The following is a 72,089-nucleotide window of genomic DNA, read 5'->3' as shown; positions in this document are numbered from 1 at the left end:
TGAATATTTGAAAATAAAGCTCATCATGTAATGTAAACTTGTTTGTCTGGTATTATCATTTTGTTTACAAAACATGAGGTAAATCACATAATAAACTATTTAAACAAGTCTTCTAAAGCATTGAAGTGGAGGTATAATTACCACAAAACATTTATCAAGAGTCATATAAACAGAACTTTTTTCGAGTGTAAAACAAAACCACCCTTATATTATGATTTTTTTTTATGTAAAACAATATTCCCCCAGACAATTCAGCTTTGTCATTACTGGTCCATTAGGAGACAAAAGTGGATTGTCATGAATCTGATGTACAGTAGTTGTCGTTTGTTTATGTAATTTATACGTGTTTCTCGTTTCCCTTTTTTTATATAGATTAGACCGTTGGTTTTCCCGTTTGAATGGTTTTACACTAGTATTTTTAGGTCCTTTATATCTTGTTGTTTAGTGTGAGCCAAGGCTCCGTGTTGAAGGCCGTACATTGACCTATAATGGTTTACTTTTATAAATTGTTTTTTGGATGGAGAGTTGTCTTATGGGAACTCACTTCCTATATCTATGTATTAGCACAAGTATGGCAATATACACACATTTGGGATACAAAGGGATAAACGAGAAATAAAGGATCTGCAACAATAAGTTGGTTTACAGTAAACAGAAGGATATAATGCCTATCTGCCAATAAGACCACAACCAATAGAAAAAAAACCATAAGATGCTTATGGACAAAACGAACAGTCTTCAACAATGTCCAATTGTCTTAACTATGAAGCTATCAGTCCTCGAAGATTTTTGCTGGTTTTAAAATAACTTATAATAAACTAAAATAGTTTTAACTGCATACGCCTTCTTTATCCAGATTTGCTCTTGTTGAATCATTTAACAAAGATATAAAAGTTTACAGACTTTTTATAGTTTGTATAATATTAATATTTGATGTTAAGAATGCACTCCAAGGTAACAGTGATTGGGAAAATCCCTCCTTATCTGATAGATACAGTAGTTTACCAGTTATTAAAAGTACCAGATGTTTGGTATCAATACCTCATGGGTACAATATAGGTAATGGTATTACTTTTCACAGTGCAAGATTTGTTTACTTTTAAGAATTGAATGCCTTTTTATTGTAACTTTATTGGGGTGTAAAGCGTTGACCGAAGTACATCTTATATAAAAGTGTGCGCACGGTCAACGCTTTTACAACCCTATGAAGTTAAAAAAAAGAAGCATTCAATACTTATAATTACATTTTTTAGCTAGGATCATGAACACACGAATTTTTTCATTTTGTTTTATTTAATTCATCTGTGCACTTTATTGTAGGATCTCGTTTTATCATGAATGATAAGTCTTATTGTGTAATGCAATTGCTTAAGGAAATAACACGCGATGTGCAGTTATCCAATCAAAATAAAATATTATAATGAAAGATACATCTTATGTAATTATTATGCAAAATAAGCACGAACAATGATATCCCTGCTTTCCTGGTACTACATGAATATGCAAATCAACAATTTTTAACAGAGGAGGTAATTCTTGACAAAAAGTCATTATTACCGCAAAGCAGAGCAAGGCAAGCAAAGTTGTTGATGATTTTATATCAATAATCCATATATCATTTTCTTGGAATGATTTTCTTGAGAATTTTTTTTTTTAATTTGGTATGCCCTCTTTGCCCCTTTGATCTGTGTATTGTATTAGTTTTCTGAATGAAATATTTGCTACCTTACATTGAGTCAATAAGAAAGGCTTCAAAAGTCACAGTTTTGTATTTGTATATTAAATTAGTTATAATTGATCTAGTGGTCACTTTTGACGTTGGCAATTTTGCTTTTTAATATTATGCCCTGCTCAAAGTAAAAATATCTCATTAATGAAGAGTTGATCAATATGAACATGTGTTAAAAGTTTGCTGTCGGCAAAATTAATGAAACCACCTGAATGGAAAACTATAAATTATAAAAACATAAACGTTCGTGGAAAAAATGTGGAAAAAAATAGTTTCCAATTTCACATGAAAAGCGTAACATCATAACCACACTTTAACAACACAACATGTCATGGTTAATATTTTATTTATAGTTACACAACATTAAAATAGACATGAAATGCTCTTAACATTGTGATACAAATATGCAATTGAAATTCATTGGATCAGAAAAACATATAACACATGCATATTACAATGAGATGTTTCGGTTCTCATCATTAGATTTCAAATATCAGGCTTTGAGCGTTCCTGATGAAAGTAAGCCCACAGAAGATCAGAAAAGCACTCCGGACGCATGGAACAGATAAAGTGTTATTTTCATTTTAAAAATCTATTATGAGATTATAATTTATAAACCATAAGAGTGTATTGCCACATTTACATGTGCTCCTTCATGATATGGACTTCGAAAGGAATTTCATATTTAAAAAAGAAACCTCATCTGTTATTTTGGTTGGGTTTCTGCTCTCTATTGAATTTTTTCTTCATGAACTCAGGTACCCATATGTTGTGTGTCAACTGAATTTAATGTTCTTGTTCCTGATGATGTTGTATTGTTAATTATCTTACCTCCTTATCAGTTCTAGGAATATGATTGGTTAAAAGCGTCCGCGTGGAGATCGTGTATATTCCATATTAGGTTAGTAAGGAGGCGGGGCTTATTTCATACACGGTTAGTAGTGGCGTTACGTCCCTTTATAAACACAAAACGGTATTGAGAAACAATCTTAAAGGTTTCGACAGACCAAGAAATTAATGATGAAGACTGAAATAAATTCATAAAAAAACACATTCATAACAAGTTGTTATTGTTAGCATCCGTTTTTGTAGGACCAATGGAAGTAGTTTCTTAATGCTAACGGTATTGAAGATTTGCTCATTATGACAGGTCACAAGTCTAAGTTTTACACAATAAGATAGTCGGTAAAATAAATTCGTAACATATGGTTAAATATGTGCTGTAAGACCACAGCTTGCTCTTTTCACTCTATCCTGACCTTGATAATGAAGAGTTTTTTTCCTATAACTAGTAATCTTCAACTTTGCCTTTTATCATACTGTATTTGCTATTGACAAGGTGTTACCTATCAAAAACAAATAGATGGAGGTGGACATTAATCATTACGCATGTACAAAAGAATCTGTCTGTTTGCAAGAGGATGATAAATGAGAATTATTCTATAAAAAGCCAGCATTGTGTGCGAAGCGAGGGTTCTGTCATTTCTGTATACATTAACGTTTGTCAATTGTCCTGTTTTCTTTATTGTTTGGTCGCGTAATTCTCTATTTTAAATTTTAGCACCCCTATCAAGTCTCTATTCGAATTCGTTACACACCCTTTTCAATATATTTGTTCACAGGACCAATTAATCTCTTTTCTGTAAACCCTATCTAAAACCTCTTTGATTGGATGGTAAAAAACATTCTGACAAACAGCCAAATCTAGACAATGAACAAAAGTTGTTGAATAACGCACATCACTATTACAAATTTTATAATGAATTGTGACTTTGATATGATAGTACACCATAAATTCGCTGCATGTTTGATTCATTTTATTACATAATATCTTCAATCAGTAAAGATTACATAATGCCTGAAAAAAATGACAGCAGCAACCATTAAATGTCATCGTTATAGAATTGTTGTATCAATGGAACATGTAGCAGCCAATAGTATCATAATTTTAGACTGTATAATCTTTTTATTATTATTAAAACTTTATATTGCAATACAAGTAACAAACCAGTAGACCAGTAACTAAGATTTATCAGAAAGTATTTTTTTGGAAGTCTTTCAACTACATGTATATATCAAATACAAAATTCTTTGTTTTCTAATTAATCTATTGACAAATGACGAAGGTTATCGGCATCTTTCTGTACTAATATTTTACTTCTGCATAACATCCCTCTAGTCAATACCATAAAGAGAAAGACGCACTCGATCAGTCTAGTGAAATGAAATAGAGAGTGTACTATTAAATGATCAGAATGAACATATTTTAAAAGATATAAAGAAATCTTCAAGGCACCATGGACTGTACACTGAATCTCAACCGAATTAGTTTTTGACTTATACCTTTGAACTCGGCTTATGTTTTTACCTGTACCATTGAACTACATTTTGACCTTTACCATTGAACTCAACCAGGCTAGGGATTTAAAAGAACCTTTGGAAACTGTTTTTACCTGTACCGTTGAACTAAACCTGGCAAAGGATTGCTCCAAGACCCCTTCAGTCAGGTTATGTTCTGATTTATTCGCATATATTTTGAAGGGATTCTAATTGTCCCTGTTTTGACCAGAACTCTTAACTCAGCATCCTGCTGACAAGGTTTAGAACTGTACCTGGGACTCAGTTCAACTAGGTATATTAGTTTGCCTGTCGTTGAGAACTTTTGTCTATTTTCATGAGTTTTTGTCTTGAATATGCATGAAATGTTTGCACTGGTTGTTCAGTAGGCGAAGATCAATCAAATTTTCAACCATGAACAATGAGAGAAAACAAATTAAGATGGATATCTATATGATGAACAAGCAGAGTTTCTCCTTATTGACATCTTTCGTTGTATTTCTGATGTTTGTTAGTTTTTTTTTGTTTTTTTTTTTATCTTTGATTGACACATTTATGATTTTTTTTCCTAATTTTGCCATAGTTATGTTTCTTTTCTATTTTTGCTTCACATAATTAAGTTTTTTTCTGTCTTTTGCTCGACATTATTTTGATTCTCATTATATTTAATTAGAATTTACTCATCCATCAAGCAATTTACGAAACAAATAAGTCAGCATAACAACAAAGTAAGTATTTATTACAATGGCATTGGTTTATAAAAACTTCAATTAACATCGTCATGTTTTTTTTCTGCAACAAGTATGAAAAGATTATGAAATGATTGAACAGAATAATAACTTGCAAGGTCATGTAAGTGAATATAACAAATAACGTTACCTCATCTTGTTTTATACAAGCTAAAAGGTTTTTCTCTAACGCTTGCTTAAAGTCAAACTACATCTTAAACAGCATATATTAATCCTAAATAGAAATTGAAAAAATAAAATAATAATCTTGCATGACTATATGGGATATATATACTTCTCTGTCTGAATGATACGAATTTCAAAGTTCAAGACTTCTTCAAAGCTTGGTGGAACTTCAATCTATTATAGAAGGAATGAGCAGCTGAGAAAATCCAGAAAGATGCATGCCATCATGTTCCAAAAAGATAACTCCACTTTTAAAGAATGATTAAGAAATAACAATACCTTGCATGATCTAGTATTAAAAAAATCTGTATGACAAAAATGTTTAAAATATCCGCCTTCTTTCCGAACTTACTCAAAGATGCATAACATTTTGATCAGCAAATACATCAGACTGTTTATATAACGAAGTATCCTCAATAACCATTCCTACCCTCTTTTAAACTTAATTGTATTAATTATATATACGTCAAGCTCATCTTCCCTTTCACAAACGTGCTATAGTAAATTATATTAAAATACAGCAAGAGCTATTGTATATGAAAGTGTGATGAGAAAGTAATGAAACATTTCTATAAAATCTACAGATGATGCTCTTAAAAGCAGTAAGATTCTAATAGATGAAGCCACTAAGTCACAAGTGAGTTCAGTAGCTTTGAGATTTTTAAAGTTATTTGTTGTTTTAAGAAGTGACTCAACCGAAATTTGCTTTCTTGATGCACACAAATACTGTTCTCACTATTAAGGTAAACCTGCAGTAGTCGGTACTATGAAAACAAGATGATTACAATATACATAACAACAAAAGCCTGAAAAAATTGTAAGCATTTCTTCTATTTCATGTTATTGACATGCAACACTGTAGATACATTATTACATTAATACTTCTAAAAATCTCATTTCTCATAACTACATACATGCATGAATATTTTATTATGTAGGAAAACATGGAATGCATACAAATATCATTAATAAATTATCAAAAATGTGACTGAAGTATTGAATATTATTTTAAATAGAGGTGAATAGTGTACCAGTAGTATGCATTTTTGGTATAAATGAGCTAGACATACAACATATATAGGATGATATATTTTAAAAACCGAAATTGTTACTTTAATATGTCTCTATCACATAAGATTCATGAAAATAGTACAAATCGTCATTATTAATAATGATGTGAATGTTTCGAATTGAGCGTCACTGATGAGTCTTATGTAGACGAAACGCACGTCTGGGGTACTAAATTATAATCCTGGTACCTTTGATAACTATTTACCCATGAATATCAATTTTTAACTTTAAAATAATGATTATAACAACCTGTCAAAATATCTTGGGTTTCATACAGTATGGAAACTAAATGATACGTTTTAAGAAAAATACTTCAAGTTATGTATTACTGATGTCATGATCTATAAATGTCCCAACATAAGCATCTTAGATATAGAAACATGATCTGCTGATTAGTACATTTCAATTGAGTTCTGGTTTAATTGCAAAATAGAGGCTTTTGAAAGAACAAAGAATCTAATCCTAATTATATCAGCTGTACTGGGCTACAAGATTGTTGAATTATGATAAAGTCACACGCCTATATTTCATTGATCTTTTAGTGCAAATAGAAATTGTCACACTTGAGCTATCAATGTAAACTAATGTTATGTGTATGCCAAAGATCTATTAAACCATCAACATCAGCCATTTATGACACCTGTGGTTAATGATTTTAAACAGAAATACTCTTAAATATTGAAGCATACACAAATATCGTACAATTTGCAAAATACCATTATGACCTGTGATCTCCGGTATATAAAAAGAGTACAAATTGACAGTCACAGTCATTAGAACTATGGTCATTGAAGCCACTTTAAAAATATTAACCAGCAATTTGAACTGCAGATTAGGAAACCAATTAAAAATGTAGAATAAATCATCCATTGACCACTTAAAAGTATAGTAATAAATCATTAATTTAAATCAATCTTTCAGTCATCCTGAAATTCATTCAAACATACCTTTCACAAAAAAACCTTTACCCAATATCATTTAAACCCTCTTAGTTACATTTCTAGAATGAAATAACAAATTCAGTCCACAACAATCCCTTAATAAGAGCACCTTTGATAGGTTCTTTCATGGTTATGGTCCTTCTAAACTCTCCGAGTTTGAAGCAGTATTTAAGTCTAGATGTAAACAACTGTCAAAATTCAGTATGACTCATTTTTGGTCCTTTTTCCTTCTCTTTCTTTTCTTTGTGGATTTTGATTTGCCTTTCTACTTTGCTGATTCCATAACTTCTTTCATTGCCTGAAAATATATTTTACATGTATATGGATATACGTTTATATTTTTTTTTCAGATGTAAGTATTATTATTTTATTAGTTTAAAAACATGATTTAAATCAGTTAATGCTCCTTTATCAGTCATGTGGGTCAATATCCCTTTATCAGTCATGTGGGTCAATATCCTTAATGCACCTCAAAATGAGAAACTCAAAAGTTGTATGTAAACAAAACGTCTCTGTGTAGTGATATTGGACATGTTTCTATCTTTAACAAGTGTTTGAGCTTACCATTAGTGTTGATTTGGGAAGTAGAGGAACATATAATAAATGTGTAAATAAAGGCAACAGTAGTATACCGCTGTTCAAAACTCATAAATCCATGGACAAAAAACAAAATCGGGGTAACAAACTAAAACCGAGGGAAACGCATTAAATATAAGAGGAGAACAACGACACAACACTAAAATGTAACACACACAGAAACGGACCAAGCTCCAGACAAAATCCCACAAGAATAACAAATATAACATCAAAACCAAATACATGAATTTGGGATAGAAAAGTACCGTGACACGTCTTATCGCAATGTGAAATTACACTCAAACATAAGAGAAAACAAACGACGCAACGTTAAAATGTAACACACACAGAAACGAACAATAATATAACAATGGCCATATTCCTGACTTGGTTCAGGACATTTTTTAAGGAAAAAATTATGGAGCTTAAATGTGTTCAAAGTATTAAATTTTCGAAGAACTAATTGTGTTAAAAAACGATTTGTTTACCATGGGGAGCCGCATCACAATAGGATTTTCTGGGTATGCTAATTTACAGAAAAAGTAATCTTACTTAGTCCCCCGAAATTTAACCACATATGTGAAAATTTCTCAGCTTCGAAACAAGCTATCATACATATCTAAAGTCACAATATGGACTGAGCTACAGGAAAGTTGATACCATTACTGTTTATGGAAAATCAAGGATATTGACCCATATGCATGAATTTTAAAAATCAAAGTTTCAAAAATCAGGGAGTAGATTTTCAAGAACATAAAACATTTTACACAGTTGATTAGTCAAATGGTGATTTATATATCAAGAAGCTATGATCTTTAGTTGCTGAAAGAATGTGACACAAATTTTATAAACAGACAGACTGTTATACTGAGGTCTAACAGTTATATTCCTAATAATTATGACATTTATGATTGTTTTAAACTTTAAATAAAATAAAAATTTCAACCTAAGTGATATTGTTGTATACTAAACCTGCAAATATATGTCTTGCACTCCACTTCAACTTTGTTTTTGTTTTATATATTTTCTGGCATAATTAACTTGTACTGCATGATCAAAAAATAATTTAGATTCTCACAAAGGTTTATGCACTTTTAATGTACAGTTCTCCTAGTTTAATTGAATATTCTAAAACAAAGCCAATCATTTAAAGCAAACTTGTTTGTCTGATATTCTCATTTTGTTCTTAAATCATGACGTAAATCATATAATAAACAATTTACACTAGTCTTTTTCTCCATTCAAGCAAGGGTATAGTTATTGAAAAACCTTTACCAAGAGTCACATTGGCTGACCTTTTTAACAAGTGTAAAACAAAACCATCCTAACATTTAGATGCTTGTAAGTAAAACAATAATCCCCAAGGAAATGCAGCATTGATAACACTGGCCCATTAGGAGACAAAGTTTGATTTTATCAGCACCATTATTGCAATATACTGTGTCTTCATTTTCTTTTTCCATATATTAAAATTTGTCCTAAAAAAAATTGAAATTTTGATTCCAAAAGTAAATGGGAACATTTGCAATAAAGTTTACAAATAAAGGCCAAAGTCTTGGTAAAAAGCACAAGTTTGCAACGAGACACCAAATCATGTCCAAATGACATCTGAGAACACAATTTTATTTATTTTGCTGCTTTTATTCACTTGCTACTTCTTTCCATAAATGCATAAACTAACTATGATTGGTAAAAAAAGGACACATATATTATCCTAAATCTCAAATGAGATTGTATTTTACCGTTCAGGTACAAACTGGAATGCTGAAATGTTGAAATGTGTAGGTTGACTTCTTCATTTAACAAGAATATTTATCTATTCTGTCAAACCTTTTCCTTTAATTTTTGATTTTCCTCAGTAAATGGATTTATGTAATCATCTGCTTTTGGTATTAGAAAAGATTATTAAACAATGGCGACTGATTGTCTGACATTAAATAAAAAAGGAAGCCCTTAAAAATGTATCATTTAACCAACGTTTGGCAGAAGATGTTTTTTGCATGGTTCCAATCTATTTTTTACTGAATTGGTTTGTCATATTTCTTAAATCCGTTGAGGCCAACTCTTAAGCAAGAAATGTTCATCAACCATACTTCTGAAAAGATACCTGCAGTTAAAGAAAAGATATTGACACTTTGGTTTTGTTCATCACATATACAGTAAACCAACTTATTTTCGCGGATACTTAATTTTGCCTTTAGTCCATTCTAGCCCCATTCGCAGCGATTTTATTACCTTGATGTAATTAGACAATAAATGATCCAAGTTTTCAATTTTCGCTATGATCTATATTCGCGTTATTTTTCTTCTGGCATAAGTCGCAAAATAAATCGCTCGCAAAAATAAGTTGGTTTACCGTACATAGATGGAGATGATGCCTTTAAGCAAGAAAATGAGACAACAACCAAGATACAAAACTAACCAAAAGAAAACTTATGGGCAACAAACAGTCTTCAACAATATCCAGTTGTCTTCACTATCAAGCTATCAGTCATCAAAAGTATTTTACTGGATCTTTAATAACTTATAATGAACTAAAATAGTGTTTTGTCCTCATAAACGTTTTTTTCCAGATTTGCTCCCATTGAATCATGATGCTTAACAAAGAGATAAAAGTTTATAGACTTTTTATAGTTTGTATAATATCAATTTGCTTGCTTAACGTCCAGTGGCAAATATTTCATGCAGAACAAGTTCACAATAAATACTATAGGTAGGTCTTGAAATAATAGAGGCCATCTGGGATGATGGTCGGGGAAATTGGAACTGCCACTGGAAAATGAGGGTATATTGGATAGGGACAGAAATTTTGCCTTGCAACAGGCCACCTACGGACCCCTCAAAGAGTTGTTGCAAGGATTCTCAACGTGCAAAGAGCGTGGCACTCTCCTTACACGCGTCATCGGATTTAACGTCCCCAATCTGACCGGACGTGACTGCGAACTTGATACATCCCGCACAGCCAAACGGACGTCCCACTTCGGCAAGCGTTTTACTGCCGGTCGGAAGAAGACCAAGTGACCATATTTCTATTCCCCAGTCACCCTTGGGGGTATCAATTTGGAAGTTTAAATATTAAGTGTTCTCCACCGTAATGCTAATTGTAAAATCCATCCTTATCTGATAGATACATTAGTTTAAGGGGTAAATTCAGTAAATAAATATACGTCATCGGGGCTTTCTGTATAAAACTGAAGTCATGTGCTCTTCTGATTGGTACTATATAATGTTTGTAATTAATATTTTTTGATAAATGGATCAAAACTTAAGTTGAAAAAAAACAAAAAAAAAATAATGAAAATACTAATTTTTTTACTACAGTGTTGAAAAGTAATGGGGTCCGTGAAGGAATTAAGTGCGAATCTACAGTGTTTATAAACAAGGCCATCTGAATGCCCAAAAATGCTGCATGGCTCTATGTTTTTATTGTTGCAAAAGATAGGCTACATTTGTACTTTCATGATTGATGTATGAAATTTTCTAATTTCTGAAGGTTAATCAGGTATAAATTTACTTCAAGACATAGATAATCATTAAAGTCAATGAGATTTTTTTTACTAAATTAACCCTTTAACACTTAGTAAGAGCACCAGATGTTTGATATCAAAACCTCATGGGTACAATATAGGTAATGGTATCACTTTTCACAGTGCAAGATTTTCTACCTTTAAAAAAGAGGCACAACCGATGCTATTCTTGCTTTCTATGTTCTATATGTGATTCCAGGATGAGTGACAGGGGATGCAGTTCCTGATAACTGAATTGTTACCATAAAGCAGAGAAGAGCAGAGCAAAAGCAAACCAATTTGTTGATGAGTTTATATTATCATTCATATATATTGTGAACGATATGAGATTTTAATTTTTTACCCTCAGCTTTTACTTCTCTATGCTCCTTTGATCTGCCACTGCCATTGATTTTATTAGTTTTTAGACTGCAAGATTTTCTACCATATATTGAGGCATATAAGATTGGCTACAACATTTACAGTTTTGTATTTGTTAAACATGTAATCTGTGATAAATGAAATGAGAATTGTTTATGCATGGAGTATATATAGGATATCAAAAGTAACTTAGGAAAATAAACACATAAAAAATCAATCAAAGGTGTGAAAATCTAAAACATCTAAGGTTCCATTAGGCCAGTGAAATATCACGGATCTAATGCATTTTTGATATTGTCACTTTTACTTTTTAATATTATGCCCTCCTCATAAAATAAAATGCCTCATTAATGCTGAGCATTAATGAAGAATTGATTACTTTTAGAACATGTGTTAAAAGTTTGCTGTCAGCAAAATTAATGAAATCACCTGAATAGAGAATTCTAAATTATAAAAGCATAAACTTTGGTGTAAAGAATGTTGAAAAAAATAGTTTCCAATTTCACATGAAAAGCTTAACATCATAACCACACTTTAACAACACAACATGTCATGGTTAACATTTTATTTATAGTTAACAAACTTTAAAATAGACATGAAATGCACTTAACATTACGACACAATGATGCAATTCTAATTTATTGGATCATAGAACACATATTACATATGCAAAAAAAATACAATTCCGAGTTTGTAAAATGGTGGTACTATAGAGATTGTTGATAATCGATGGCTATTATTTCGGTAACAAGGCCACATATGATATTAGGAACACACAACACATTAATACCGCATTCATGTATTTCATCCTATCGGCTGAGTAATTCTTGAAAACAACGCGTGTACACAGAGAAATAAGGAGAACACGATTTGACTTGTTTTTTGCCCAACCATGTCGGGGTCGTGGTAACTGCCATGATCAGTTTATCACCAGTGGAGAAGGATCTAGATTACTTTTAGTCTTTGGCCCATTCCCGATTAATGTTGACTAGTCATACCGAATTACGAGAACATCTGCAATTTATACTTCATTCTTGTATTTATTGTTCTCTGCCAAAACTTGAACACAAGAAACGCGCCATTCAATTTCATGAAAGAAGATGTATACTTCATATTTGTAAGTTGCTTAGTCTGTATGCATCTGCATCAAGCCAAAATAAACACAAATGCACTTTTTTTTTTGGGAATAACTGCACTTACCATGTAAATTGTTCCGTGAGCATTTTCTACAAACCAGATGTTGTATTTATATTTTCGTTGTCTAAAATCATTTCGCCAAGGTGTTCTCGCTTAGTAGTCAGTACAACGATTTTGAAATTATTCAGAACAAAATTTTATTTCTTAAATTGTCCGTTTATAAAGATAGAAATTACAAAAAAAGATTTCCACTCCCTCAGGCAAAGTTGACCTTAGAGACAGGCTATGTTTTATAGGTTTTTTTTGTCATATAGTTGTTCACATCTTCGGTTCTAATCATTGGATTTCAAATATTCAGCTATGACCGTTCGTAACGAATGAAAACCCAGAAAAGCGCGTCGAACGCATGTAATAATAATGAGAGTATATCACTACTTTTACATATGTTCCTCCATAATAATGACTTCTAAAGTTAATCATTATAATAAAAATCATGTGTTACTTTTGGTCCAGAGTCTGTTTTTCAGTGACTCTTTCGAATGACTAGTTGAATAGTTATCAAAGGTACCTGGATTATAATTTAGTACGCCATAAAAATATTCTATTCTGCCTTTTAGAAAAAAAGTAAAACAACAAAAATACTGAACTCCGAGGAAAATTCAAAAACAGAAAGTCCCTTATCAAAATCAAATGATAAGTATATAAGCTATTGAAAAGGTGTTACATATCACTGACAAATAGATGGAGGCGGACACTAATCCTTATGCATGTACAAAAAATCTGTCTATTTGCAAGAGAATGATAAATGAGAATTCTTCTATAAAGAACCAGCATTGTGTGTGGAGCGAGGGTTCTTTCAGTTTTGTGTTCTTTAACCATGTTAACATTTGTCTATTGTCAGTTTTCTTTATTGTTTGGTCGTTGTTCTCTACTTTAATTCTTAGGACCCAACTGTCTCTATTCTATATACACTCTTTTCTGTATACGTTAACATGGTCAATTGTTCTCTCTTCTGTATACCCTATCAAACACCTCTTTGATTTGGTAGTGAAAAAAAATCTGACAAATAGCCAAATCTAGACAATGAACAAAAGTTGTTGAATAACGCATAACAATATTACAAATTTATAATGCATTGTGACTTTGATATGATAGTAAATTATTACGCTGCATGTTTAATTCATGTTATTACATAATAGATGCCATCAGTAAAGATTACATCGCGCCTGAAAAGAATGACAGCAGCAACATTTACATATCATCGAAATGGAATTATTGCATTCAAGAAACATGTAGTAGCCGATAGTCTCATAGATTAGAAGGTGTTTTATTATTGAATACTCGAGATTGAAAATTGCAACACAAGAAATAAACCAGTTGCTCAGTTACTTGACTGTATAAGAAAGTACCTGTTGGTTTTCAAATGGACCAAAATGACGAAGCTGGTCTACTTCTCTCTGTACCAGTGAAGGTTACTTCTGCATATATCATCACTCCAGTAAATACTACACATATGAAGGTGTACTCGATATTTAAAGTCTATTGCTACATACATGTAAAAAAGAATAATATTAAATGTCCTTTTCTATTCTATCATACGGTGACCGCCTTCAACAAATTGAAGTTTAAGTCACAGGAGGAAACTTACAACACATAGATTGATATATATACAAATTAAAACAAAATTGATACTTTGAAATTCTACTGATGTGAAATTTGCAATGTTATCAGGTAGTTTGTTCCAGTGGGTAATAGTTCTTGGAAAATAGGATTCTTTTCTGTACTTTTATTTAGATGGAGAGTTGTCTCATTAGCACTCACACTACATCTTCCTATATCAGTGTATGTAGTGGCTTACCAACAAAGATTCCTGTATCAAAATGAGTTTATATGTACAGAAAACTTCTAAGTCCCAATGACTGTATCCTGAATATCAATCAGCTAGGTTTGACACGTTCCTTTGAACTATGACGAATTTTCTACGGGTATAGTTAAACCCAGCCTGGCTAGGGATGGACAAGAACTCTTGAACTTTGTTTTGACCTGTACCATTGAACTCAGCCTTACTAAGGATAGCCCAGAACCTTGAACTAAGCAGGATTATGTTATGATTTGTACTCTTGTAATCTGACTAGACTTAGATTGTTGCTGGTTTGACCAAAACCCTTGAACTCTTTATCCCTCTGACAAGGCTTAGAACTCGGTCTGACTAGATTTACCTGTGTGCCTGTCTTTAAGAACTTCCGTCTGTTTTCATAAGCTTTAGTGTAGTGTCGTTTGTTCTCTTATATTTATGCGTTTCCGTCAGTTTTAGTTTGTTACCCCGATTTTGTTTTTTGTCCATGGATTTATGAGTTTGAACAGCGGTATACTACTGTTGCCTTTATTTACATTAATGCTAGCAAGACAAATCTTTGTTTGGCTTGGTTGCTTTGTTTGTATCAATGTTTGCTCAAGCATGGTAATTAAGATAGGCGGGGCTTCAGCTTGTATACATCATACTTAAATTTTATTGGACGTTATGTTGGAGGTTAAGGACGCTAAATTTTAAAACATCACATGACACATATTCTCATATGTTTCCTTACCTGTAAATATACAATATACAGACAGGATTCTACTTCGTCGAAATTATCTTCCTATTACGCCAGTTCATTTTCACAATCGTAGAAACAAAAGACAATTTTTTTTTCAGAGATCCAACATAAAGACTGTCGTCAAGCACTTTTAGTAAAACAGCTATTCGAACACACCTACTCTGATTTTGTGATCCATTGGATAGGTATTTCACTTGACCCCTATATTTCATCTTTTAGTACTGTGATTTTTTTATGTTATAAAGTCAATCTGTAGCTTTGCTATATAAAATGATAGAGTCTGAAGCGAGATGATGTATCAAATACTCTTGTTTGTACATTTTCAAGACAAAATATTCATCTCAAACACACCCTAACATAAAAAAAAGTACACTCGATTTTCTCTTTTCGATACAATTGTTTCCCATTTTTTAGAATATTTTCTTGAGTTGCATAATCGAAGGACAGACATGAAAATAACTGACTGAACTAATAGATTGATATGTTATAAAAACAATATTATGTCAATTAATAGTGAAGGCCAGTTTCTCAGCCTCATACAAGAAAAAAGTTTATATTTTTTTTTCATTGACAAATTATTGTATTTTTACAGGTGAGAAAACATGTGAGAATATTTGTCATGTGATGTTTTAAAATTAAGTGTCCTTAACCTCAGAGATAACGTCCAATAAAATATAAGTATGATGTATACAAGCTGAAGCCCCGCCTATCTTAATTACCATGCTTGAGCAAACACTGATACAATCAAAGCAAGCAAGCCAAACAAAGATTTGTCTTGCTAGCATTAATGTAAAAGCTGTAACTCCTTATTGACATCTCTCTTCATACTTCTGGTTTGTTTTATGTTTTTGTTTTTTTACTATATTTGCTTGTCATAATTATGTTTTAAAGTATATTTTAAGCAGAATGTACCCATCCATTAAGCTATATTAAGATACACATAAGTCAGTATAAGATCAAAGAAAATATTTTATTGCAATGGCACTGGTTTAAAAATCTTCAATCAATAACATTGTCATAATAGTTTTCTGCTGCAAAGAATGAAAAGAAAATGAAATGACTGAAAAAGACAATATCTTGAATGACCATGTTATTGATTCAGACAAATTACTCAACTTGTAAAATACAAATTTAAAATGTTTCTAAAATGCTTGCTGTAAGTTGCACTACATCTTTATCAGTATATACAAGTACACACCTGTGATATCGCGGGTCCGTGACTGAATTAAAGTATATTACTATGCCTAAGCCTTATTTTAGTAATTGGTATTGTCATCTGATTAGTCAGTGTAGTGTCAGTCCTTTGATTATGACCCGTGTATATAGCAAAATCCTAAATACACCGTTTGGGGGTGCGCCTGTCAAATGCGGAACGTACAGATAACGTAATAGCTGAATATACTATTTGTATCGGTATCGGATTAGACCCGGAACTTGTTAATTATTGGCAATATTAATTATGCTGAAAACAAAAGGGTCTGGAGTGGTGTAATTTTTAATCTACAGCATTGTCCTATATTAGTTATATATAGAGTTGAATTCTTTGGTTTGTCGTTTTTACCCGATGACGGCTGACAAATTGGACCTCGTAATTTTAGTATTATAGATTCAACTTGAAAAAAATGAAATGATTAATAAAAAACAATATTTTGCATGATTATATTGACATATCAGACTATTCAGTCTGTGTGATACAAATAAAAAAAAACTATGCATTAAACCGTGTTCTGCAAAAATATCCCACTTTTAAGGAATCGTTAAGAAAAAACAATTTCTTCCATAATCTTCTATTAATCAGTCTGTATGATAAATATGTAAACATCTAACCTTCTTCCAACACTAATATACAGATGCATTGCATCAGCAAATATATCAGACAGTTCTTGTGTATAAAGTACCTTAAAAAAGCCTTTGAAGTATCTTTGAAAATTATTCATACTCTCTTTCATACTTAATTGTGTTAATTATTGCACTAATTATACATCAAACTGATGTTCCCTGTCAGGATGAAACTATAATCATAACATTTAAATAAACTGGAGATTTGATTAACATGGTTTCTACTAAAATTAGATCCTCACAAAAGTGTTATAGCAAATACAGTAAGAGCAATTGTAAACAAAAGACTGGTGAAAAAGTAAAGAAAAATATCTATAAAATCTACCAATGAAGCATTTAAAAATAGTAACATTCAAATAGGTGGAGCCAAAATGTCACAAGTGAGTTTAGTAGCTTTGAGTTTTTTTAAGGTAATATTTGTTGTTTTAGAAAGTGACTCAGCAGAAATTTATTTACAAAATCTTTACAACTGTTAAGCTCACTATTTACCAAAAGCATAAGGTAGCTGAAATAATGTAAACAGAATGTTTACATAACAAGATTAGAAAATTGTAAATATTTCTTCTCTATTGACATGCAATACTGTTGATAAATTATTTTTTAGATGTCAATAATCCTCTACAACAACACATCAAACAAACTCATTGCTTATAACTACATACATGAGTATCTTATAATCTAGAAAATTATGGAATGCATTATATAAACAAAAAACATAGAAAAGTGATTGAACTTTTGAATAGACACTCTTGTTTAAAAAAAAGTGCACAATAATGTACCAGTAGTGTGTATTTTGTGTATAAATGAGCTAAACTACAACATTATATGGGGCAAAAACATACATAGGATAATATATTGTATTTTGCATGGGTTATTTCTACTTTTAAAATATTTCCCTATCACCTAAGATGCATGAAAAAAGTTAGAACAAATAAACAAAATGATGTGAATAGCACACTTATCCTTCAACTTGGAAATGCTGGGCAAGAGCAACAATTTTATGATTAAAAGCATGAAAATAACAACCTGTCAAAATATCAAGATTTACAATAGGGAAATTTTCTTCCTCAACTAAATAATAAGTTTCAAGAAAAGTACTTTAAGTCATGTATTTTTTATGTCATAATCTATAAATGTCTGAAAATAAGCATTTAAGATATATGAACAAGTTCTCTTACATTATGTTGATAAGTACATTTCAATTAAGTTCTGGTTTAAATGCAAAATTAAGATTTTTGAAAGAAAATATTACCCAAAAACCTAAATTATTTCAGCTGTACCTGGATTGTTGAATAATGATAAGCTGACACACACCTCAAATTTAATGATTTCTTTTAGTGCAAATACTAACAGTCACACTTTAGATATCAATGTATGCTAATGTCTTTTATGTCTAAGATCTATTAAACCATCAACCTCAGCTATTAACGACACCTGTAATTAATGAATTTAAAGCAGAAATACTTTTATATTGAAGCATACACAAATATCTTCCAATTTGCAAAATACTACTGTGGATTCATTAATATTTGTTGGATACCAATTTTTGTGGATTTCGTGGGTACAGTTGACCCATGAATTCAAATGTTTAACAAATAAAATATTTTTAATAGGCTTTGTATACAGAAATTGGAAAAACCACAAAATCAAATATCCACAAATATGAAAGTTTTAAGCATTCCACGAAAATTGATAATCACAAAAATAAATGAATCCCCAGTATCATGAAATGTGGTCTCCAGTACCACTTAAATAATAAGAGAAACAGTCATAGTCACAGTAATTAGAAATATGGTCTTAGATTCCACTTTTGAACAAGATGCGTCAGAAAGGCACCAATGGCCCATTCACAAGCTTGAAGCTAAGAGTGGAAATTTGTGAATGTTCATCATGGCAAAAATATTTATATCATCATCGTAGACACACATACTAAAAATCTTAATCAGCTAAATATGGCAGGGCAACAAAATCTAACCAGTCATTTGAACTGTGGTGTAGGATATTACTTAAAATCATAAAAAACATACATTGACCTCTTAAAAGTATAGCAATAAACCATTCATTAAAATCGATCTTCCAGTCATACTAAAACTCTTCAACCATATATTATTAAAAACTTTCCCCAATATTCTATAAACCCTCAAATCTACATTTCTAGAATGTAGTAATAAATACTGTCCACAACAATCCCTGAATAAGATCACCTATGGTAGGTGCTTTCATATCTATGGTCCTTCTCAACTGTCAGAGTTTGAAAGCACTATTTAAGTCTAGATGTAAACAACTGTCAAAGTTCAGTATGACTCATTCTTGGTCCTTTTTTCTTCTCTTTCTTTTTCTTTGTGGATTTAGATTTGCCTTTTGACTTTGCTGAATCTAAAACTTCTTTCATGGCCTGAAAATATTTTTTACATATGAAAATACATCTATATTTTTTCTTCAGAAATGAAAACGTCTTTGTATTAACTGGTTTAAAACATGATTTAAATCAATTATTAAGCATCTATAATGAAATTATAATAGTGTGTAAAATTTTAAAGATTTAGTTTTCAGCAACCAGGAAGAAGAATATCTTAGAACTTAAAATATTTTACAAAGTATGGAAAAACTAGATGATAATTTGTATATCAAGAAGCCATGACTTGTAGTTCCTGGGAAGAATGTGACACAAATCTTTTATGGACAGAGAGAAAAAAAGACAAAGGAAAAACTTTTACATTCCTAATAGGAATGACAGTTATAATTCTTTCAAACTTTTAATCAAATAGATTTTATGCAAATTCACTTAACTTGTTTTAAATGTTCCGGAGTAGTTAACTTGCACTGCATGAACAAAATTTATGCACTTTTAATGTACAGTTCTCACGGTTTAATTTAATATTCTAAAACAAAGCCTATCATATAAAGTAAACTTGTTGTCTGACATTCTCACTTTGTTTAAAACACACAGTGTTCCAGCTAGGCCGTTTTCAGAGGGCGCGGCGCCCGCCCTTTTCCGAGTGGCGCCCTGTGCCCTTTTTACAGTTTCCCCGGCGCCCTGCCTTTTTTGAAGATCGATTGCATATTAATTTGCGTATTGATATGATACGCTATAAATTACTAAATTTTACCTGGGGAAAAGATTATGACTTTGTTTACCACCCCAAGCTAATCAATGGTTACAACTGGTGTCATAATCTGTTGTTATAGGTAATCCGTTTATCGGATGGGTCATTAACGATCATCAACATTAATTCGTTCAAATAGAATCGGTCAGTCGGCAATTATCTTTGAAGAAATGTGCATACAACAACTTGGGCACAATTTGCGATGTTTACCATAGTTTCATGGAAGAAACGTAATGACAGAAAGTTGGAAAACCATTATAAAATCGTTGAAGACATTGTTTTACTTGTTTTCTGTAAAATAAACAGAAAATTCAGACGTATTTGTCATTGACTGCCTTCATTTTTGATACAAAAATAACAAAATCGGCCGCCATATTGTGATCATATTTACATCATATTTACGTACTGTTTATAATCCTCGAAAGAAGGAGCACACCCGAATAAAGAAAGATAACTCAATCTGATTTTTTCCCTAGCATTGAGTAACCCATTTACATATTCTAAAATGTGTCTCCATACTTCTTGCTTAAGAATATATATGTTTAGGTATTTATTTTGAGTTATGGGAAAAGTTAAAGAGGGTCTTAGTAGCAGTGTTGGTAGGGTGCCTTGGTCATCTTTTCTGTATTCTTTATTTTTGATACTATTTTTCACTGTTGCTTTATATCCTAAAATTGTGAATTTACTGAGCACAGCTGTTTTGTGCTGTATTGCCATCAAGCACAGCAGGGGTAGAAAGGTGAAACTGGTAAAATGTGGTAGACCATAGAAACAGTATGAAACAGATCTCTTTTCAAAACATACTGCATATAAAGTTCAACTGTGCCAAGCAATGATAAAAAAAACTTGTGTGACAAGCTGCTTGACAAGTTTTTCAGCCTTAAAAGTAGAAAGATAGAGTTCTATATGGGTTAAAGATGTTGTTCTTGTATAACCTGTGATTCAACGAATAAACACAAATGTTTGATTAACATCTTTTATTAAAATATGCCCTTTTCATATTATCATATCGCGCGTTAAATGCCCTTTTTCAGGATTGGCACCCTGCCCTTTTGAAAACCTAGCTGGAACATTGACACATGATGTAAATCATATAGTGAACAATGTTAAGTAGTCTTTTTCTGCATTCAAGCAAGGGTATAGTTATTGCAAAACCTTTATCAGTAGTCATATTGGTTGACCTGTTTTATTGAATTTAGAAGGAAACCATTCTTATTTTAAGATGGTTGTAAGTAAAACAATACTCCCCTGGAGGAAATTCAGCTTTGATAACACTGACCCATTAGGAGACAAAGATGGATTGTATCAGGAACCATTATGGCAATGTACATTTGTAATTTTCCATACATTAAAATTTATTCATTGATTCCGAAGTCAAATGGTTGTATGCAATATAGTTACAAATTAAGACCAAAATGACATATGAGAATTAGGTCTTTTAATGCTTTTATTCGCTTGACCTGCTACTTATCTCAATAAAGGCATGAACTACCTATGATTGGTAAAAAAGGACATATACTGTAAAGTGGATTATATTCAAGGTTTGTAAATTTTCACTTATTTTCACGGATTGAATAAAATCGCCAAAATAAATTCCATCAATTTAAAAGGGCACATACATAGGTAATGATAAACGTTTTGAATCCTCCAAAAAAATAACCATAAACTTTATTCAATGAAAATCGTGAAATTTCACACCTGCGAAAATAACCCGCTATACGGTTTATTATCCTAAAACTTTAATGTCAACATATTGTACTGTTCAGAAACAAACAGGAATGCTGAAATCTGCTGTCACGTCTTCATTTATACAATAATATCAAGTTATCCTGTTATACCTTTTCCTTTAACTTTTGATTTTCTTCAGTGAATGGATTTATATAATCGTCTTCTTTTGGTATAAGATTTATCTCTTGTGACATCTGAAAGTACAAATAATATCAAAGGATAAGTCTTAAAAATCTACAATGATTCTATTGTAAATCTTTTGTCCAAGGTCAATTTCAAAAGCACTTGAGGTCAAGATAGGTTTCTGAAAGATACCTGCAAGTTAGTCCAAACAATAATGAAGTCTTGAAAGGCTATTATATATTTTTCTTTGACACCTTACATCAACAAAAAGACGTCAAAGCAAAAATTTAAAATAGCCTTACAAGACGTCATAATTTTTTGGACTACCTGCAAGTATAGAATAGATGTTGATGGCTTGGTTTTGTTCTTAACAAATACTGTAAACCTATATATCTTCGTGATAATTTATTTTAATGACTGTCGTGAGGAGTAAAATAACACAAATATAAGTTTAAAACCTAGATCTTTCCTTATTTTACAACATCAAGTCAATTTGAAAAACATGAAATTAAATCACCACAAATCTGGATAAAAAGGGCTAAAGGAGAAATAAAGTATCTGCAAAAATAAGTTGGTTTATAGTAAACAGAAGGATATGATGCCTATATGCCAATAAGATCACAACCAAGAGAATAAAACAACCATAAGATGCTAATGGACAACAAACAGTCTTCAACAATATCCAGTTGTCTTAACTATCAAGCTATCAGTCCTCCAAGATTTTTTACTGGTTTTAAAATAACTTATAATAAACTATAATAGATTTTAACCGCATAAACCTTCTCGATCCAGATTTGCTCCTGTTGAATCATGATATTGACAAAGAGATAAAAGTTTATAGACTTTTTATAGTTTGTATAGTTCTTCACAGTAACGCTGATTGGGAAAATCCATCCTTATCAGATAGATACAGTAGTATAGCAGTTATTAAGAGTGCTAGATGTTTGGTATCCATCCCTCATAAGTACAATATAGGTAATGGTATTAGTTTTCTGAGAGTGCAATCTCATGGGTACAATATAGGTAATGGTATTAGTTTTCTGAGAGTGCAATCTCATGGGTACAATATAGGTCATGGTATTAGTTTTCTGAGAGTCCAATCTCGTGGGTACAATATAGATAGTGGTATTAGTTTTCTGAGAGTCCAATCTCATGGGTACAATACAGGTAATGGTATTAGTTTTCTGATAGTGCAATCTCATGGGTACAATATAGGTAATGGTATTAGTTTTCTGAGAGTCCAATCTCATGGGTACAATATAGGTTATGGTATTAGTTTCCTGAGAGTGCAATCTCATGGGTACAATATAGGTAATGGTATTTGTTTTCTGAGAGTGCAATCTAATGGGTACAATATAGGTAATGGTACTAGTTTTCTGAGAGTGCAATCTCATGGGTACAATATAGGTAATGGTATTAGTTTTCTGAGAGTCCAATCTCGTGGGTACAATATAGGTAATGGTACTAGTTTTCTGAGAGTGCAATCTCATGTGTACAATATAGGTAATGGTACTAGTTTTCTGAGAGTGCAATCTCATGGGTACAATATAGGTAACGGTATTAGTTTTCTGAGAGTGCAATCTCATGGGTACAATATAGGTAATGGTATTAGTTTTCTGAGAGTGCAATCTCATGGGTACAATATAGGTAACGGTATTAGTTTTCTGAGAGTGCAATCTCATGGGTACAATAAAGGTAATGGTATTAGTTTTCTGAGAGTGCAATCTCATGGGTACAATATGGTAATGGTACAATGTATTAGTTTTCTGAGAATGCAATCTCATGGGTACAATATAGGTAATGGTATTAGTTTTCTGAGAGTTAGATTTCTATCATGCATTGAGTTTACCTATATATAGTTGTTAATTTCTGTGTTATTTGGTCTCTTGTGAAGAGTTGTCTCATTGGCAATCATACCACATCTTTGTTTTATATATTAAATTTTATGGGATAAACCAATACAAAATTGACAGTTTTTCATTAGTATTACCTGTTATCTGTTATAAATATAGTGAGAAATCTTTATGCGTGGATCATATGATATCAAAAGTAACTTAACAATATAAACACATAAGGAAAAACAATCAAACACATCTAAGGTTCCAATTTTTGCCACTTGTCAATTTTACATTTTGCTTTTTAATATTATTCTATACTCATAGCAAAAAATACCTCATTAATGAAGAATTGATTACTATGTGAACATGTGTTCAAAGCTTCCTGTCAGCAAAATTAATGAAACCACCTGAATGGAGAATTCTAAATTATAAAAACATAAACTTTAGTGTAAAGAATGTTGAAAAAATGGTTTCCAATTTCACATGAAAAGCTTAACATCATAACCAGTAACCACACTTCATCGACACAACATGTCATGGTTAACATTTTATGTATAGTTAACAAACATTAAAATAGGCGTGAGATGCACTTAACATTATGATACAGCGATGCAATTGAAATCTGTTGGATCATCGAAAACATATAACACATGCAAAAAATTACAATTACGAGTTTGTAAAAATGGATGTAAATAGGTCATAATTTAGAGATTATTTACTACTTATCCAGATGGTAAATAAATAAACAGTTCATTTTTTGTATACTATAATCTTGGCTCTGTAAATGCATTGATGATTTCAGATGTTACCAACATCAAACGTTGGTTATTGATAATAATAAAAGTATTTTTCGCGATCAAGGTTAAAATTCTCATTCTTAAAGCTAAGATAGATTTATCTTTTATAATTAACTGGGTATATTACACATAGATCTGAGGAATTTCATTTCAGAATCTGTATGAGAAAGAAGAAATTTTCTGAAGGAATGATAATCAGTAGCTCCTATAACTAAGAGATGCTCAAATATGAGGGGTTCGCTGAGTTGCCACTTCTTTTTTTAAATCCATATTTTTAGTTCTTTCAGAATAAATTTAACAGAGGTATAGTCAAGCTTGAAACACAAATTTGACTCGGATAGGTATTTAGGTACTCCTTAATTTTGAGCTTTATGTGTAATAAGAAGATTTGGCTCATTATTTCCATAATTGGAATGAATTTAAAATGTGTTGTAGAATTTTTTTTCAAAAATCCTGGGTTTACCAATCACAAAGAATGTGAACAAGTTTCTTACTAAATTGAGCAGTTTTTCACTTCCACCATCAAACACTTTTGATTCTACAGAAAACCAAACACACCATCCCATTAAGGTATTCCATTCTGTGTTCTTGTCAAACAGACCATGGACTACATCAGGAAGTCTTAGAACTAGGTCACCAAACATTGCAGTGTTCTCAACAACCTTGGAAAATGCTGAAAATACAAAACCCAAAATTATGGAAACTAAATAACTAGAGGTTCCAAGACGATACATTGCAAGGACTTGCTACAATAGTCTTTATAAATGAGCACTATTTTATTTATGTTCCTGTTACATTTAAACTAGAGGTGATACTGACCCAGTGTTTGTCACCTAGATTTGTGTGCATCTTGAACAATATACACTATTGTGGACTAGAATAAAGATTGTTTTAAATAGAATAGCAATAAGACTTTCAAAAGGATGAGATTCTAAAAATACAGGTATTTGAATGGGCTTGCACTCCACAGTCTGCTCTACTACTTTTGTTTTTGTTTTATTATTTTCTGGCATAGTTAATTTACACTGCATGAACAAAAAAATAATTTAGATTCTAACAAAGTTCATGCACTTTTAATATACAGTTTTCATAATCTAATTGGGAATATTCAAAACTAAAACCCATCATAGCAAACTTGTTTGTCTGACATTATCACTTTGTCTACAAAACATGAGGTAAATTATATAATAAACAATTTCCTTGTAACATCAGTGTTAAATCTTTTCAATGGAATTTTCAATTATTTTATGAATGCTAAAAATGCAGTAAATTAGAAAAGTTTACAGGAAAGTTATTAACCCTTATAATATATTATTTCTACAACTATCAGATTATATGATTTAAAAAGATAAACTCATTTCCTACTTAAAATACCAGTACAATATAGCTGACTTGATTTTACAACTTTTCATCAACAAAATACTTTAGCGTATTTCATTTAAGGCAATAGTTACATGGAGTAATGCATAACAATAATTGGTGGGTTTTTTTTCATTTTCACTTCAAAGCATTAAACAACTTGGTAATCTTGTGGTGACCTAGCTCAGGTATATGTGGAAAGCAGTGAATTTACATTCTGCAAGATCAATCAAAGAATTAATGGTATCTACTGATTCTCTGCTAACCTGTAAGCATTTAAAAAAGACTTTTAAAAATCTTACCAGAAGCTTATAACTTATTAGTTGTTTTATTTGTATTTGGCTCATTGATGAAGGCCAGACATGGGGTCAATTACATTTGAAAGTAATTAATTACATTCAATTACAATTACAAAATCTTCAATTAAATTACACATTACATTTGACTTTTTTTACCAATGTAATTAATTACATTCCAATTACTTGGCAAATGTAATTAATTACTTCAATTACATTTGAAAGGAAATTTAAGATAAAACATTGAAAACATGCATTTATTCTATGATATGTACATAAGTATTATACATTGCTCTATAGTTATAACAATTAGACAGTGTTCAACTAGTATATACATTTTTGTATTGTGTCATATAACTTATTTAAGCATTTTCCCATTACATTTGACCATCATCAGCTTTTCAAATGTTCCATCAGCCATATTACTAGCATTGTCACTGACTATTGCAGCAATTTTAAAACCTATTTCAAATGAAGTAACAACTTCTTCATATTCACTCCTGATGGATTCTGCTGTGTGTCTACCTTTGAATCGTTTACAGCATATCATGACAGACTTCATAGCCCAGTCCAAAATAAAGTGGCCTGTGATTCCCAAAAATCCTCTCATTTGTCTACTAGACCAGAGATCAATGGTTAAACACACACTTTCAGCTCTTTTAAGAGTATTTACAAGGTTATTTTTTATTTCAACCGATTTTTCATGTAGAAGTTTCGAAGATAAATGCTTTCTGCTAGGCACTTGATACTTAGTGTCAGCTTTTTCCATCAAGTTTTTAAATTCTTCACTTTCGACAATAGAGAGTGGTAAAAGATCCCCAGCTATGAACATTATAAGAGCATTTGTCATTTCTAACTGTTTTGGATCAGACGGTGAATATTTTACACTTTTTTTTATGCATTGTGTCAATGTTGGTTGAATTTCTTTATTCTCAGAATGCAGAATGTACAAATCTCTGTGTTTTCTCTGAAAATTACAAAAGGCCTTATTTAATATCTTGAAAATATTAAATTGTTTTAATTTACCTATTGAAATTTTACATTTATTTAAATTTATTTGATTGTAAATGATACAAAAAAAGAGCACTATTTTTTATTTTTTGAAATGATTTTCATTTTTATCCCAGCTTATTCAAATTATTTATCTTAAATAAGTGATTTAGAAATCTGACTTCTTAAAACAAAAATAAACTTTAGTTTTAATCACAACTAATTAATTTAATAAACAAAATATTTTCCAAATTTAAATGTAAGCTATTAGAGGATATAAGATAAATGAAATCTGATTAGAAATGAAAAAGAAGCATTATGAATTTATTAATTTTTAAAATTCTTATATAGTATTACCTTCATATGTGTAACAAAGTTGGATGTAACTTTATAACTTCCACTAATGAGGGTGCCACAATGCATACATTTTCCTTTGAAAGTATTTCCATTTTGGAAGTCATCAGGAACAGTAAAATGTTCCAGTACACTCTTGGAGCTCATTTTTAAATCTGATAAAATGTTTTCTTTCAACATTCATATATATAGTGAACAAATTTTGCAAGTGAGATTTTGTCATATGCATTATCCCTTCAAGAATTTAAACATGTACCTATAGGCCCTAGGGGTATATTTATCTCTCTCTAATTAGCCTTATATCTGTTTAACATAACTGTTATAAAAACAGTCATTATATAGTTTGTAATAAAACAAATAGCCAGAGGTTATATTTATTGGTTATTTAAGTCCTTGAATAAAGTTAATTATGTTAAATCAATGTCTTAAAATATCTATCTAAATCTACTAATTAAGGTCAAGACAGTGACTTCCTAGTGGTTTCTTTTAAAATTATGGCATGTGTCTACATTTTTTTTATCATTCAATACAAAATGAAGAATCTACCATGGTTGTGTTAATACAGAAAGTATACTGTGAAGGCTTTTCTTTGTCAGCTTACAACATTTGTTAAGATTATTGCTTTTAATAATTTTTTGAGAAAACACAAGATTTAATCTTTTGATCCAAAATTTCAAATGTAATTGACTTGTAATTGAAAAGTAATTGTCAATTACAGGCAATTTTGGCTATGTAATTAATTACATTCAATTACATGTAATTGAAAAAATGCTCAATTACACATTACATTCAATTACATGATAAATTGTAATTAATTACAGTCAATTACAATTACATATTTCAATTACCCCATGTCTGATGAAGGCCATATTTGACCTATACTTTAAAAAAGAATATGTGGTATGATTGCCAATGAGACAACTATCCACAAAAGACCAAAATGACACAGACATTAACAACTATAGGTCAATGTACAGCCTTCAACAATGAGCAAAGCCCATACCGCATAGTCAGCTATAAAAGGCCCCGATAAGGCAATGTAAAACAATTCAAACGAGAAAACTAACGGCCTTATTTATTTTAAAAAAATGAAAGAAAAACAAATATGTAACACATAAACAAACGACAACCACTGAATTACAGGCTCCTGACTTGGGACAGGCACATACATAAATAATGTGGCGGGGTTAAACATGTTAGTTGTTCAACTATTCAACAATTGATATCCAGTGGATAGATCTCATTGGCATTCATACTACAGCTCCATATTTTATATATGCTCAATTATCATAACTGCTGCATACACTATTTAACAAATGCACAGCAGATCAATTGCATAGTGGCATCCATTGGTACATGTAGATCTTCAAGTCAGAAATTGTGTATGGGTGCAGGAGATATCTCACAACACCAGAAATCAGACAGAGAACATACAAGCAGGTCAAATTTTACATGTTTGATTTGAATTTGAAAGTTATATCTGCTGCTATTTATAATGCATCAATTATACAATCATATAATATGTACTCATTTACTTCTCATTTATTTTAATTTTCTTATAATATAGCTATACCTGCTTAAACTAAATACCTCTGACACAGCAGAGTTTGCTCCAGACATGATTATTTTTTCATTAAAGTCTCATTAACAAGTGTCCAATCTAATCAGGGCTAAATTAAACATGTTTCACACAGAACTAAAAATGAAACTTTAAAAAAATCTGACATTTTTTAGCTGGATAATAGATCTATTATTTGGTATAGATCAGATAAAAGAAGGTCAAAATTCAAAGTACAAATAATTGTAAACAAATTGTAAATAAGATAATTTATCAAACAAGTCTACCCAATTATTTTAATATTTTATCTTACATCAACAGAGCAAAGGAAGCTACTGTTTACAGAATGAAGATGTCAAGTAACACTTATAAAGTTTATATATATTGCACCTGTCATGCATGATAAACTTAAAACATCAAAGAGAGGCTTCATGTTTCTTGGAAAAATGTAAATAATTGATAGGCAGTACGAATCAATGTCTCTTTGATATATATTTTACAATTTTCTATAGACAGATGTTGCTGCTTATATATTATATATATAGAATGACATCTTGACAAGTTGATATTATCCATTCTTATATTTGTTTTGGCCAAGTGAAACATGCTGCTTATTCCTATGACCTTTATTCCTTTGTTTACATAACTATACAGATTTCTATACAGTAGGGATTTTTATAAATTTGATTGAGTGATTGTTGGTGTTTAAAGGTATTCTTAATACAATTGGCTATTTCATGTAGTTACATGATATAGTGGCAGTCATTTTATTGGTGGAGAAAGCCAGAGTGCCTGGAGAGAAGCTTCAACCGTCAACCTTCCACAGATAAACTGATAATCCCTACATCACTTGCAGGGTTAAAACTCACAACCTTAGTGTTGACAGGCTAGTGATACAGTCGATTAACTACTTCTAACTAGTAAGATGAATGTAAAGTACAACTAATTGGAATTAATAAGCTTGAATGATGAATACTGGATGTATAAGAGATAGGCCAATTTCTAGCTATAGCAGTAAATGTGCTCAGTTTTCATAGTTGCCTATAAAAGAACTATGATGAAAAATCAAACAATTTAAAAGTGAACGCCAACCATCATGGTCCTTAAAAACAATAAATGACTGACAGCATCAAACAGCATCCAATAATTTAAAAACTCATAACTTGGGACAGGCATATAAAGAATGTAGTTCTATTCACCACATTCTATAAATCACATGGCCATCCATCAGTTATCAATTATTCATATCAAATGTACCAGTCATTTAAAGAATCTCAAAGTTATCAAACAAGTCAAGATCTTTACCTGATAATTATATTTTTCTTTATATCTTAAATTTTTTAATAGAAGGGCAGCTGATCGAGATATTTATTTTTTCAAACCAGAATCAGATAAAGAATGATTCAGCATCATTAAATATTTCCTACTAGGAACTCAAGTCAAACATAATCTTAACTGTAAAACTTAAAATACACAAGGAAAACAATTTTTGGTTCACAAATTATATTAATAAACTTCCTGTGTATAATCAGGTTTTTTTGGCACAGACTTGTAGGACAGATCACACCTTTATAATATAACCCACACAAGAAGACATGTAATCCTACGAAATACAAAGCCAACATGTCTTGGCTCAAATCTTTAAATGCTATTTGCATGGGAAAGAAGCATTAAATATAAATTTTCAAAGTGTTTGGTTTTATTTACCCTACTAAAGATCAAACCCACCACTAAAAACTGGCAAAAGATGTATAATTTTGGTATTGTCCCCAGTTTTACTTCAATGAGCTAAGAAAACAAATTTTATTTTTTTATTTTTCTGCAAAGAATGTGATATTTTACTTATCATTGTTAACTATATAAGTGAAATGTATAAAGAGAGAAACAATTATAATGTCAATCTATGAACTGTGTAATTGATGGCTCAACTTATAATGTTATATATAAGAATAATATTTGAATTGATAATTTTAAAGAGGAGGCATGCTGTCAAAAATAGTATTATAATTAATATCAATAATCTATATATTTTTTTTCTTTCAATGCTACATGTTTGTAGTGTGTAATGTCTATCGTTTTGTAATTAATATGCCTGTCTGTTTGTTTGTTTTTGTTTTTGTTTTGTATTTTAGTAACAATCCTATTGTTTGGATTTTTGACTAATAAAATTCTTATTCTTATTCTTATTCTTATTCATGTGTTATTCTTATAATTTTGGATATTATTGTATAGCAATATAATATTCCCCACAGAAAGTAATCAAAAGTTAGCGTGCAATAAATTCTAATATTGCACTAGTGCAATAAATCTCCAAAATTCATGACGTCATCAACGACAAAATCTTAGTTTAAACAAATTTTTACTTTCAAATATTATATTGCTATACAATAAAAGGGTTATTGCATGAATATTGGGGAATATTGTCCCTCGTAGTACATATATTGCACTTGCAAGCTTGTGCAATATAAAGTTCTACTCGGGACAATATTCCCCAATATTCATGGAATAACCCTATATTATAATCTGGTAAGATTTAGGAATGTGCGTTCAAAATAGTACATCCATGAAAAAATGTCATTTGATGCAACATTTTCTTTTATTTCATATACAAATGTATGTCCTTTTTAAAGAATTATTTAAAAAGTTTTACATTACATTTCAGTTTTCAATGCAAATACATTTCACTTGATAAACATGAAAAAAAATCAAATACATGCTGAAAAAAATAAGACGTTCATCTAAACATTTATATATTACTTTGGCTCAAAAACAGATCAGGTATAATGACATTTTACCAAAATTCTGATAATGATTGATTGATTGGTATTTAATGCCACCTGCACTATTACATGGCTGTCCAATTTTTAGTGCAGGAAGTTGGAGTGTCTGGAGAGAACCACTGACCTTTGGTAAAATAACTAACAATGAGGGGGGATAGGACCTTTATCGGGACTCCGGGATCGGGTGTTTTTAAGATCGGGATTTCAGGATTTACCCCTTCGGGATCCTGGAATTCTTTTTTTCAAATTTCACTGGATTTAACATAATTCAAATTCAGGACCTCAGGATTTCGCGTTTTTAAGCCCGGGATTTCGGGATCAGGACCCCTCCTACCCCCCTCGACAATCCTAGTCAACTAAAATAGGAGTCCTATGTGTAGGATTCAAACTCACAACCTCGGTGTTTACAAAATGTACTTAATAACTGTAGCTTAAATAATGGACACAGAATTATAAACTGAAAAACAAAATCTCTCTTCATAACTATTTGTAAACTATATTTTCCAGAAATTTAAAACGATTTTTCTGACAATCTGTGTTCAAATTTGTACTGACAAAAACATCAATTAACCCAAAGATTAGCTTGGAATTTCCTGTAAAGATTAATGAGGCTTATCTGTCTTATACAATCAAATCTTAATATCTACAGAGATGTAAGAGTCAGGATCTTTGGCATCAGGAAATCTCATAAAAATAGTCTGAACAAAGTTCGAGGATTTACCCCAGTAAAGTTCTTAAAAGTTAAATGGCTTATGGTATTTGTCAATTCAGATAAACCTTTAGAAATCCCCATACTCATCAATATTCAACTCTTAAGTGCTGTTTTCAAAATCTCTTTTAATTTCAATAAATAAAGATGCTATTTTTAAATTCATTTATCAACATATCAAAGATTTACTTCAATTGATGCCCTCTATTGATAGGTATTTTGTGTGTTTATGAAGTACAAAAGTGGCACAACTTCTCAAAGTGACCTATAAACATTAGCTGTCTGCTGCTTTGTAGTAATGGCTCTGATGATAAAACACAATATTTGTATACACCAAATATGTTACAACCAAATATTTTAAAATGAGAAAAAATATAACATTTTACTGATGCTTTTAATTTCAAAACTTCCAATATTTTCACAGTGTTGGCCATCTCCATGATTTCTTCACTCAAATAAATAAGATCATCACTGATTATGTAAAGAAAAGACTTCATACTCAAATTTACAAAAAATATTTTTTAAAAGATTGGGAAACTACTCTTTCTTACCTTCCCTGACAGTTTCATTTTCTGGAAAAGGATCTGTTCCTGGTACAAATCCCCATTGGGTTAAATTCTGCTTTGCTTCACCCAAAACCTAAATTGACAAGTATATATAGATATATTTGAAAGTTACACAATAAAATAAACAATAAATTTTGTGAGTGAAAATTATAATGTTACATGTTTTTTACAACAAAATTCCTTAGGTGGTAATTGAATATAAATGTAAGCTTTTAAACCGGAGAGAAATAATTGTTTTAAAACTTTTTAAAGAGGTAAAATTACATGTATTGTTTCAAATGTATGGTAATAAAAATGTTTACCAATATTTTCTTTTTTAAATTCAGTGTCAATTGCAAATTGCCAAAATAAAAATAAAATTCCTATATATAACTGATTATCACATAATATTAGCTACCTCAATATATTTCTGTATAAAAGGAAATGCAGAGTTAATGTCAATGGTAACAAACAAAAAAGTAGACAAATATTTACATAATTCTTATAGAACTTTTAAACAACTATACTTTTAATTGTGTTGCCTCATAATACACAGAATGGGAGATAACTCTTGCAAACATAATACTTACAGAAATTCTTTTCCTTCAAGTGTCACTGATGAGTCTTATAAAACGCATTTATATCTGGTATACAAAATTTATATGTGCAGAATCGGGGATAATTCTGGCAAACATAATTCTTTCAGCAATAGGCCAGGGAACACAGTTATTTTGTAGTGTATTTCTTTAAGGCAATAACTGAAAATTTCAAAAATTCCACCTAGATGCTTTTTCAATTATATTTTTACAGTGTGTTTTACTACTTGTGGGACAAATTATATCAAAATTATAGAAAACTTCATCAGCTCTAACACAAAATATGGACAGTTTTATGTTAATGGGGTCTTGAAATCTTCAGACAGCTTTCGAAGTGTTAATTTTTAAGCTGGACAGGGTATAAACAAAATTTGCAAGTAACACACTTTACAGACTAGGGACTATATTCATGGTCAATGAAAGTCAAAAGACAATAACTGTGCTCACAGAACCAAACTTTATTATTCAAGTGTCCCTGATGAGTCTTAGTGTAGTAGAAACACATATATCTTGTATACACAATTTTAATCCTTGTATCTATGATGATTTTATTTGCTATATTTTATTTTATTCCTAACTAATGACAGACATTAAAAATATTCATTTCTAATAACAAGGAGGAATTTTTCCTTTTCTGAGACAGAAATAGTATAAGACTATAATACCTACCAAGAATAACTTCTGTAACATAACATCGACAAGTTTATATTTCCTTGTATTGTCATCAAAACCTTGTAATGATTTTACTGCCTCTAATTGTATACGTCTGTGTTCCACAAATAGTCTTTTATCTGAAAAGGAAAGAAATAACAGTCATACCAACAGATTTCAAGGAAGCTATTGTATCTCTTAAACACATAAAATGTTTTCAAAGTGAAATTAAATCTAAGATTGATCTCATGGTAAAAACATCAATTATAATGCTCATATATGCATTGTTTCCTTTATTATCTGAAATTAGTGACTGAATTCTTTCAAAATAGAAGATTTGTATAGAAAGCATACATATACAATGTATATATAAATGTCTAGAGTGGTGCGCACAGATAATCGCTGGGGAAACAATTTCGCTGTTATATGATTTTGAGGTGTAAAAACTTCAAAAGATGGCTGAAATGGAAGAAATATGCCTGTAAATTATATTTTTATACATGTTATAACAAATAGGATTAATTTTTAAACTGAGACAAAATTTCAGCATTTACTGCAAAGGCCTGAAAAACGGACAACTATTTTCTGCCAATTTCCCAAAATGAAAAACAAAGTAGTATTTCTAAGTAATTCGTTGAAAGATTGCCCTAAATTTCAGTTCTTTACACCTTTCCAATGTCTGCTATTCATCTATAATGAAATTGATTTAATAAATATTGTTTAAAGCTGCAGTTACAAATGTATTTGGTTTTAAATAGATGTGTAAAAACAACGAATATGTGTCCCCCTTTGACAAAAACATCCAGAAATTTCAAACACCCTTTAATCTAACTTTTCAGATGATTTTTTTCAAACAAACACGTTTTCAAGCTTAGAATATTTTGCATTTAAGGAATGACTGTGACATTTTTTCTGTCTATGAAGAAATAACATAAAAAATGTGGTGTATACTGAATAACGCGTGTAAAGGGTTATTTAACAGTGTGCACCACATTTTTTAGGTTATTTCGAATAGACAGAAAAAATATTACAGTCATTTCTTATAATTTAATTCTAAATTCAATTTTAAACCGTAGAAATCCATGACAAAACGTTGATGACGTCACGGTCACATGACTAAATTATGTCTATGGGCTTATAATAAAATAATGTCAGCCAATCAGAAGACGCGTTACATCCAAAATTAAATTATTTGAAGTTATCTCCATAGAAATATTAGTATACTTCAAAAACATAAAAACCTGAACATAAACTGCAGAAATATGGAAAGATATGGGGGAAATGAGCACCCCACTCTATACATAGATTTTTCTTTAAACCAGATGCTCAGCAGGGCATTGCTTTATACGACCGCAGAGGTCGAAACCTGAACAGTTGGGGCAAGTATGGACACAACATTCAAGCTTGATACAGCTCTGAATTTGGATTGTGATTAAATAGTTGACACAGCAAAGGTTCCTGACACATAATGAATATGGTCTTATGAACTTAAAAATTTTGTTTTGCATTTGAGCAATACACTATGCTGTTGAATATTAATCCCCTCAAAAAAAAAATATTTGAAGAAAAATTCTTTTTAATTTCAGAAATCCGAAATCTGAAATTTTACCCCACTCCTTTCCCCATGTCCCCCCCCCCCCCCCATTCTCTTATTTCAAAAGTAATCTCAATTCAAATTTCTAATGGAGGTGGCACAATAACTACTCATTTCAATACATAATAAAGTATTAATGTGGTACCTAACACTACAGGGAGATAACTCTGTAAAATCAACTTGACGTTTTAATTACGTCGTGTTGTTAAGGGAATATAAAGCTTCTCAATGATCAAAATAATTGTTTGTCAAACTGCTATATAACCAGTGTAATTTTTCTTTTTTTTTTTTAATTTTTATTATTTTCAAGATTTACAACAAATACAACACATCAAACATACATACAGTAATATTAGCGATAGATTTGAATATATATTTATTTATGACAATAAACATTGTTGTAAATTATTTTTTTTTATTTATATGAAGAAAAAAAAAAAAAGAAGCAAGAAAATACAGAAGAAAATATAATTAGAGTTAAATGTTTATGTACCACTGTGTGGCACTTGAGAATTTTAAAGAATTTTATAAAAAAAAAGAAAAAAAGGTTGAGGTTAAAAAATATCCCGTAAGATTTTCAGTACATAATAAATTGTGCTATTAGATACAATAATATTTTATGTTAGTTTTGACAATAAATATAGATTGTAAAAACAAATGACAAATTGAATTATAAAAATAATACTTTAAATGCATTCCACATGGTATCAAAGTGTTTTTGTCTCTTATTTTTGACTGCCATTATTTTTTCTAAATTGTACATATATTTTAACTTTTCTTTAATGGCACTGACAGAAAGATCTTTTGAAAAACATCTACTGTTGTATATATATTGTTTCATGTATAGAAAAATCAAATTATATGGGTCACCTTTTCGAACTTTTGATATATCTCCAAAAATAAAATTCAACTTATTCAATGGCAGGCTTACCCCACCAGATAAGAACCAATAATCTACATCTTGTAAAAAATTTTGGATAATCTCACAATTCCACAGAATATGTTCAACAGTTTCATCTTCTAATTTACAAAAAGTACATAGAGGGTTATCGATAAGTTTGATTTTACATAAAAATTTATTTGTGGCAAGAATTCTATGGTTGATTCTGTACTGAAGCCACTGTAGTTTTGTATTGACAGTGACTGTAAAAGGTAGTTTGAATATATGTTTCCAAATGAGATCTTCACCTAATATTTCACTCCACTTCAGTTGTCCTGTTGGAGTCACCTTGTTACTTATGAGTATTTTGTACATATCTTTAGTACCTTTTCTACTTTTAAAAAAGACTTGTAAGCAAGCTGGAATAAATGGACAACATAACTTATATGAACCTTTTTTGTAATTGTTTGCTGCTTTTTTAATAGCAGAAATAACACTCATGTAATTCAGAAAATTTACATTGATATCATAACATTGCTGTAACAATTCTAATGAAATAAAACATCCATGTTCATCTATTACATCATTAACATATTGTAAACCATGATTAAACCAATGTTGATAAAAAACAGGTTTATTACCAATTCTGATCATATTGTTAAACCAAATAGGACTTGATAAAAAATATTCATAGTCCATATTTCTTTCTTTATCAGTAATCATTTCCCATGCTCTGAATACATCTTTCCAAAAACTGTTTTTGATATATAAACTAGCTTGTTTGATATACTGAACACCACAATTAAAAAGTTTATTTTTATCAATATCAGACATCAAGATACTTTGCCACTTATTATCTCTCTGAAAAATCCTTCTTATCCATGATGATTTTAGTGCCATGGTAAAACTATAAATATCATTTTTAATCCTCCCTCCAAATATTCTTTAATCAATATGTCCTTCTTCACTCTATGAATAGGAGAATTCCATACAAAAGAATAAAAAATGTCATTAATTTTTCGGAATACACTGTTTGAAGGATTAGGCAAAGACATAATAAGGTGGTTTAAAATAGGTAAAACAAGAGTTTTTATCACAGTTATTCTACCTATTACTGTAAGGTTTCTTTTTGACCATTGTTTTATTATGTTCTTAATCTGTATAATTTTATCATTATAGTTGATGTTGACAATATTGTCTAAGTCCACATCAAAATTTATCCCAAGTACTTTAAAAGTTGTCTCCCCCCATGAAAGGTTAACGTCGGGACATAAAATTTCCTTGCTATACTTTTTATTTCCAAACCAAATTACTTGTGTTTTCTCAAAATATTTATATTTAAACCAGATATTTTTGCAAACCATTCCAATTCAGATAAGGATTCATATAAAGATTTTTCACTACCATCCAAAATCAATGAAGTGTCATCAGCAAACTGTGACAACTTATGCTCAACTTGAGTTACTTCAATACCACTAATTTCCTTATTTCCTCTTATCTTTAGTGCAAGAATCTCAGCACAAAGGATGAAAAGATAAGGTGAAAGGGGATCACCTTGTCGGCAGCCTCGACCTATGTTAAAAAATTCAGAAAGGTTACCCCCTTGTATAACTGCAGACTTGATATTATTATAAAAAGCTTTTATCCAGTTGATAATTGATTCCCCAAAATTAAAGAACTCTAAAACATTTAGCAAAAAATCCCAAGAAATAGAATCAAAAGCCTTTTCGAAATCAATTAACAACAAGAGTCCAGGTATTTCGTGGTCTTCTGTGTATTGCATGATATCATATAAAAGCCTTATATTTTCTCCTATGTACCTCCCACTGATAAAACCAGTCTGATCAAGATTAATAAGTTTGTCAAGGACAGTCTTAAATCTGTTTGCAATTACTGCTGACCCAATTTTATAGACAGTGTTTAAAAGGGAAATAGGACGCCAATTTTTCAAAAAATGACGTGGTTTATTTCCTTTTGGCAGGCAAGTAATAATTCCTTGCTTTTGTGTTACTGACAATTCTCCCTGTTCTGAACCATAATTTAAAGATTCAACCACAAAAAAATGGAGATCTTTCCAAAAAAAATTTAAAAATTCAGTAGAAAAGCCATCAGAGCCAGGAGTTTTATTATTTTTCATATTTTTTAATGCCTGCCCAGCCTCTTTGACTGTGATTTTACCCTCCAAGCTCTCCTTCTCATCATTAGAAAGTATTGGAACATTTACATTTTTAAGATCTTCTTTCAGATCAGCTACTGAACTTGAGTTATCTCTCTTCTTATATAAATTTTCATAGAAAAGTTTTACTTCTTTTAAAATTTTGTTCTGATCAGTAAGTATTTCCCCATTGTCTCTTTCAATTTTTGGTATAATTTTACTCATAAAATTTTTTGACTCCAGTCCACAAAAATAATTTGTTGGTTTTTCACCTTCCTCTATCCATTGAACACGTGATCTGACTATTTTACCCTTTAATTTTTTAATACGTAATTGCTCAAGTTCAATTTTTTTGCTCTCAAGTTTAGTTATTGAAAGTTCGTCAACATTCTCCTCTAACTGTATAATTTCATTTCGTAAAGTTGTTTCCCTTTTTTCAGATTCCCTTTTTTTGTAACTGGAATAAGAAATACTTTTCCCCCTGATTTCCATTAATAAAGTTTCAAGAAAAAGTTGGTGATTAATTCTCATTTGAATATCTTCATTATCTATCTCATCAATATTGTCAAAATCATAAACTAGTGCACAATATTGTGCTTTGATTTCACTAATCTTTTGTTTAACTGTATTTATGTATTCTATATCATAAAGTAAGGAGTTGTTGAACTTCCATAAACCTTTTCCTCTAATAAAAGGATTAAATTCCAGTTCAAGTAATACCATAGAATGATCTGAACGATAACTTGGATGTACTTCACAGTTTTTGAGACTATTTAACATATTATCTGTAAGAAGAAAAAAGTCCAATCTAGCCTGTTTAAATGGAGTTCTTTTTCTCCAAGTATACCTTTGGACATTGGGATAAAGCTCCCTAAATGGAACTATTAAACTTCTTTCTTCTATGATTCCTAAAATACTATCTCTAGACTTAGGATTATTAGTATGTTTGTAGTTACAATAATCTATATAAGGGTTCTGTACAAGATTGAAGTCACCACAAATTATGTAACTTTCATTTTCAAAATCATCAACAATGCCCATAATATTATCAAAAAAATCAGGACTATCCATATTTGGTCCATATAAGCACACTAAAGTAATTTTTTGATTTTCTACCAAAATTTCTAAAATCAAATAGTTACCATTTATATCTTTTTTTTCTTTTAACACTTTGAACTCAAAATTATTGTTGAATAATATAGCAACTCCTCTAGAATTGGAACTGACAGAAGAAAAATAACTTTCATATCCCCACATAGATCTAATACTATTTTCTAAATCACTTGTAAAATGTGTATTCTGGATACAGTAAATATTACATGCTTTTAACTTCAGCATATTAAAGACATCTTTTCTTTTAACTTTATCTCTGAGTCCCTGACAATTAACAGATAGAATTTTTAAAGAACCCATATTTGTAATAACTTTGTATCAATATACAACATAAAATATTTTTCAAAAACAGCACAACATTGCTGACAGTAACAGGATATATAGATATCAAACATGATAATTAGCAGAAATTGAAGACAGTAAATTTGAAGAAATTGTAATGAAAAAAGATTAAAAACATATGTAAATGATTCAATATGGCAACACAAAAGTATCATTCTATACTTTTTATGTCAAAATTTATAGTATTGCAGAATTTATATTTTACAACTAATTTTGAAAACCTAATGTTTGAACAATAATTTAATAGTATTTATATATATATATATAGTTTGTTTTCAAATTTCTATGTTAGTATATATATCTTATTCAAAAACTATCAATTTATAAAGTCAAGTGTTCATTTTCTTTCCTGCAGTCTTCTTCGAACGTCATCAAAAAGTCTATATTTCAGTTGCAGTCCATCTTCAGTTCTTCCAAACACCCCACAATTATAATACCACACTGATTCAAAGCATTCCATGTCTCTAAGTTTGGTAATCAGTTGCATATTTCTCCTTGTGACGTCATCAGAGAATCGTACCTTGTCCTTCAAGTCTTTTCTAACTCTCATTATGCTCCTTTTAACGTCACTATTGAAAAGTCTAACAATGACAGGGTTGGGCCCAGGTTGATTGGAGGGCAAGCGATGGATAGCGACTACATCTCTCTCTTGTAACTGCACATTCAGATCTCTCCTTACTTTCTGAATGAAATCAGATCTTAAGTCTTGTTTTTCATGTCTTGGAAAATTCATAACTTTTATATTATTTTTCCTTGAGTATTGTTCGTTGTAATTTGCACTTACAATTGCTTCTTGTGTATAATTAACAGTGTCTTTTAAAATTTTCTTTTCATTGATGACTGTTTCTCTTACTTGATTAATTTGTTATCTAAGGTCTTCATTTTCAACAGACAAAGCTTCAATTTTTTCTTGCATTTCTTTTTCTACCTGTGCTACCCTACAATTGATCTTTTTGTCCATGGTAGACTCAAATCTTTGGAAAAGTTTATTTACAATTGTAGTAACTACTATCTTCAAATCATGCGTTCTAACTAGATCTTTTGTAAACATATCAAAATCATCTTTCTTTGTTACACCCTTAAGGTTCAATTTAATCTCATCAAGGTCTTTTTGTAAATTAGTTAAACCACTTAACTCCATACTGTTATCTGACTCACTTGAAAGTTCTGAATGAGTTCTTTTTGGGAGTTTAGGATTCTTTTGTGAATCCAAATCTTTTCTAGCTGAAAGCAATGTCTGAACTGTATTTGTAGATTTTTTACCTTGTGGTTTAACTCCAGTTTTGTCACCTTGTGAAGAACTCCCTAAAGGCATTTTGTAGTAAATGGTCAAAACTGCTCACAATCAAAAATCAATATCTCCACATTAAATTTCAGGTATACAAATCTTTAAAAGTCAATATCTGGTTATTCCTTTAAAATTATCCACAAAAATATATATTTTTAGAATCCTCATTCAATTCCACAACTTTTGAACATAATCTTCTTGTATGGCAATCACAATAAATAACAATAATCTGCAAAAACTGAGGAGCTGTTTTTCAAGGTGTTGACAGCTCAGCGGCCATATTGTCTTCCTCAGTGTAATTTTTCTGATAAAACGGTTGGTTCAAATTTTTGGAAATTTTTATATTTTTGTAAAAGGGTCAAAGTAAATACTTTGTCAAAATTTTAAGAAAATTAAACGAGCCAAATTAATTTTAGTTAAAGTGTTGGGTACCACCTTAAATATAAAAAAATACTTACAGTAAAGTTAATATTAATAAACAGTAACTCTAAAAATAAATTTACAGCTACACATCTCAAGACAATCATCATTTCTTAATGCATAATTTTTTAGCAGTGTAAGGGAGGTAATCAAGTAATCAAACATATACAGTATTCCCTAAATCATAATTGAATTACCTCCCTTACACTGCTTTTAAATTGTCCTTTAACTAGAAAAAAACCCTTGTTTTTCCCCATTTTTGCTTAATGATTAGAGCCATAACCCCCAATAACCATCCCTTTGTAGTATGGAAACTTGTGGTATAATTTCAGAGAGATCCATCTGGTTATACATAAGTTATTGTCCTGAAGCTACAAAAATGCTTGTTTTTGGCCCCTTTTTTGCCCTTATTCCTAGACTGTTTGCCCCATAACCCTTAAAATGAATCTCAACCTTCTACTTTATGGTATAAACATTGTGGTACAATATCAGAGCAATTGAAATACTTATACACATCTTATTGTACTGAAACTAGATAAATACTTGTTTTGGGCCCGTCATTTCTAAACCGTTTGGACCATGACCCCCAAATCGATCCCAACCTTCCTTTCATGGTTATAAACATTGTGTTAAAATTTTATTGATTACTTTTTTCTTATACTAAAGTTATTATCCGGAAACCATCCATCTTCGGACGATGACGACAATGCCGCCGCCACCTCCAACAACATAATACTCATATGCGCCCCCCAAAAAAACCTACATTTTTCATATATATATATATATATATATCAATTGTTGATACATCAATTTCTGTTTCATTGATAAAAATAATCATGTGCAGAATGACTTCATTCTTTGTCTAGTAATCAATTTAGTACCTAGTTTGTTCTGAACAACATAAAAATGTTTTACAGCTTGCTAAGCAATGACTTTATAATTATATTGAAGTTTTGAGGTATATTTTCACAAAAAACACCACCTAAAATGATGTATACAGTAAAAACAAAGTGTGCCCTTCTCGTTATTTTACATCATTTAAACAGAAATTATTTATCTACAACATTATACATATTTTTATTCTTCAAATGTTCACCTAAGTTGTAAGCATTCAATCAGTATTCTATTCAGTATTACATATATATTTAAACTGTTTGATGATTTTTAACAATGTAATGAATGATAAAATCCAACCCCATAATTTTTGAAAAATAATTAAAAATTGAAAGATCATTTAAACATTTTTAGAATTATTTATATTATTATATCAAATATAAATGCATGCCTTAGCTTATTGACTTAAAATTGACAGCCGATTTGACCAGATGAGGTTTTGACCAGGTGCCAATTTAACTTTTTCTATGAGTGCCCATTTGACTTGTACCTGCAATTATGTGTAGACCAATTAAAAGTTTATTTTTTTTCTGCAAAAGTAATATTGGTAACCCTCTGGCCAATTATCTGTGTAAATGATGGTTTAGTAGTCCTAATAATCATGACGTCTTAAAAGACTATTTTTTTTTTCTGTGATGCTTTTCAAGACATCATAAGTATTTTGACTAATGTTCGGTATAATATATCAATAAAAATTGACAAAATGATTCTTGTGGTGATGCAATATAAACATTAAGGTTTATGTACCCTTCTGTTGCCATTTTTGTACGAATTTTTTAAACATCAATTGTATCAAAACTACACGTATAATGAATAATAGAGACAGGCCATTTTGAACATATACTTGGGGGAAACTTGATGCAAAGCATTACTATTTACTGTTGCATTGCATTTAATAGAAAAAGAGTACTTTGTGGCAAATAAACCAAGATTTTTATAGAAAATCCACAGCCTTTAATAAAGAGATTTTTGTTATAAAATTTGAAACATAGATTACTCACTTGCTTTTCTATGATGTGCTAGTGTTTATTTTTTACAAAAAGTTCTAACCAACCTGTAAATTCCAAAATACCTCGTGCAGAGTAACTAAAGTCGAGCGCACCCTAAAAGGTGTACTTGAATTGGTCCATATTTTTATTTGTTCTAACCAATAACTACATTAATGAACTTGTTTTAAGGAAATCAATGCTAGCACTGCATGCAATAATCCTATATCTATCGGTCATCAAATTGCCAAATATGATAGAACAAGGATGAAGGCTGTGGATTTTCTATAAAATTTCCATATGTTTAGCTTGAAGTAACACAAGGGTACATAATCCTTAACCATGTTAACAATGCAACATATAATATACGGCAAAAATCACAAATATTAAAATTGTGTATTATTGATAGCAAAATGCATCTTATGACATGTATGATTAAAATTAAATCTAAAATTTAATCAGTGATCCAACTAAGTTCTTACAAAAGATCACAAACAAACGCCAAGTCAAGGCAAAAAACTTTAGTGCCTTTCAATACTCATACATTGTAGAAAGATGAGAAACCAGAATTAGCAGATCGTACAAATTAACAGACAGCAAAACAGACATTCAAAAGAACTCTTTTTTTCCAAATTTAACAATAGTGGAGTGGAACCATCTGGACGAGTAAATTGCATGACAAAAGACAGTTGAAGGCTTCACGGCTGCCCTCCAACGGTTGGACTAACCAACCAGCTCACCTTCCAGTGCGCATATATCCGCGATCAGATCAGCACGGCACATAGTCATCAATATTATGATGGAGTGCGGAAACTAAAAGAAGAAGAAGAAGATTAACACACAGATACAGATACAGATACAGTGAATTTAAGAGAGAGAATTTTCATACATCTTTCAAAAGGCATTATTTTCCCTGAGAACACTGTCTTGTCGTCATCTTTTGTGCAAACTGTAACTGTCAAGACAGACAAAAGATATACTGCTAGAAAACCACTTGTCACCATTGTTCTTTTTGCATAGCTTGAATATTTAAAGTGATTTCCATTTTCACGTTGTCTGCACCATATTTGCATCGGTTATCTCCCATCGTTGGTTCCGGTAAATTCTTTCTGTACTTCTCTGGACTGTGGTGTCACTGGCATGGATAAATCCTTATGCATCATTTATCGAGCGTCTAATTTGCTGTCATGGCTGACGTGGATTTTCATGAACAGGAGGTTAATGCAGATTTTAGATTGTTCTTAGTCACAAGAAACACGGATTGACATTGCTTATTTTTTTGGTTACAATTATTTTAATTTCTACAATTTCAATCTATAAATATTCCCTCGAAGGCTTGTCTCATCATAAAACTCCAATACTAACAGGATGAGTTTTTGAGTGTTTGGGAAACGAGACGTTTCGGCCATGGGGTCAGTTTGGCCTAGGTTGACTCGGCCTTTTTCATTTCGGCAAAGTTATAAAAGTAGTTTCAGTTTCTTATTAAAATTCAATGAAACCAGACAAATTAACCTACAGTCCTTATTTCAACATCATGGGCATATTTATAGATAATCCTAAAGGCCACAGTACACTGCAATAAGTGTATTACGATATTCCTCCACTTTTTAAATTTTGTTATTTAAAGAGCAAGGCAAAAAACCGACAACTCATGACCAAAGTACAAATTTATATAAATATGTTTTGAGTATAATGTTCTTTATCACTGAACACCTCCGGGTGCAGGATTTTCTCACTGTTTCTGCTCTTTGATTGGGTTGTTGTCTCTTTGACACATTCCCCATTTCTATTCTCAATTTTACATATATGATAATTAAAAAAGATTACTATATAATCTTTCATACTATTTCCACCTCTTTCAAAAAAATCTGCCCCTATCCAATATGGCCAAACTAACCGTGAAGAGCCCTATTGGAAAATAAAGAACTTTGAACTTTGTAAAACTTGTAAGATAAAGATTTTATGAACAGGAAAGTAAATAATTCACAGAAAGAGGTGTTGGTATGGTTGCTGAATGTACAAATGTTGATTCATCTTATGACATTTGTTTTTATATCTTTTTCAGGGGATGAATGATGTCTCTTTGGAGGGTGACATTTCAGCTCCAGGCTTGAAAACAGATGATGATGAATTTAATACCCTCGATGAACCTGTCAAAGATACTATAGTAAGACAAGAATAAATAGGTTGATATACATACATGAACATGAATGGGTTAACATAGTAAAGGAGACACTTTTCATACATGGTTGAATTTTGGTTTCAATTGATTTAATGTAGATATCAATGTTATTTTTCCCCAGTGAAGAACAATTAGAACTGTTTGATAAATTTGTACTGTATGCAGGGATCTGAAAGGTTTTTTTCACTATGGGCCCAGGGCCCCTCAAATGCCAAATTAGAGATTTCCCCCCATTTTCACGGTCCACTGAACATAGAAAATGTTAGTGTGGATGGGGCATCCATGTACTGGGGACACATTCTTATTTCTTTATGCTTGTTTTTATATAAAACTAAGTGGTATTTTAAAAATAAATTCTGAAACAAGATGGACTGCCTTCAGTCATTATATTTTAATTGGGTTGACAAAAACATATATATTGACCTCACCAGGCAGCTATAATTGTATGGTTTACATACTACATTATTGTATACAAGCAAATGTACTTATTGACACATATGTGATGAAAATGTTTTAATATTAGTAATTGATTTTAACTGTCAGAAATTTCTGATTTACAAAATGTATTATGACTTATAGTTCAAACGTGATTTGAAAAAATAAATATTTACATCGTTACCTTCAATATATATAAGATAGACATGCATGTAACTTTCTTAATTTGTGTATTTCAGTTACGAGATCTGAAAGCAGTAGGAATCAAATTTTGGCATGTGTTATATCCAAAACAGAGTAAAACATTATTAAAAGAATGTAAGCCTTATTTAATATTTTGGGGAAAGGCAATGATAACATAGTTGAAAAAAAAGAACCAAGCAAATCTTCATGATCAGAAATCCAATGGGTCCTCATGAAACTTCATAATAGTCATGTCCCATTTTATTTCAGCTATGCTTTAACAAAGCTGACAAAACTTTCATTTTAGGGCATTTAGGCCTCAGATCTTTCTTATTTTGGAAATGATAAAATTGATAATGGAGTTCGGTTTTTAACTTTTCATTTTAAGGGTGAGTTGAATAATGAGCTATTGAAATATCAAAAGTCACCCAGGGTACTAATTAGTGGTCCATGACTAAGTGTGGCTCAAAATTCCAGCAATCAATTATAAAGAATAAAAGGAGATGTGGCCATCAGTCAATGAGACAGCAATCAAACAACACATTAAACCATAGAGACAATTGTGTCATTAGTTTTCAATAAATGACATGTATTTAAAATATGCCAAGTTCTAAATGGCCTGGAGTCCCTAAAGGACAAAAACATAACATGAAGAAATAACTTTAAAACCCACTGACAAGGTTCCTGACTTGAACAAGATGCATGTGTCTGAGTTTAAATTGAAATCCTAACTAATAACAAACAATAAAGATCAGTTCAAAAATAGTGCTGGACTCTATAACCACTAAAGCTTGTAGAATAGACAAACTGGCTTGTATAAGTGAAACAACACAATACAAGATTATACAAATATTTTCTGAAAGCAAGCTTAAAGTATTAAAACTATTATAGAAATCATGCAATCAAAAACACTGTGCCCTCAAGACACTTTTCTATTTAAGGTAAACAAAAATATGATGTGTGTTTAGTAGGAAACTGCTTTTAAGGTATTCTCCAAACAAGTATACATGTAATTATTTTTTGGTAGTTTTTAGATTATCTTAGGTGTTCATGTTTATAATAATTTGGACATACATGTAAACATGTATTTAAAGTATAATAATTGAATATAATAAGTCAAAACAATTTTTGTATGTCATTATAATCAATACTTTATATTTCAGGGGATCTGTGGGGACCTCTGGTTTTATGTGTATTTATGGCAATGTAAGTATGTCAGGAGGGTTGATATACTGAGACAATACTGTTTTATTTGCTGAAGTTAAATGGTTTTAGACAAGGATTTAGTTTAAGTATTTTCAATTTGCGTTATAAATGTACATAATATTTCAATAGTTTTTAATTTTTTTTTTTTTTCAACATGTTCAAACCAAAAAAATGGATAGTACATTGACACCAATTTTTTTTTAAAAAGTTTACCAACACAAATCTTGAAAATGTATCTTCAAAAGATTTATTTGACCGATATTGATCATATGATATGCATATAAATTTGTTTAATTGTTAACATAGCTATATAGTAGTTTAAAATGAAATGACAACATAAAGCCCTGACAAGACATTTTAACCTTGTAAATATGAACTTCTGATACAAGATAAGGTGACGCCTCAATGTAACTGAAAATTATAAACTTTTAATTCTGTTATTATGAAGTGTCAGTTCAACCAATATCTGTCACACTTTTACATTTTAAAAATACGTTATTTTACCTCTTACCAGGATGTTAGAGGGATCACATGGTGAAAGTGACAAAGTATCAGACGGCGGACCACAGTTTGCAGAAGTTTTTGTTATTTACTGGGTTGGAGCTATGGTTGTCACATTAAATACAAAATTATTAGGGGGTAATATGTAAGTACATGTACAATATAGATATGTTCAATATTACTATGTCAAAACAAACAATACAATATTCGACACAAAGATATCATGAGTTATTGAAAAAGTAAAGAGATGCGTGTAATAATATAAAAATGAGACAACTATCTGACAAAAGTCCAAATGACATGGAACTAAGCATCTGTAGGTCACTGTATGGTCTTCAACAATTATTTAAGGTGGTACCAAACACTTTTACTAGAATTAATTTGGCTCGTTTAATTTTCATAATTTTTTTTTAAAGTATTTACTTTGAACATGTTGAAACTTAACAAACATATAAAAATTTAAAAAATTTTGAACCAACCGTTTTGTCAGAAAAATTACACTGGTTATATAGAAATTTGACAACCACCAATTTTGATCATTGAGAAGCTAAATATTCCTTTTACAACACAAAATAATTAAAACGTTTAACTGACTTTACAGAGTTATCTCCCTGCTGTGTTAGGTACCACCTTAAGCCCATAAAATAGAGCCAGTTTAAAAAGTTATAGCATGACAATGCATGAGATAATGCAAATGAAAAAACTAACAGACTAATTTATAACAAAACAATATAAAACAAAAAACTGTCAGGCAGCAATCATTATATTTTAATAACCACTGAATTAAAGGCTCCATACTTTGAACAGGCATATATATAAAGTGGCATGGTTCAAGTAATAATAACACTGAATAAATTAAAAATTTATGCAAGCCTTTAAAAAACTTGAAGCTACTCTACATCTAGTTTTCTTACATCTTGACATATACTTTATTATTCAGTAATTTAAAGATTGACTGTTTGAACAATAGTCACAGATTTACATTTAATTACCAAAATAATATCCTTTATTTCAGATCATTTTTCCAGAGTATTTGTGTACTGGGTTACTGTGTGTGTCCATTAACTGTTTCCTTGATTATATGTCGACTTATATTAATTGCTCAGCAGACAACACCACTGTTTGTCATTAGATTTATTGTTGTGGTCGTAGCATTTGCATGGTCAACTTTTGGTGAGTATAAATTAAAAAATGTGTAGTATTATTAAAAAGTAGATATAAAAAATATGTGGTAAGATTGCCAATGAGACAACTATCCACAAGAGACTAAATGACACAGAAGCTAATATGTCTGTTTATGCTAGAAATATTACATTTGTTAGCAGAATATTTATTATGGTTAAATCTATTCAACAATCATATAGATTGATTGATTTATGTTGAGTACCCATTTCTGTATTCATACTCTTAAGCTTAATCATGGCTGCTAGCTTGCATTTGGGAAAGAAGCTAGAGAGTTTTTGGAGAACCACCAATGTATAGTTTGAGGTTCCCATTATCAATGTCATAAATATATAATTTTTGGTGTGTGAAAAAGGATTCTCCTAAAAAATCAAAAACTTGAAAGGTTAAAAATAGCAATACAGGTGATGATGTTCCGTAGTCAACATAAAAAAATGACCACTAAGTTCTGAACACCACATTTATGTCTTGACCAGCACAAAGCTACCACACTTAATATCATTGAGATTGTCTCAACAAAAGCTTGTCACTTCCTAGGAAAGCATCAGTATTACACCCAAGAATAAATGGCAGAGTAACTAATTACACAATATTGATCATAAGCTAGAATAGGAATACTGTTTTGATTGTATCCTGTTATGAGGTATTGGGTTATGCCTCTTGGCACAAACAAAGAATTTAAGCCAATGAGTATTTATACTCAAAATATTTCACAATTACTGACTTGTATAAAAGATAGATACTTAAAGTGTTGGAGTTATTTAACTCAGTAAAGAAAAAGTTCAAGTAAGCTATAATAAAGATGAAATCGTGAAAACAATACATAAAAAACTAAGGATAAGTGAAAAGATATGACATGCTTTGTAAAATTTTGCACCTATAAAAATAATAATTAGATGCAACTTTTTCTTCTTTTCCAGCATCTACAGCATTTTTAGCAGAATCACAGCCTTCTAAAAAAAAAGCTTTAGCCGTATATCCCATTTTTCTGTTTTATTTTGTAATAAGTTGGTTAATTATTTCACATACATGAAGAAACATTTAATTTTCATCTAACGAATATTTGTGATTCACATACTGCCATTATACTGTAAATTCAAAAAATTATTGCGAAAAATGTGACTGGGTTATAAACATAATAATTAAAACTCACATTCTAAATTTGTATATAAACCAAACAGGATTTTTCTGAATATCGCAAACATTAAAATTGCATTTTACCCTAAAATTACAAAATCACAATAATAAATGCATGCAATAATTTCTGAATTTACAGTATGGAGATCTATATAAAAACATTTTGTTAGAGATTATTGTACATATGTGGGGAAGCTTTGAAATATTTTGTGTGTATGTGAGTGTGCTTATTTCTGAGACATAATATATTTAAAATGAGTCTAATTGTGAAATTGATGACATTCTTTTGTTACGTTTAAAATTAGAACTTTCCCATTAAAATGAATGTGGTATGGTACAAAGCGAAGTTATATTATTGGTAAATCATGGTGGCATGTCCATTTACTCCAAAAAAGTAAAGTATGTTGGTTGAAGAGGATTTTTGACCTAGCTTTCTACCCTCACACATACATTTTAATGATAAAGCTGCCTAATTTTATTTCATCTTTCATCAGACAACATGTAAATCAGTATTTCTTAATCTTGGCATAAGTAATTTCTGTAACCTAAAAATATAGTATATACCAATACACATAATTAACAGCGCCTGGTGATGTTTGATAGCCTGACCAGTTTCGGTCCATAAAGGACCTTCATCAGAGGCAGAATGGTGGATTAATGTTTGCACCCTATTTATATAGATATGGTAACCGGCGGTTGAGTTAACCAGCGGTTGAGTTAACCGGCGGTTGAGTTAACCGGCGGTTGAGTTAACCGGCGGTTGGGTTAACCGGCGGTTGCGTTGACCGGCGGTTGAGTTGACCGGCGGTTGAGTTGACCTGGTTGAGTTAACCGGCGGTTGAGTTAACCGGCAGTTGAGTTAACCGGCGGTTGAGTTAGGCGGCGGTTGAGTTAACCGGCGGTTGAGTTTACCGGCGGTTGAGTTAACCGGTGAAAAATCCCAGTGGGATTTTCCATGGTTACAATTATCTATATTTAGCTAATGTTCATGTTACAGTAAACTTTTTGACATGTTACGGTAAACATTTTTACACTATATGGTAAACATGTGACCTGATGATATAACCATATTTGGGCTTTAGCATTGGATAAAGGGTGTTTTAATAATTTAAGAAGTACATAGTAATCATTTAGTCTTGATCTTTGGCTTATGATCCACCTAAATATCAAGTCTTGGAATAGTATTTCATGGTAGTTATGTGATCTTAATATTTGGCTTATGATACACCTAAATATCAAGTCTTGAAATAGTACTTCCTAGTAGTCATGCAGTCTTGACCTCAGGCTTATGATACACCTGTATATCAAGTCTTGAAATAGTAATTCATGGTAGTCATGCAGTCTTGATCTTTGGCTTATGATACACCTAAATATCAAGTCTAATAATAGTATTTCATGGTAGTCATGCAGTCTTGACGTTTTAGCTTGTGATACACCAAAACATCAAGTCAAAACTATTACCCCCCCCCCCCCCCCAACCAAACAAAATTTGGTTTAGGGGGGGGGGGTTCTTATTGAGAATGCTTCATTTAAGCCTTTAGTACTCCTTTCAAGATCAAAGGTAGATGAATATTAATCCTCAGTGTTAAAAAGTTTTCAACACCTTAAGTTTGTAATGTAGGTATTACATATATACATCAATTTCAGGTAATCGCTAGGCTTACGCTTAGAGCTCCTATGCCAGTGAAAAATCAATAGGCAATATAGGAAAGGTGTTACCATATCTATATAAATAGGGTGCAAACATTAATCCACCATTCTGCCTCTGATGAAGGTCCTTTATGGACCGAAACCGGTCAGGCTATCAAACATCACCAGGCGCTGTTAATTATGTGTATTGGTATATACTATATTTTTATGCTTTTACATTTTTCTCACTGATACACATAGTTAATATGGCTTCTACTAACGAAAGCTCCATGGAGCTAATGTGTTTAGAGACTACTTATGTCAGTACACCTTTCCTATATTGCCTATTGATTTTTCACTGGCATAGGAGCTCTAAGCGTAAGCCTAGCGATTACCTGAAATTGATGTATATATGTAATACCTACATTACAAACTTAAGGTGTTGAAAACTTTTTAACACTGAGGATTAATATTCATCTACCTTTGATCTTGAAAGGAGTACTAAAGGCTTAAATGAAGCATTCTCAATAAGAACCCCCCCCCCCTAAACCAAATTTTGTTTGGTTGGGGGGGGGGGTAATAGTTTTGACTTGATGTTTTGGTGTATCACAAGCTAAAACGTCAAGACTGCATGACTACCATGAAATACTATTATTAGACTTGATATTTAGGTGTATCATAAGCCAAAGATCAAGACTGCATGACTACCATGAATTACTATTTCAAGACTTGATATACAGGTGTATCATAAGCCTGAGGTCAAGACTGCATGACTACTAGGAAGTACTATTTCAAGACTTGATATTTAGGTGTATCATAAGCCAAATATTAAGATCACATAACTACCATGAAATACTATTCCAAGACTTGATATTTAGGTGGATCATAAGCCAAAGATCAAGACTAAATGATTACTATGTACTTCTTAAATTATAAAAACACCCTTTATCCAATGCTAAAGCCCAAATATGGTTATATCATCAGGTCACATGTTTACCATATAGTGTAAAAATGTTTACCGTAACATGTCAAAAAGTTTACTGTAACATGAACATTAGCTAAATATAGATAATTGTAACCATGGAAAATCCCACTGGGATTTTTCACCGGTTAACTCAACCGCCGGTAAACTCAACAGCCGGTTAACTCAACCACCGCCTAACTCAACCGCCGGTTAACTCAACCGCCGGTTAACTCAACCACCGGTCAACTCAACCGCCGGTCAACTCAACCGACGGTTAACGCAACCGCCGGTTAACGCAACCGCCGGTTAACCCAACCGCCGGTTAACTCAACCGCCGGTTAACTCAACCGCTGGTTAACTCAACCGCCGGTTACCATATCTATATAAATAGGGTGCAAACATTAATCCACCATTCTGCCTCTGATGAAGGTCCTTTATGGACCGAAACCGGTCAGGCTATCAAACATCACCAGGCGCTGTTAATTATGTGTATTGGTATATACTATATTTTTATGCTTTTACATTTTTCTCACTGATACACATAGTTAATATGGCTTCTACTAACGAAAGCTCCATGGAGCTAATGTGTTTAGAGACTACTTATGTCAGTACACCTTTCCTATATTGCCTATTGATTTTTCACTGGCATAGGAGCTCTAAGCGTAAGCCTAGCGATTACCTGAAATTGATGTATATATGTAATACCTACATTACAAACTTAAGGTGTTGAAAACTTTTTAACACTGAGGATTAATATTCATCTACCTTTGATCTTGAAAGGAGTACTAAAGGCTTAAATGAAGCATTCTCAATAAGAACCCCCCCCCCTAAACCAAATTTTGTTTGGTTGGGGGGGGGGGTAATAGTTTTGACTTGATGTTTTGGTGTATCACAAGCTAAAACGTCAAGACTGCATGACTACCATGAAATACTATTATTAGACTTGATATTTAGGTGTATCATAAGCCAAAGATCAAGACTGCATGACTACCATGAATTACTATTTCAAGACTTGATATACAGGTGTATCATAAGCCTGAGGTCAAGACTGCATGACTACTAGGAAGTACTATTTCAAGACTTGATATTTAGGTGTATCATAAGCCAAATATTAAGATCACATAACTACCATGAAATACTATTCCAAGACTTGATATTTAGGTGGATCATAAGCCAAAGATCAAGACTAAATGATTACTATGTACTTCTTAAATTATTAAAACACCCTTTATCCAATGCTAAAGCCCAAATATGGTTATATCATCAGGTCACATGTTTACCATATAGTGTAAAAATGTTTACCGTAACATGTCAAAAAGTTTACTGTAACATGAACATTAGCTAAATATAGATAATTGTAACCATGGAAAATCCCACTGGGATTTTTCACCGGTTAACTCAACCGCCGGTAAACTCAACAGCCGGTTAACTCAACCACCGCCTAACTCAACCGCCGGTTAACTCAACCGCCGGTTAACTCAACCACCGGTCAACTCAACCGCCGGTCAACTCAACCGCCGGTTAACGCAACCGCCGGTTAACGCAACCGCCGGTTAACCCAACCGCCGGTTAACTCAACCGCCGGTTAACTCAACCGCTGGTTAACTCAACCGCCGGTTACCATATCTATATAAATAGGGTGCAAACATTAATCCACCATTCTGCCTCTGATGAAGGTCCTTTATGGACCGAAACCGGTCAGGCTATCAAACATCACCAGGCGCTGTTAATTATGTGTATTGGTATATACTATATTTTTATGCTTTTACATTTTTCTCACTGATACACATAGTTAATATGGCTTCTACTAACGAAAGCTCCATGGAGCTAATGTGTTTAGAGACTACTTATGTCAGTACACCTTTCCTATATTGCCTATTGATTTTTCACTGGCATAGGAGCTCTAAGCGTAAGCCTAGCGATTACCTGAAATTGATGTATATATGTAATACCTACATTACAAACTTAAGGTGTTGAAAACTTTTTAACACTGAGGATTAATATTCATCTACCTTTGATCTTGAAAGGAGTACTAAAGGCTTAAATGAAGCATTCTCAATAAGAACCCCCCCCCCCCTAAACCAAATTTTGTTTGGTTGGGGGGGGGGGGTAATAGTTTTGACTTGATGTTTTGGTGTATCACAAGCTAAAACGTCAAGACTGCATGACTACCATGAAATACTATTATTAGACTTGATATTTAGGTGTATCATAAGCCAAAGATCAAGACTGCATGACTACCATGAATTACTATTTCAAGACTTGATATACAGGTGTATCATAAGCCTGAGGTCAAGACTGCATGACTACTAGGAAGTACTATTTCAAGACTTGATATTTAGGTGTATCATAAGCCAAATATTAAGATCACATAACTACCATGAAATACTATTCCAAGACTTGATATTTAGGTGGATCATAAGCCAAAGATCAAGACTAAATGATTACTATGTACTTCTTAAATTATTAAAACACCCTTTATCCAATGCTAAAGCCCAAATATGGTTATATCATCAGGTCACATGTTTACCATATAGTGTAAAAATGTTTACCGTAACATGTCAAAAAGTTTACTGTAACATGAACATTAGCTAAATATAGATAATTGTAACCATGGAAAATCCCACTGGGATTTTTCACCGGTTAACTCAACCGCCGGTAAACTCAACCGCCGGTTAACTCAACCGCCGCCTAACTCAACCGCCGGTTAACTCAACCGCCGGTTAACTCAACCACCGGTCAACTCAACCGCCGGTCAACTCAACCGCCGGTTAACGCAACCGCCGGTTAACCCAACCGCCGGTTAACTCAACCGCCGGTTAACTCAACCGCTGGTTAACTCAACCGCCGGTTACCATATCTATATAAATAGGGTGCAAACATTAATCCACCATTCTGCCTCTGATGAAGGTCCTTTATGGACCGAAACCGGTCAGGCTATCAAACATCACCAGGCGCTGTTAATTATGTGTATTGGTATATACTATATTTTTATGCTTTTACATTTTTCTCACTGATACACATAGTTAATATGGCTTCTACTAACGAAAGCTCCATGGAGCTAATGTGTTTAGAGACTACTTATGTCAGTACACCTTTCCTATATTGCCTAATTTCTGTAACCTATTTGCCTAAAAATCTGTTAAACATAAAAAAAAATTGTTTATTAAGTGCCAATTGGGCAGTGGTGAAAACCATGACAAATAAAAACCTACTCAAGTTTACATTAATTTAAGTTCAAATTATGAAATGGTGCATGATTATAACATATCTTTTCTTTTCATTGTCTTGTGTTTAAAAATCGAATTTGGTTGAAATGCATTAGAAATTAACCAAAAGGGGAGATAACTCTGTAATTTGCTATTATTCTAACCAAAATGAAAAATCAAGTAATCTTTGTCTGTCTGATAATTCATCCATACGATAGATATCTGTTTAAATTTTCAACATTGATTGATTCTAGAACATGTATAAGTAATCCTAATTTGTTACAGAAAAAGTATATGATTATGATAATATTGCTCTAAACAAGGTAAATTTTGGTAGTGAGCTTTTGTAAAATGATCAGATTGTATGGTGTTGGATAATTTTAATAATTGAAAAAATTATTCAGTAAGCATTGCTCAATATTTTCCTGTAATGTGTCTTCAGATAGCCCAACAGGGATATTTGAAGAATTATGTATCAATAGTACACTGATTAATGACTAAGACGTGCATAATACTTCATTTGAGGGTCATGAAACTATAAAACTTCAAATTACTAAAAATTGAAATATACCAATTACTCAAAGCAATTAAATGTTATACATGTACTGAAAATTTCATTCTTTGGGTATTCTTTTGTGAAAAGAGTCATGGCCAGTCTTACTCCAAGACCAAATAGAAATCTTACTCCTAGGAATATTTAAAAAAAAATTACTTTTGCCACCAATAGTTCTGATTTCGTTTATTATAATAATTCTTATCTGTAACCATCTATCTTATATACATCACAGTATTATATATGTTTTTTTAAATTTGCATACTTTATAACATGTTTGAAATAAGAGTATTCAATAGAAATTTAGCACATTTTATATAATAGTGATTATAATATGAACAACATAAAACATTCATATGCTAACTGACTTTCTTGCAAGGTGTCAATTCTACTGGATTCAAAATGTCTGATTAGAAAATGTAAAGTAAAGTCACCTGAATCAAGCTCTTTCACCTAACAGTATGAATTTTCATATCAACCAATTTTTAAAAATGTGATATTTTTTTACTCCTGATTTAGAGTAATTTTCTTGCTATTTCATTTGGTGATACATGTATTGTCTTTATAAATTTCAGTGTAATTTTTTCTGATGTCAATTCAAATTATCTCCTTTATACCATAGACTTGAAGAAAAGAGATTTTTTGTATAGATTTTTTGAGAATCTTGACAAAGACTAGATGAAAATGATATTCTCCCCAACAAAATATTGGACGAGGCACCTATAAATAGAATGTTACTAATAATAACAAACAAGTCCCTCTTTTATTTAATGATGATCACTCACTTATCTCAATCATAAGCTGAGAATGAAGCTTGATTGTACACCTTTTTTTTTACAATATGCAGTAAAATAGTTTTTTCCTGTCAAAGTTTGACATTAGAAAATTTCAGCTTCTATTCATAGACCCTCATGGTAGTATAGGGTTGAAAGTATTTTTACATCTTTAGTTTTTTCCAATTTTTTGCTCTTGATTAACTTGATAGATGTATATATATGAATGTTATTTATATATTACTTTGATTTATCTAGCAACCTTTAACTTAATAACAGTCTGCTGTGTCAAGTTCTTTTCTAGTTGACTTGTACTTTTTACCCCTTTGTTATTGTCGATCATAGTTTATATGGAGGGTGAAAGAATAAAAAACTTGTTTAGTCTTCCAACATTGTAAAAGTGCTATATCTACAAAATCATAAAAAAAAATTTCAAGTAATTACATAGACAGTCCCATTCCAAACTACACAGAACAATCCTCATTTATATCATTTAAATAGAAAAAATGTTAGATATGTAAATTTTCTATTGATGCACAAAACTGAGAGACTTTTAATTCATTATATTTTGTACCATAAGTCCAAGTACCAAACTGCTTATTTATAGAATAAAAATCCCTACCATGGATGCTTAATTTTTGTCTCCCCACATAAGGAAGTTACTAATGTGAGATGTTAAAAAATTGGGAGAAAAGTTGTCTCCAATTTTTTTTTATAGCATACTGGCAATCAACTGGATGGACCTCATAAATGTATGAGTTAAAAGCATAGCTTGAAAAAAATTATAAAATATTTATTTAAAATTGGATTTATGTTTAATATTTTAAATAGGATCTAGTTGGAAAAAAAATGGATTTTTTTTTTTCATTATTGAGTCGGTAGATTTGACATTTATAAATAGTTTAAACTTCTTGGCTGATAGCTCATGTGAATAGAATACCTAAGAATTATAGTAAAAAGGAAATAAAAGATTATTTAAGGATAATTTGTAATGAAGATTTTATAAATGTTAAGAGAAAAAAAATCATGTTAGTAAATGTATTTCTAATTTTCTTTTTAAATCTGAATATTTCACATTTTTATTTTCCATGGATATCATTTGGGTTACAAGTTATAGGAATTGTTAGTTTTCATTGATAAAATTGTAAGAGCAGACGAGATGGAGGGATCCACTAAACCTTTCATGACATTTTATCAGAAAACTGACAATTGTATTTTTTATGATTAATAATTTGTATCCACTATTCTGGAATTCTTTGGAGCAATATTGACCGATCTCTTGAGATAATGATAGGAAGTGATAATTTTACTAAGTCTTTTTAGATTAATTATGAAAATCATGCATGATGGCCAGAGCCTGACTTAGCATGATAGAAGTGTTATTGTATATTATTTTGTTATTTGTTTTAAATCTTAAGAATTCCACAAGACTGCTTGATCTGTTATTTTATATAAATTAGTTGTATATTTTGTACATACATGTATATCAAAATGATATGTATATTGACAAATTTTATTTATAAACATTACATTAAATGCAATAAAATGGCATTCACAAATATTTTTGTTTTTTTAATCAATTAAACCATTAACCTAGGTATGATCCATGTATGAAAGGAATTTGTCTCCTATAAATAGTTTGATGTATGATTTCCTTAACCAAACACACTCTGACTAAAATTAATTTGGCTAGTTTAATTTTCATAAATTAAAATTCTGACAAAATATTTACTTTGACCCTGTGACACAAATTTAAAAATTTTAACTACACACTTCATTGGAAAAATTTCATTGGATATATCACAGTTTAACAAACACTTATTTTATTCATTGAGAAGATTAATATATTTCCTAAACAATGATTGATTGTTGGTTGCTTAACGCACAGTGGTCCTCAACAATGAGAACATGATTAAAGCTTTTACTGATTTTTACAGAGTTATCTCCCTGTAGTGTTATGTACCTTATTAAGGTTGCATCATTGACAAAGGATTGTATCAAGACTATACAAGAGATGCAGTTAAATAAAATTGAGCTTCAAGTTTATCATAATTTTACCTGTAAAAAATTGTTTGCTGTTTTGTCTATTTCTTTCCATTTTTGTCTCACCTTGACGGAATAAAAAAGTGAGACATAGGTATGCTGTTTCTGGCTGTGGAGGTGGCGGGGATGTCGTCAACAATGTATAAGTTTGTTATAAGGGCTAGTGTATGGTGAACCACAAGTGGTAGGTCAATCATATTTGGTATGTAGTTGTATAAGCATTGGCACATCTCATTTCCATGGAGATTATTTGGCTCTGCCCCCTCAGTCATGGTCTATTGACTTTGAAACTTTTGCTTATTTTACATGTATTAGTTTGTGATTAGGTCAGTTTATGGGGAACCACAAATGGTAGGTCAATGATATTTGGTATGCAGTTGTATAAGCATTGGCATATCTCATTTCCATGGTGATAATTTTGGCTCCGCCCCCTTAGTTGTGGTCTATTGACTTTGAAAATTTTTCTAAGTTATTGTGTATTAGTTTGTGATTAGGTTAGTTCAAATGGGACCATTAGAAGTAGGCCAATGTGAATTGGTTTTCAGTTGTATAAGCATTGGCACATCTCATTTCCATGGAGAATATTTCGCCTTGCCCCTCAGTCACAGTCTAATGACTGAAACTTATCTTAGTTTACATGTATGAGTTTGTGATTAGATCAGTTTAAGATGAACTGCTTATATTAAGTCAATGATATTTGGTATGCAAATTTATTGGCATTTGCAAGTATTGTTTCCATGGAGATTATATAGCCCCACCCCCTCTTCATGGTTCATTGACTTTGAAACTTTTACATAGTTTACAAGTTAATGTTTGTATTAAGATTTGGGAACGACTTTTACTAAGTCAATGGTATTTGATATGCAGCTGTATTAGCATTGGCACATTTCATTTTCATGGAGATTGTTTAGTCATGTAACTCAGTCATGGTTCATTGACTGAATATTTGCATAATTTGTGTAAGATGTTGTATTGCTATTTGGATTTTAACATTTGCATAATCAAAAACACAAAAAGTCGAGACATATCTCTGTGATAACAGTTTATGAATTATAGTAGCCCCTAATGTATGGTATTCTAGAGGCAAAAATCTTCCAACATTTCTAACAGAGTCCTCATCGTTTGAAATACCAAATTGGCTTATACAAACTTAAATTTTGAGACACCAACACCTGCAGGTGTGAAAGACCATTAATTGCAGAAAATGGATTGCAAGATTTCCTACATTTGTTTCTTTACATATATCTTTCTAAATTTGACACACTTTTTTTACATTCAAATGATTTGCTAAGGTCTGTATATCATTAATTTGACACAACACTGTAGTAATTTTTGTCGAGCCTGTGGCTTTAGTCGCAGACAGCTTGACATAGGGATAGTGATCAGGTAGCGCTAATTATAAACTTCTTAAAAGCTTTATATTGTATAAGTTAGAAGACCTGGATGCTTCATACTTTGTATCTAGTTGCCTTATGTTTATAAGTTTCCGTCAGTCACGTGGCCATTGTCCTTGACCTCATTTTGAAAAAAAGTTTAGATTTTTTGTAATGTTAATTTCTTTCTTATTATTAGTAACAGTATAACTATATTTGGTATGTTATACCTTGCAAGGTCCTCATGCTGTCACAGTTTCATCTGACCTTGACCTCATTTCATGGATCAGTGGACAAGGTTAAGTTTTGGTGGTCAAGTCCACATCTTAGATATTATAAGCAATAGGTCTTGTAATTTGGTGTGTGGAAGGATTGTAAGGTGTACATGTCAAACTGGCAGGTGTCATCTGAACTTGACCACATTTTCATCTATAGTCAAGTTTTTATACGACCGCAAAATTAAAAATGTTTGGTCCTTTATTGGTATCACGTCGTCGTTGTCAGCGTCGTCCAAAGACAGATGGTTTCAGGATAATAACTTTAGTATAAGTAAATAGAAATCAATAAAATTTAAACACAATGTTTGTAACCACAAAAGGAAGGTTGGGAAATTAGGGGCCCAAAACAAGTATATATCTAGTTTCAGTACTATGTGTATAAGTATTTCAATTGCTCTGATGTTGTACCACAATGTTCATACCATAAAGTGAAATGTTGAGTTTTATTTTAAGGGTTATGGGGCAAACAGTCTAGGAATAAAGAGCCAAAAACAAGCATTTTTGTAGTTTCAGGACAATAACTTATGTATAAGGTTATGGCTCAAAACATTACACTGCTTGTTTTCAAAAGTTTTAAAGAAATCTTCAATTGCACAGTATTGTGCAATAGATTTATTAGATCTTTGGCCACATTTATATTGTGACAAAACCTATATTATGTCAAAAATTTGAAAACAATCCAAATTCAGACAGTATCAAGCTGGAATATTGTGACCAAATTTGCCCCAATTGTTCAGGGTTCGACCGCTGCGGTCATATAAAGCTGCGTCTTGCGGAGCACCTGATTGTGTTTTGGTCTATTTTTGTTTGTGCTGTATGCAATAGGTCAACTATATTTCATGTATGGTAATGTTTTATGATTTTAACATGTTGGTTTTGCCTTGACCTCATTTTCATAATGCATTGCTCAATGTTTAGTTTTGGTGTTTTTTTATAAATTATAAGCAAAAGGTCAAATATATTTGTTGTATTGAAGGATTGTAAGCTGTATATGTCGGTCTGGCAGGTATCATATGACCTTTACATCATTATGGTGTTTTCACAGTTATGTTTGTTTGACTTTCTTAGATACTCAGTGGCGGATCCAAAACTTTTCTTAAGTGGGGCCAGCTCCTGTGATTCACTATATAATGATCATTTCACCAATTTTTCCCACAAAAGGGGGAAGGGGGGGGGGGGGGGGGGGGACAGGGCCCCATGGATTCACCTGATACTATAAGCATTAGGTGAACTATATTTAATGCAAGAGATAGATTGCAAAGTGTACATGTCTGCCCGACATGGTTCATTGGTTAATGTTTAGTTTTCTTGGTTGAGTCCGTTTCTTAGAAACTAAGCAATAGGCCTCTTTATTTATTGTATTGAATGATTGTCTAGTGTATATGTATTTTTTGTTAGGTTTAGGGAGCTACCATTTGATTTTTATGGGGGGCTAGGATGAAAAATTTTGTCCTGCATTTTTTTTTAGCTGTAATCTGTCCTGCATTTTTTATTTTTCACTCTGTTCGGTCCTGCCTTTTTTTTTAGTTTATCCAGACTTTTTTTTACCTAAATTGTCGTCCAGACTTTTTTTTTCTTGAAAATGTCTCATCCTGCCTTTTTTTTTTACTCAAAACTCCTGTCCTGCCTATTTTTTTCAAATTTCATCCTAGCCCCCCCCCCCCCCATAAAAATCAAATGGTAGCTCCCTTATCTGACCTTGACATCATTTTCTTAGATCATGTGATAATTGTAGAAAAGCTTTATATTTAGGACCATAAACATAATATCAATGGAAGGCAAGACATTTCAGTCTGTGCATTCTTGTTGATATGGAACTGGTATTTAGTTGAAAACTGTTTTGATATCCAGAAGTTTTCAGTTTTATTAAGTATACCTGTACATCTCATTTTATTGTCTCACCTGCAACTGGAACATTGGAATGGTTTTAGTGGTTTCCAGCCTCAACTATTTGTATAAAGTTTTTCACACCACAACAAATATAGTTCTGTCTGCTTAAAGTCCATTGTCCTGGACTTCATTATCGTGGTCCTGCGACAATAGATCTAGAGAATTTGTTATAGATCCTTGTAAGGTTTTCAAGTTGGTTTTACAGTCTGACCTTGACTTGTGTTATGGATCAGTGATTCAATAAAATTTGGTGGTTATGATTGAATGATACAGGTTTGTATTGCAGTGTTCTTCTGACATCAACCTTGTTTTCAGAGTTCAGTAGTAAACTATAAGTTTTTGTGATAAGGTCTCTTTCTCAGTTACTACAAAGCTGTAAGTCAACTAAATTGAATGATTGTAAGGTATTGTCTGCAAGGTAGGATTAATCTGACCCTTTTTTCATTGTTTACAAGTAAGCATCAAGATTTTTGTTATTTATGTATATCTCTCAGATACTGATAGGTCAATTTATTTGATGCATATATCATGTATATATCCCAGTCAAAAATATAGAAGCAGATCACCATTCTATCTCAACTAAATAATGAAAATATCATGAACCATACAATGTAGTTTCCAAGTAATATTCATTTGATCACGACAGGCCATCATTGTACTACAGATTCATCTTTCAACCAAATAATAGATTTATTTTTCTAAAGGCTTCTATTTAGGGCATTTTCAAGACATTGGCGTCATCCAAAGAAGTGAAAAAAGGGCATGGCGTCTAACCATGCTAAGGGGAAACACTACTGATATGGATACCAAAGGTACATTTTTTGTACTCCTATGGACTACCTCGACCTCATTGAGAAAAAACTCCTTCTTTATTTTAAATTCTTTATCTATGACTTTTGCAGACTCAGTTTGAATTCAGGACTTTTTGTGGAAGTATTTTTTAAGAGAACTTTTAAACAAGTGATGATAAGCTAAGCCCATTTTTTCCAAAAATAGGAAGTTGTTGAGTGATTAATCAGAAAATGCATCACAAAGTATAGCTGACTTCTATAAACCATGAAACCAGATTTTAGAAATCCCGGTTTAGTTTCTGAAAAAATTCACTTGGCTGCTAGTTTGTAAAATGATGCAAGTGTTCAAATAAAATGGTACGAGTGGTTCCATGTACATCTACAAAAAAAGTTACGGTATATAGGAAGGGATTTATTTTCATTTTGTGTTTTTTTTTCATATATTGAGTCTATTGGAGAAATTTTTTGACTTGAATCCTGCTTAATGAAAATAGACAGAAAAATCTAGGGTAGGCTATTATCAAGACTTAAAGTAGGGTAGGTAGAGTAACTGGAACCACATATATTTTTGTTTGGCCTAAAAAGAAAATCTTGAGTGATGAATCTGTAAACACAACACAATGTATAGCTGACTCACATGAACCCTGAAACCATATTTCAGAAATCCTCGTAATGTAGTTCATGAAAAGATGCGACGGAAATATTCATGGGGACAGACATACAGAGGTGAAACAGTATTCCCCACTTTTTTTTTTTTTTTAAAGTGGAAGTATAATTATAGAGATAATGGACAACCATGGACACCAAATGATCAAACACTTATAGGTTGAACTACAATGCATATTGCTGATTGTGGAAATCATTGCTGTATAGATGGCACACTTCTGCATCCTGATTTAGACTTCCACTTCCAGTAATTCTGTAGACTTATATAGATATCATAAGGCAATGCATAAATCATAAACTAAACACATAACTTGTTTCCTCACAAGATTTTAATAATAGTTCATTACTCTGCTGTGGTCTTTTCTGACACATAGATACCATCCAAGAATTTTCTGATATCCTTGTCCTTGACTGTTGTTGACTGTTGGATCAAAGCAGCTGTAAAAGAATTTTTTTTTTAATAGTTTCTAATTGATATATTTAATTTAAATGTTCAACATCAATTCAATCAATACTAATCCAAAATATATTAAGTAGTGAAATCTGGAAGGCTTTTATAACTTTTTTTTTTAAGAAACTGTTCAAATATGTATAAAAGGCTGTTCCATTAAAACATAAATGGTACCCAGGTAAGACACTTTGGAAATAGGCTATCATGTTTAACCCCGCTTATTCTGTATGTATGTGCCTGGCCAAAGTCAGGAGCCTGAAATTCAGTGGTTATCGTTTGTTTTTGTGTTGCATAGTATTTCTTGTTTATTTTTTTTTATTTGTACATCAATTAGGCTGATAGTTTTCTAGTTTGAATTGTCATTTCGGGGCATTTTATTAGCTGACTATGCGGTATGAGAAAGCTCATTAATGATGGCAGTACAATGACCTATAGTTATTAATTTCTGTGTCACTTGGTCTCTAGTGGAGAGCTGTCTCATTGGCAATCAGACCACATCTTCTTTTTTTTATTATAACCATCTATAGATTTGATTTAGAATTTAAATTAGATTTGCATTGTAAACAAGATTTGAGATTTTTGCACACTATGGCCAAGCATATTTTAAAATAGTTTTACCTGTCCTCTTTTGGCAAAATAATATAAAATATTTAAGATAAAAAATGAAAAGGAAAGAAGACACTGACAACTTCTAGATTAGATACTATAGCAGTTTATCCTAGCTCTTTCTGACTGACAAAATGCAAACAAAAAATTAATTACTCAGAGAGAAATTTTAAGATTTGAAAATTGAAAATGGGGCATTGAAATTAATGAAATTAATGAAAATATTAATTATTATATAAGGAAATAAATGTTTTAAGCAATATATCAGCCTGTTCACCATTCCTTATATGAAAATGAAGGAAATGAAATACTTTCAATCATGCCAAGCCATAGACATACAGTTTTGTCATGGTGAAAGTTCCTCCATGGATATCCCTGGTATATCAATGTGTATATTTTCATTTTAATATTCTTATTTTTCTAAAACTGTTCACCTACCTGATCGAGAAACTAATTCAATATCATTGCCTTCCAGTAAAAATTCATCTTTAGCAGTTGAGGCCTTGATGGTTACACCACTCAACATGCTGACTTTTCGGTTGAACTTTTCACCAAGAAAGTTTCTGATTTCTACAGCTGTTCCATTGTCAAGTAAAACAACGTTGATGGGGAAATGGGCATAAACTGATCTCATTTTGTACAAATAGCCCTGTAATAAAAAATATGATCATATACTTTCTGTAATTGTTTTATACATAAAACATGTCATTGATTTTCTTGTTTGGACTGTTTTCATTCATGAATTCAGGTCCTTTTATAGTTTGTTATTTGGTGCTGTACATTTTTTTATTGTTGAAAACCATACAATGACCTATCTTTGCAACATTATATGGTCTCTAGTTGAGAGTTGTCTCATTGGCAATCATACCACATATTTTCATTTCTATATTAACCCTTTCAACGCTATACACGGCATATGCCGCGATGACATACACCGTCAGCCACTGCTATTCGCGGCATATGCCGCGATGACAACGGATTTTTCATGAGGACTCTTAAACCATTCGGTTTTCATTCGGGTCCTCTCCAATTTTTCCTTGTATGAATCGAGGATATGCAAGGTCTCATTTGCGCTTGAAATCCCGGCAATTTTAATTGTAAAATCATGCAGTAGAAGGAAAATTGAAGGAAAATAAAAACAAATATTTTGACAAATGCAAATGGCGGAAATCGGAAACGAAGCTGTAAATATGGAAATATTTCAGCATCTATATGGCGAAACTGATGACGAGGATTAGTTAAAAGGTTTCTTGTTATCTCAATGTGTTTATTACATTCAATTCGTGTGGGAAATATGATTTGATCGATCATTACGAGACGTAGAAAAAGGGGGGAAAACGGAAGTTGACTGAAAATTTTGGACGGAGCCACTGATTTGTGCCATGATTACATAATACGTTGTGTATGGTGCAATACGCTACGGAATCGAGCAATTGGTGTCTTCTTTATTATATGGCAGATAAAAAAACAAAATAGATGAAGACGAAAAGTAGTTTTTATTCAAAATTCAACACAAATGTAACAAATTACACCTTTTACCTGTTAATTACCTGAAAATGCAGGTAACCTGATAAAAAATTTACTGAAATAACTGCCTAACATTACAGTGCATACTCTCCTGAACATTTTTCATGCAATAACTTTTTCTGTATCTCTTATAATAAAAAAGATACAGCAGTCTGAAAAGGAATATACTGTTCTAATGAATGAACACAAAAAAAAAATGCAGCAGCAGCAGCCATTTTTCTATTTTTTTGTGTAGCGTTGAAAGGGTTAAGATTATAGCTCAACACCACAGCTTAAATAGTAAAAATTTACATTTACTGATACAAAGTAGGTCAAATTCTTAACATTAACAGGTTGGGAACAAACCCTCTAGTCTACATCCTGTTGATACCTTTATAGAGGGATAGAATGATCCCTCTGTAAAGGGGTATTTTTGTTTAGACTGGATTTTTGATAAATGACAGAGAAGATAAAAATCATTTCCTCACCACGTGTACCTTTAAGCAACGGAACATTTCAACAGGGGACCCTTTCAACGATCTATTTTTAGAACGAAAGACATTTCCGATTTTTAATATTACAAAAATAGATTTACACCAGGCGCATCCAGGCGTGTATGCTTGCCTTAACAAAAACAGGGTTAGAACTCGTCACAACTAAATCAGTTGGAACATGAAAGGCCAATTTGGCAAATCACTTATATGAAGTCAGTATTAAAATCCAAAAGTTCTAATAAGGGACAAGTAAATCCAGGTATAAAGTATACATGTATATTTCATTTTAGTTGATGAGTGCACACACACATTCAATATCGTGTTAATGAAAAACCCAATAAATTAAGGAGCTTGGTGGTGAAAAACCCAATTTGATATTTGCTCGAGGGGTGACTTGGAATAAATAATGCAATTGAAAAACTATTTCACTTAATTAAATAAAAAATGGAGGGGTAAAAACCCCAATTTGTGAATTCTTGTCTGGAGCTCTGACGTGATGTGGAAAGCGCTGAGTCTTTTTTTTAAACGAAAATACATTGATATTACATTCCAAATTATAACACATACCTTGGTTACCCCTTTAATCATGTTTTCAATATGACTGCATACAGTTCTCACAGCAGCCAACTCTTTCCTTTTGCCAAACCACTTCTCTACTTGAATTGTGTTGGACTTTGGCATACTGATATCCACAGCAAGATGGCGGAATTCTCTTACGAGGGTCCCTCTTGGTCCAGTGATAGTCACCTTACGGGATCTTACCTTCCCTGTAACTGTAAAGAAATTGCATATATTAAAAGTTTTGCTATTTAAAAGACCTCACTATCATTGCTGAAAGGATACTAAGAAAAATGAAGCAATTGAGTTATATTTTCAAAGCTTTCCTTTCTTTTTAAATGCTACTAGTAAATTGTATTTATAAAAGAATTTATCCTTTAATAACATGAATACAAAATTTACATACATTACTACCAAAGTCATCACTGTTTGCGAAAAAATGTTTACAATACTTATTTGAAGGAATTTTATGCTATTTTTAATTAGGAATTGGGAACTTTCTCTAGGGAAAGCTGACTTTCCCCATGAAATTTGAGGCAGACATTATCAATGATATGGTCCTGAAGTCAAGATGGTGTTAAATATCGATTGATGGATCAAAAATCCTAATATTTTTTTAGACTTTCTATCTGTTTACCTTTATTTCTTGCTAGCATGACCACGAGGCCAAATTGACATTTTTTTTTTGTGTATATTATTTTACAGGAAAACTCTATTGCATATATTGTTAACTTGTTCTTTGCCCTGTACTTAAAGTATCTTTCCAGAGAGTTACTTACGTCCTTCAGGAATAACGACTGACTGGTTAGAGTTCAGGATCTTCATTTTGACTCCTAAAAAATATTATAACTGTACATTAATTATGAATCACAGAGAATACAACATCGTCAATAAGGGTCTCTTATGATAGGTATCATCAATAAGGGTCTCTTCAATAGGTGAACTATGAGAGAGCTTTAAATTATGGGAGGAAGGGTCTGTCGGCAAACAATGTTCCAAGTAATATTTTCATATTATGCACAAAGCTGAATTATAAATGATTGAAGATTTCATTGTTTTGTCGTACTGATGACATATTATTAATTTTATTTAGAATTTGTTCTTGTTAATTAAAGTCTATTAAGTATAAATGTATATAATTTGCTACAAATGTATATTTGTTTTTGCATCTTGAAAACTAATATTTTTACAGCTACACTCAAGTCTAAACGATATTGTGTCGGATTAGTCTAAGACAACTCTAAGATTTTTTACTATATTTGGGATTGTCACAGTTGCAAAGCTCATACTAGGTTATAATCATACGTATGTCTCAAGAAAAACTACCGTTCCACCTATACTTTCATGCTCAAGTGTGACACGGTTCTGAAAACAATACTTTATTATTCCTTCTACACATCAATCGACAATTTTGAAGGTATTTACAATTACTTTATATGTGTGAGGAGATATATGGTATTCCTTATTGCCAGATGATTTGTGCTATTAAGGGATATTTAAAGATAGAAATAGTTTATTTATTTCATCGCACCTGATTTCGTTTCACGACCGGAAAAGGCAGAAAAAAGGAAGTGGGATAAGAAGCGAGACTGAACGAACTTCCGGTAAAAACAAATCACACGTTGAAGAAGAATTTAGACTTTTAAAAATGTAACAATATTAACGTTTTATACTATTTAAGATATAAAAAAACACAAAATTGACAGTCTTAGATTAACTGTGAATCAAAATTTGGAAAGACATGCAGATTTTTTTACACTGTTTTCTCATTTAAACACTTACACAAATGTCTGAGACTGAAATTATGAGTTCTGTCAGTGTCACTGTATTTTAGAGATTTAAATGAATTTATAATGAGAGACCAAACGTTTATGAGAATTTTATAATTAGTGAAGTATATATATATATGTACGTAAACAACACAACACATGCATCCGAAAACCGCAGTATAGGAAAATCCCTCTTAACAAACATTTAAGATAGTTGCGTTAGAGGGCTTTTTAAAATTTTCCCGTGCTATAAAATTAATGTAGAATGTGACATTAGAAGATCCATGAAGAAACAATACTTTTTAACCAAATTCAAGCCAAACTAAATGCATATTAGGTTTTCAATTGCGTTATAATTGGCTTTCCATATTTTACTTTACAACGTTTATCTCCCATTAGAGTTTTGTTATTGTTTAATTAAGTTGAGTTACATACTTAACTACCCACTCATAGTTACAATTATTCACCTTTCACCTGAAGATTGTTGTAAAACATGAAAGTACTTGGGAATATTAAGTAATATATGCATTACTAGGCAATATTGGACTTTTTATTCAAATACAATTGTAGTCATTATATATATGTGTAAACATATTCATGTTTTAAATGTCTTTCTTAAACTATCTTTTAAATGTTTAAAATGTTGGACTTGTTAATCAATATTTATACGACCGCCCAAAAAAAATTTGCGTTGTATAATGGTATCATGTTGTTATCGTCAGCGTCGTTTGCGTCGTTGTCTGAAGACGCATGGTTTCCGAATAATAACTTTAGTATAAGTAAGTAGAAATCAATAAAATTTTAACACAATGTTTATAACCATCAAAGGAAAGGTTGGGATTGATTTTGGGGGTTATGGTCCTGCATGGCGCAGCATCTGGTTTCTTTCAGGCAATTGAAACTTGATCCATTTGCCGAAAATCATATTCACTCCCATTCTCATTCACCCTCTTTCATGTTTGCATCCCACACATTTGCACCCTTTTTTAAGATTTCAAATGGGGACGTTAAATGCAATGCCTTGTTTAAAGAGAGTGTCATGCTCTATGCATGTTAAAGACCATTTCAACAACTCTTTAAGGGGTCCGTAGGTGACCTTTCTAGTGCTTTCCAATATACCCCTGTGGCAGTCGAAATTTCTTTGACCTTAATCCAAGACACCTCTTTTACAGAACCTTCATGTACCTATTCATAATTGTATTTATTGATTAATTGTTCTCGTCCTGAATATGCATGAGATATTTGCCACTGGACATTAAGCAACAAACAATCAATTAATAATTTCAAAAATTTTGTGTTGAATAAGTTTTTAATCTTGCATTATCAGTTTAATAGTGTATTGTTCATCTTTGCAAATTCAAGCCAATGATAAAAAAGAAGCAAAGGATATCGAAAGGACATTCACAAGACAAAAATAAAGCAACACCAGAACTCCATTCAAAACTGGGGGTGATCTCATGTGCCCTTGAAGGGTAAGCAGATCCTGCTACACATGTGGTACACATGATGTTTCTTATGTTAGTACTAGCTAATAAAACCGGTACATTGTAAGTCTAATTTGGTAGGTCACATTTTGGAA

The 72,089-nt window shown here is 31.5% G+C and overlaps 5 protein-coding genes across 7 annotated transcripts in view; 2 read left to right on the top strand and 3 right to left on the bottom strand.

Annotated features, from left to right (window-relative positions):
* Window positions 1-16,140: 16,140 nt before the first annotated feature.
* On the bottom strand, window positions 16,141-45,244 carry LOC139485614 (coiled-coil domain-containing protein 134-like). 2 transcript variants are annotated; one of them, XR_011655354.1, is made up of 7 exons: window positions 45,021-45,244; window positions 34,478-34,599; window positions 33,219-33,306; window positions 25,116-25,294; window positions 21,974-22,057; window positions 16,803-19,423; window positions 16,141-16,387 (listed from the first exon to the last, which is right to left on the bottom strand). XR_011655354.1 is itself a non-coding variant. In XM_071270228.1 (6 exons), the coding sequence occupies exons 1-6, from the start codon at window positions 45,202-45,204 to the stop codon at window positions 19,316-19,318; spliced, it is 765 nt and encodes a 254-aa protein (XP_071126329.1). In that variant the 5' UTR covers window positions 45,205-45,235; the 3' UTR covers window positions 16,141-19,315. The 2 variants fall into 2 exon arrangements, 1 of the variants encoding a protein (XP_071126329.1); XM_071270228.1 differs by having other exon boundaries at window positions 16,141-19,423; window positions 45,021-45,235.
* LOC139486643 (E3 SUMO-protein ligase ZBED1-like) lies at window positions 26,635-28,473 on the bottom strand. Its single transcript, XM_071271569.1, has 2 exons — window positions 27,624-28,473; window positions 26,635-27,243 (listed from the first exon to the last, which is right to left on the bottom strand). Exons 1-2 carry the CDS (start codon window positions 27,798-27,800, stop codon window positions 26,635-26,637), a joined length of 786 nt encoding a protein of 261 aa, XP_071127670.1. The 5' UTR covers window positions 27,801-28,473.
* Window positions 45,245-45,250: 6 nt separating the features above from the next.
* Window positions 45,251-51,062, top strand: LOC139485615 (protein YIPF6-like). Its single transcript, XM_071270229.1, has 7 exons — window positions 45,251-45,348; window positions 46,197-46,298; window positions 46,988-47,066; window positions 48,095-48,137; window positions 48,652-48,783; window positions 49,654-49,811; window positions 50,741-51,062. Exons 1-7 carry the CDS (start codon window positions 45,319-45,321, stop codon window positions 50,851-50,853), a joined length of 657 nt encoding a protein of 218 aa, XP_071126330.1. The 5' UTR covers window positions 45,251-45,318; the 3' UTR covers window positions 50,854-51,062.
* A 14,375-nt stretch (window positions 51,063-65,437) lies between these two features.
* LOC139485638 (large ribosomal subunit protein uL6-like) lies at window positions 65,438-70,351 on the bottom strand. Its single transcript, XM_071270263.1, has 5 exons — window positions 70,273-70,351; window positions 69,521-69,574; window positions 68,751-68,956; window positions 66,622-66,832; window positions 65,438-65,564 (listed from the first exon to the last, which is right to left on the bottom strand). The coding sequence occupies exons 2-5, from the start codon at window positions 69,564-69,566 to the stop codon at window positions 65,470-65,472; spliced, it is 558 nt and encodes a 185-aa protein (XP_071126364.1). The 5' UTR covers window positions 69,567-69,574; window positions 70,273-70,351; the 3' UTR covers window positions 65,438-65,469.
* LOC139485637 (protein YIPF5-like) overlaps window positions 70,055-72,089 on the top strand; it is an 83,957-nt gene continuing 81,922 nt past the window's right edge. Inside the window, exon 1 of one of the 2 annotated variants that reach the window (XM_071270261.1) lies at window positions 70,055-70,158. The gene's annotated coding sequence lies outside the window, so the exon portion shown is untranslated. Of the gene's footprint in view, window positions 70,159-70,265; window positions 70,392-72,089 lie in introns of those variants that run through there. The other variant, XM_071270260.1, reaches the window with a different exon arrangement.

The sequence above is a fragment of the Mytilus edulis genome, chromosome 8 (assembly GCF_963676685.1).
Source record: "Mytilus edulis chromosome 8, xbMytEdul2.2, whole genome shotgun sequence".
In the NCBI taxonomy this organism is placed as follows: Eukaryota; Metazoa; Mollusca; class Bivalvia; order Mytilida; family Mytilidae; genus Mytilus; species Mytilus edulis.
The sequence above is the reverse complement of the archived record's forward strand: the minus strand, read 5'-3'. Positions and strand labels throughout refer to the sequence as shown.

Excerpts from the sequence above, each read along its gene's own strand:
- LOC139486643 (XM_071271569.1), bottom strand. The coding sequence starts at position 27,800 with ATGTTGAAAGAAAACATTTTATCAGATTTAAAAATGAGCTCCAAGAGT. Across the intron at positions 27,244-27,623 it reads ACTTTGTTACACATATGAAG|AGAAAACACAGAGATTTGTA; the intron begins GTAATACTATAT and ends TGTAATTTTCAG.
- LOC139485614 (XM_071270228.1), bottom strand. The coding sequence starts at position 45,204 with ATGCAAATATGGTGCAGACAACGTGAAAATGGAAATCACTTTAAATAT. Across the intron at positions 22,058-25,115 it reads GTGAAAAACTGCTCAATTTA|ATGTCACAAGAGATAAATCT; the intron begins GTAAGAAACTTG and ends TTGTACTTTCAG. Across the intron at positions 19,424-21,973 it reads ATCAAAAGTTAAAGGAAAAG|GCCATGAAAGAAGTTTTAGA; the intron begins GTATAACAGGAT and ends AAATATTTTCAG.
- LOC139485615 (XM_071270229.1), top strand. The coding sequence starts at position 45,319 with ATGGCTGACGTGGATTTTCATGAACAGGAG. Across the intron at positions 45,349-46,196 it reads TGGATTTTCATGAACAGGAG|GGGATGAATGATGTCTCTTT; the intron begins GTTAATGCAGAT and ends TATCTTTTTCAG. Across the intron at positions 47,067-48,094 it reads TAAAACATTATTAAAAGAAT|GGGATCTGTGGGGACCTCTG; the intron begins GTAAGCCTTATT and ends TTTATATTTCAG.
- LOC139485638 (XM_071270263.1), bottom strand. The coding sequence starts at position 69,566 with ATGAAGATCCTGAACTCTAACCAGTCAGTCGTTATTCCTGAAGGAC. Across the intron at positions 66,833-68,750 it reads TGATTAAAGGGGTAACCAAG|GGCTATTTGTACAAAATGAG; the intron begins GTATGTGTTATA and ends TTTTTATTACAG. Across the intron at positions 65,565-66,621 it reads TGAATTAGTTTCTCGATCAG|CTGCTTTGATCCAACAGTCA; the intron begins GTAGGTGAACAG and ends ATTCTTTTACAG.